This window comes from Lampetra fluviatilis, chromosome 60, assembly GCF_964198595.1.
Source record: "Lampetra fluviatilis chromosome 60, kcLamFluv1.1, whole genome shotgun sequence".
Taxonomy (NCBI): Eukaryota; Metazoa; Chordata; class Hyperoartia; order Petromyzontiformes; family Petromyzontidae; genus Lampetra; species Lampetra fluviatilis.
Window position 1 is genome coordinate 7,379,253 of NC_136334.1, and position 72,089 is coordinate 7,451,341.

The 72,089-nt window shown below is 56.5% G+C and overlaps 2 protein-coding genes across 2 annotated transcripts; one reads left to right on the forward strand and one right to left on the reverse strand.

The window, feature by feature from the left end:
• Positions 1-1,286: 1,286 nt before the first annotated feature.
• HMGXB3 (HMG-box containing 3) lies at positions 1,287-42,092 on the reverse strand. The gene is given in 31 exon segments (XM_078881125.1): positions 1,287-2,072; positions 3,949-4,158; positions 4,826-4,954; positions 6,910-7,046; positions 7,591-7,822; positions 8,176-8,360; positions 9,108-9,227; positions 9,928-10,058; positions 10,534-10,797; positions 12,016-12,185; positions 12,188-12,367; positions 13,126-13,167; positions 13,169-13,273; positions 14,019-14,099; positions 15,674-15,877; positions 15,879-16,030; positions 16,557-16,761; positions 17,477-17,539; positions 18,433-18,526; positions 20,218-20,342; positions 20,882-21,073; positions 22,507-22,560; positions 23,425-23,670; positions 24,498-24,572; positions 24,754-24,919; positions 25,602-25,704; positions 28,165-28,402; positions 29,573-29,741; positions 30,711-30,962; positions 32,911-33,016; positions 41,897-42,092. Coding segments are annotated over 29 exon segments (5,079 nt in total). The 5' UTR covers positions 30,932-30,962; positions 32,911-33,016; positions 41,897-42,092.
• An 11,672-nt stretch (positions 42,093-53,764) lies between these two features.
• Positions 53,765-72,020, forward strand: LOC144950977 (neuronal membrane glycoprotein M6-b-like). Its single transcript, XM_078881169.1, has 7 exons — positions 53,765-53,883; positions 62,322-62,508; positions 63,598-63,754; positions 66,358-66,568; positions 68,625-68,698; positions 69,901-69,966; positions 71,814-72,020. Exons 1-7 carry the CDS (start codon positions 53,847-53,849, stop codon positions 71,976-71,978), a joined length of 897 nt encoding a protein of 298 aa, XP_078737295.1. The 5' UTR covers positions 53,765-53,846; the 3' UTR covers positions 71,979-72,020.
• Positions 72,021-72,089: the final 69 nt, after the last annotated feature.

Here is a 72,089-nt window from a genome sequence, read left to right on the forward strand (position 1 = left end):
TTGCGTTTTTCACGAATAAAAACACGTGCCATTACCCGTGGCGAGTGGGTGGGTGGCTGGCTGGGTGAGTGGGTAGGTGGGTTGGTGAGTGGCTAGGTGAGAAGTGGGTGATTGGGTGGCTGGATGAGTGAGTGGGTGAGTGGGTGGCTGGGTGAGTGGGTGAGTGAGTGGGTGAGTGGGTGGCTGGGTGGGTGGCTGGGTGGGTGAGTGGGTGGCTGGGTGAGTGGGTGAGTGGCCGGCTGGCTAGGCTGGTTAGGCTGTCTCCATGTGTCGGGCCCGGTGGTGCCGCGTGCTCCCGCTGGTCGTGGACCCCGAGGGCGCTAGCGACGCAAGGCAGCGCCGCTGCACCCCCACCAAGAGCCTCGGAGAAATGAGGAGGGGGCGAGGGGGGGGTAGGGGGGCGGGGGTTAGGGGGCGGAGGGGGTAAGGGGGGGTGAGGCGACCGATAGGAACGAACGAAAGTTGGGGGCACGGCGGAGATAGGTGAGCGGGGGACCAGAGGGGCGCGACGGGGGGGGGGGGGGGGTTGGATTGGGGGGGGGTAGGAACCAAACGAGATGCGGCTGGAGCACGGGGGGGGCCACCCTGCCATTTATTGGCTGACTACTCCCGCTCCAGACACACACTCACACACACACTCACACACACACTCACACACACACTCACACACACACTCACACACACACACACTCACACACACACACACTCACACACACACTCACACACACACACACTCACACACACACACTCACTCACACACACACTCACACACACACACTCACACACACACACTCACACACACACACACTCACACACTCACACACACACTCACACACACACACTCACACACACACTCACACACACACACTCAAACACACACACTCACACACACACACTCACACACACACTCACACACACACTCACACACTCACACACACACTCACACACACACTCACACTCACACACACACTCACACACACACTCACACACACACACTCACACACACACTCACACACACACTCACACACACACTCACACTCGCACACGGCGGCCACGGTGCACGCGTGGCAGCCGTCGGCTCTCGGCGGCACGGACTACGGTCGGCTCCCCCACCCCCCGGCGGTGATTCCGGACGATTTGCTGCCGATGCGTGCGTCAGCCATGTCCCTTGTCACATGTCCAGTGTCCCGCGCCACGTGTCCCACTGGACGTGTCCCACGCCACGTGTCCCGCGCCCCCCTATGTGCCCTCGCTCGGCACCCCTCCGCTCACGTCCCTCCCCGTGCTCAGTCCTCCCGGCGTCCACCGACTCCACTCTCACCCCGCCCCCCCCCCCCCCCACCACCATCGCCGTCGCCGCCGCCGGTGCCGTCCCCTCCCGTGACGGCGGCGGCTTCCCCGACGGTGCCCTCCGGCGCCGCCGCTGCCTCCCCGTGCCCGTCCGTGGCCGCGTCCGTGGCCCCGTCGTCGTCGTCGTCGTCGCCGCCGCCCTGGTCCCTCGCGCCCGCTCCCTCCGGATCGTCTCCGGCCGCTCCGTCTCCTCCCGTGACGTCCGCCTCCGCCTCCTCCGCCTCCTCCGCCCCTTCATCGACGTCCCCCTCCAGCTGAGCCACGCCGAGGCGGTAGAGCGAGTCCCGGATGAGCACCTGTCCCGGCCGGCAGGCGGCGAGCAGCGCGCCGATCTGGTGGGCCACCACCTCGCGGCTCGTCAGGAAGTCGCAGAGGCGGCCGAAGAGGAAGTAGTGCGCCGCCGACGAGAAGCGCGCCGCCCGGCAGCGGCGACGGGCGGCGGGGGACACGTCCGGGCCGCCCAGCGCCATGGCGTACGGCTCCAGCTCCCGGCACGCCGACAGCGAGCGGTGCGGCTGCTGCCCGCCGCCGGTGCCGGCGTCGGCGTCGCCGGCGTCGGCGTCCCCGGGGTCGTCGCCGGCGGTTGTTGTTGTTGCGGTGGGCAGAGGGGCCTGCGCCACCCAGCGGCGAGTGGAGCGGGTGACCGGATGCACCAGGCTGCCCTCTGGCGAGGGGTCATCTTCGGCGAAGCACTGCTCCTGGAGCTCGGGGCACGAGACCAGCTGGGGGCGGCACACACAGACACACGTGGGCACACGCGGGCACACGCGGACACACACATGCGGACACACACATGCGGACACACACACACGCGGACACACACACGCGGACACACACACGCGGACACACACACGCGGACACACGCGGGCACAGAGAGGGTCGAGCGGTGAAGGCGCAGCCCCGGCAAGTGCCGGCTCGTGCCGCCCGCTGGCGGGAGGGACTGGGGCCCCCTTGCTGGAAGGGAGGCGATTGGGGCCACCGGTTAGGTAGTGGTGGTAGTGATGGTAGTGATGGGAACGATGGTGATGATGGTGATGATGGTCGTGACGATGACGGTACTGCGTGCGTAGCAGCGGGGGCGTAGCCAACGTCGTGATGATGACGACGATCGTCTGAGACAACAAACAACCACCATTTCGATTTAAAGCTTCTTTCGTGACTTCAGGGATTCATCTTCTTGGTTCTTTCGGTAAAGTCACGTAGAAGGGAAATAATGAAATAATAAAAATAAAACATTATAAAATACAGTTCTCATGACGTTTCGGCCACAACGCAAGCAGCCGTCCTCAGGTGAAGAAAATGTATTTTCCATAAATATGCTAAATTCATCTGTTGATATGCAAATTCCTTTGTCAAGGCGCCCTTCCTCCTCTAACCCAGCTTAAATATACGCTGCCAAGCTTGGTGGTGTTCATTCGGACGCTGTCTTTCCGACAGACCTGTTCTTCACCTGAGGACGGCTGCTTGCGTTGTGGCCGAAACGTCGTGAGAATTGTATTTTATTATGTTTTATTTTTATTATTTCATTATTTCCCTTCTACGTGACTTTACCGAAAGAACCAAGAAGATGAAACAACCACCACCTTCACGGACATCTCCATCACCAACGTCACTTGCTGCACGAACATCACCTGAACATTTTTTTTCATCGAAAACTCAACTTTTTATTTTACCCGTCAAGGCCTCGCTGAGCTACTTAGCTTTTTGTTTAGAAGCGACCCTGGCTATTCCAAATGATCGTCAACGAAGTGGCTTATCAACGTCATCATCACGTGGAAATGTATAGCACCAGCCAAATACTCTAAATGCAAGACGTTGATTTGAAATGTGGAGGCAAAAATCCACACGACCACGGGGAGAGAGAGAGACACGCAAACTCCAAATATACAGCAGCAGGCGTCAGGGTCGGGATCGAACCCACGACCTCCTGTAGACCAGGCGAGGTAGTCAACATCTCACCACGGAGAGAGAGAGACACGCAAACTCCAAATATACAGCAGCAGGCGTCAGGGTCGGGATCGAACCCACGACCTCCTGTAGATCAGGCGAGGTAGTTAACATCTCACCACGGAGAGAGACACGCAAACTCCAAATATACAGCAGCAGGTATCGTCAGGGTCTGGATGGAACCCACGACCTCCTGTAGACCAGGCGAGGTAGTCAACATCTCACCACGAAGAGAGAGACACGAAAACTCCAAATATACAGCAGGCGTCAGGGTCGGGATCGAACCCACGACCTCCTGTAGACCAGGCGAGGTAGTCAACATCTCTCCACGGAGAGAGAGAGACACGCAAACACCAAACATACATCAGGCATCAGGGTCGGGATCGAACCCACGACCTCCTGTAAACCAGGCGAGGTAGTCAACATCTCACCACAGAGAGAGAGACACGCAAACTCCAGGTATACAGCAGGCGTCGTCAGGGTCGGGATCGAACCCACGACCTCCTGTAGACCAGGCGAGGTAGTCAACATCTCACCATGGGGAGAGAGAGACACGCAAACACCAAACATACATCAGGCATCAGGGTCGGGATCGAACCCACGACCTCCTGCAGACCAGGCGAGGTAGTCAACACCTCTCCACCTACCAACCTGCGGGGGAGCGAAGGGGTCGCTGAAGCAGCCCTGCGTGAGCCCCCAGAGCTGGGCGGCCAGGGCCGGGTAGCGCGCCTCGACGTTGAGAGCGACGTCGCGCGCCAGGTCGCTCACGTAGACGGGCGGCCAGTGCAGGCACGACACGAGCAGGTCCACGTGGTCGCGGGCTCGCTCCGCACGCAGCAGGTACTTGGATGCGCTGATCACCTGGGGTGGGCGCGCACGGGAGACGGAACGTTCTGATGGAGTCTTTTCGCTATTTTCAAATTTTACACGCCGGAGCCAGGGGTCTTAACCGAGCCGTCTCGGGGTCTTCTTGTGAGGCCGTGCAAACAAAAATTAATAAAACACCCGTGCCATGTGTTGGTCCCGGCGTTGGCTCGGCTCAGAGATGTGCTGGTGGAAAAAAACACTTGTAACGTGCTAGACCTGGCTTGGCTCGGATGTGCCAGTAGAAAAAAAAACACCTGTACCGTGCTGGCCCTGGCTTGGCTCGGATGTGCCAGTGGGAAAAAAATCACCTGTAACGTGCTGGCCCTGGCTTGGCTCGGATGTGCCAGTGGAAAAAAGAAAAAACATCTGTACCGTGCTGGCCCTGGCTTGGCTCGGATGTGCCAGTAGAAAAAAAATCACCTGTACCATGCTGGCCCTGGCTTAGCTCGGATGTGCCAGTGGGAAAAAAAACACCTGTACCGTGCTGGCCCTGGCTTGGCTCGGATGTGCCAGTGGAAAACGGAAAGTGAAGCTGGCTAAGGATTTCACTCAGGTCGGGACGACAGCCGCCTGAGGAGTTCCAGTCAGACCGAGTCTGTGGGTCTCATTGCTCCTGCTGCAGCTGCTGCAGCTGCTGCAGGTACTGCTGCAGCCGGTGTACCTGGTGAGGACACATCTTGTAGATCTTGCCGCCCGTGTGCGACGGCCGCGCCAGCGTCTCGGAGCCGGGAGGGCGACCGCCGTCCAGAACCGAGGCGTAGAGACACACGAGCGACACGCACAGCTCCTCCTACTCACGGGGGGACACGCACGGGGGGACACGCACGGGGAGACACGCACGGGGGGACACGCACGGGGGGACACGCACGGGGAGACACGCACGGGGGGACACGCACGGGGAGACACGCACGGGGGGACACGCACGGGGGGACACGCACGGGGAGACACGCACGGGGGGACACGCACGGGGGGACACGCACGGGGGGACACGCACGGGGAGACACGCACGGGGAGACACGCACGGGGAGACACGCACGGGGAGACACGCACGGGGAGACACGCACGGGGGGACACGCACGGGGAGACACGCACGGGGGGACACGCACGGGGAGACACGCACGGGGAGACACGCACGGGGAGACACGCACGGGGGGACACGCACGGGGGGACACGCACGGGGAGACACGCACGGGGGGACACGCACGGGGGGACACGCACGGGGGGACACGCACGGGGGGACACGCACGGGGGGACACGCACGGGGGGACACGCACGGGGAGACACGCACGGGGGGACACGCACGGGGGGACACGCACGGGGGGACACGCACGGGGGGACACGCACGGGGGGACACGCACGGGGAGACACGCACGGGGAGACACGCACGGGGGGACACGCACGGGGAGACACGCACGGGGAGACACGCACGGGGGGACACGCACGGGGGGACACGCACGGGGGGACACGCACGGGGGGACACGCACGGGGAGACACGCACGGGGGGACACGCACGGGGAGACACGCACGGGGACACACGCACGGGGGGACACGCACGGGGGGACACGCACGGGGGGACACGCACGGGGAGACACGCACGGGGGGACACGCACGGGGGGACACGCACGGGGAGACACGCACGGGGGGACACGCACGGGGGGACACGCACGGGGAGACACGCACGGGGAGACACGCACGGGGAGACACGCACGGGGGGACACGCACGGGGGGACACGCACGGGGGGACACGCACGGGGGGACACGCACGGGGGGACACGCACGGGGAGACACGCACGGGGAGACACGCACGGGGAGACACGCACGGGGGGACACCCACGGGGAGACACGCACGGGGAGACACGCACGGGGAGACACGCATGGGGGGACACGCACGGGGGGACACGCACGGGGGGACACGCACGGGGGGACACGCACGGGGAGACACGCACGGGGGGACACGCACGGGGAGACACGCACGGGGACACACGCACGGGGGGACACGCACGGGGGGACACGCACGGGGGGACACGCACGGGGAGACACGCACGGGGGGACACGCACGGGGGGACACGCACGGGGAGACACGCACGGGGGGACACGCACGGGGGGACACGCACGGGGAGACACGCACGGGGAGACACGCACGGGGAGACACGCACGGGGGGACACGCACGGGGGGACACGCACGGGGAGACACGCACGGGGAGACACGCACGGGGAGACACGCACGGGGGGACACCCACGGGGAGACACGCACGGGGAGACACGCACGGGGAGACGCGGGGTGACGCGGGGTGACGCTGGGTGACACGGGGTGACGCGGGGTGACGCGGGGTGACGTGGGGTGACGTGGGATGACACGCGGGGTGACGCGGGGTGGCTTGCGGGGCCACGCACGGGTACATGTACGAGGTGTAGGGTGGTAGGAGTGCGGTGGTGGTGGTTGTGTGGTGGTGGTGGCGGTGGTTGTGTGGTGGCGGTGGTGGTGGTTGTGTAGTGATGGTGGTGGTGGTTGTGTGGTGGTGGTGGCGGTGGTTGTGTGGTGGCGGTGGTGGTGGTTGTGTAGTGATGGTGTTGGTGGTTGTGTGGTGATGGTGTTGGTGGTTGTGTGGTGGCGGTGGTTGTGTGGTGGTGGCGGTGGTGGTGGTGGTTGTGTGGTGGTGGTGGTGGTTGTGTGGTGGTGGTAATTGTGTGGTGGTGGTAATTGTGTGGTGATGGTGTTGGTGGCGATGGTGGCGGTGGCGCTACCCGCGAGAGTGCGGCGCTGCAGGGCAGGCCGCAGCGCTGGCAGGCGTCCTCCAGCTGCTCGCGGGGGCTGCTGCTGTGGAGGGCGGCGACGTCCAGCTCCCCGGCCAGCACCAGGCGCATCAGCGACTCCGCACAGCCTGGCCGCCCCCCCCCCCCCACACACACGACGAGACAAAGACTCCACGCACGGCCTGGCCCCCCACGCGCGAGACAAAGGTCCCCCACGTAGCCTCGACGGACCGTCGGGGCAAGCGCCGTTAGCGAGCGGCAGCGCCGCCTACGGAGGCTGGCGAGGCCACGCGAGGGGGCGGGTGGCCGGCACCACGCCCGGCCGCCTTTGTCTCCCCGGTGGCGATGTTTACTGCACACTGCGCCGGGTAACTCGTTTGAGGCCTACACAGCCAGCCAGCCCCACGTTAATACAGGGACGTGGACGGTGAGTGTATCAGCGAGCGAGCGAGCGGTGAATGAGTGGTGAGCGAGTGGTGAGCGAGTGGTGAGCGAGTGGTGAGCGACTCACCACTGGCGGGGCCTCGCTCCAACCTGACCCTCTCCATGTTGATGGTGAGTGCCCCGTGCACGAGTGGCGAACGAGTGAGCAAGTGGCGAGCGAGTGGTGAGCGAGCGGCGAGCGAGTGGTGAGCGAGTGGTGAGCGAGCGAGCGAGCGGTGAGCGACTCACCGCTGGCGGGGCCCCGCTCCACCTTGTCCCTCTCCGTGTTGATGGTGAGCGCCCCGCGCATGAGCGGAGGGATGAACGGCGCGACGGCCGCGGCCTCCAGCCGCGGGGCCACGGCGCCGGGGAAGGCGGCGGCCTCCAGGGCCTCCGTCTCCATGAGCAACCAGAAGTCGTCGGCGCTCACCTCCTCGCCGCCCACCTCGCTCGGCTCCCCCTCCTCGCTGGGCCACACCACCTGACGCACACGCGGCGGTGAGGGGGAGGGTGCCGGGCGGAGTGCAGGTGGCGACGACGGCGGTGGCGGTGATGGCGGTGATGATGTCACCAGCACCTTCTGTGCCACCGCATCCACCACCACCACCACTCACACCACCACCACCACCACCGTAACCACCACCACCACCGTAACCACCACCACCGTAACCACCACCACCACCGTAACCACCACCACCGCCATCATCAATACCACCACCTCCCTCCTGCTCCCCCTACTGCCGCTGGTGTCCCCCCCGTCCCCTCCCCCCCTAGCACCCCCCCCCACCCCCCACCCCCCCGCCCCCCCACCCCCCCCACCCCCCCCGCCCCCACCTCCAGCTTGTCGAGGTCCAGGAGGCCGTGGGCCCCGCGCTGCGCCAGCTCGAGGCGCGGGGCGACGCCGCACACGCCACAGATCATGTCGTTGTAGTCGCGCGCTGTGAGGCTCTCGAAGGCCCAGTAGCCGCAGGCCAGCAGCTCGCACAGCGCCACGGGGGGGGGGCGCTCGGACCCGCCGCCTAGGGGGGGGGGCACGAGGCGAGGAGGGGGGGGGGGCGGGGCGGGGGAGGGGGGCGCACGCGGGGAGACGCGCGGACACCCAGGACACCGGGCGCAGGGAGAGGCCGGGACGGGGAGAGGTCGGGACGGGGAGACAGTGGGACACGGAGACACTGAGATACAGAAACACGGAGACGCTGAGACACTGAGACACGGAGAGAGACATGGAGACACAGAGACACGGAGACACTGAGACGCTGAGACACTGAGACACGGAGACACTGAGACACGGAGACGCTGAGACACTGAGACACGGAAACGCTGAGACACTGAGACACGGAGACACGGAGAGAGACATGGAGACACAGAGACAGTGGGACACAGAGACACAGAGACACGGAGACGCTGAGACACTGAGACAGTGGGACACGGAGACACAGAGACACAGAGACACTGAGACACGGAGACACGGAGAGAGACATGGAGACACAGAGACACGGAGACACTGAGACACGGAGACACGGAGAGAGACACGGAGACACGGAGACACGGAGACGCTGAGACACGGAGACACTGAGACGCTGAGACACGGAGACACGGAGACACTGAGACACTGAGACACAGAGACAGTGGGACACAGAGACACAGAGACACGGAGACGCTGGGGCACTGAGAACCTGAGACATGGAGACACACGGTGATACACGGAGGAGACACGCAGAGACACACGGAGGAGACGCACGGTGACACACGGCGATGCGCTGTACCGGCGGCGTGCACGATCTCCCGGGCTGTGTCGCTGGGGTTGTCTCCGTCACGCACGCGCTGGCGCATGTGCAGCAAGAGGTCAAGGGTCACGAGCAGCCGGTTGCCCACGTTAAACAGCCCTGCAGGACATCACCAACATCACCAACATCACCATCGCCAACATCATCGACGTCACCATCACCGACATCATCAACATTACCATCATCATCGACATCATCGACTACATAGCGGACTTCCCCACCATCAGCATGTGGGTGAGCGTGTGAGTGAGCACGTGGGTGAGCGTGTGTTAGAGTGTTTTGAGTGAGTGAGTGAGTGAGTGAGCGAGCGAGCGTGTGGATGACCGGGTGAGTGAGTGGGTCGGTGAGGTGAGCGAGTGAGCAGGTGGGTGAGTGAGTGAGCAAATGAAAAGGCGGGTGAGTGAGCGGGTGGGTAAGTGGGTGAGTGAGCGGGTGGGTGAGTGAGCGGGTGGGTGAGCGAGCGGGTGGGTGAGTGAGCGAGCAAGCGAGCGGGTGGGTCAGTGAGCGGGTGGGTAAGTGGGTGAGCGAGCGGGTGGGTGAGCGAGCGGGTGGGTGAGCGAGCGAGCAAGTGAAAAGGTGGGTGAGTGAACGGGTGGGTAAGTGGGTGAGCGAGCGGGTGAGTGGGTGAGTGAGCGGGTGGGTAAGTGGGTGGGTGAGTGAGCGAGTGGGTGAGCGAGCGAGTGGGCGAGCGAGTGCGTGAGTGAGCGGGGTGCGTGAATGAGCGCGTGGGGTGAGCGACCGCCACGATGTTGGTGGCGTGGGGGCGTGGGTGGTGGGGGTGGTGGTGGTGGCTCCTCACCAGAGTTGATGTCACAGAAGCCGTGCAGAGCGAGGCAAGACGGCTCGAGGCACATCTTCACCGCGGCGGTCACACGCAGCAAGTGGCAGGACGACAGCAGCCAGCAATCCTCGTCCAGACCCAGCGTGGACCTGGGGACACGCGGGGGAGACACGTGGGGACACGCGGGGACACGCGGGGACACGCGGGGACACGCGGGGGAGACACGCGGGGGAGACACGCGGGGGAGACACGTGAAGACACGCGGGGACACGCGGGGGAGACACGTGGAGACACGCGGGGACACGCGGGGACACGCGGGGACACGCGGGGGAGACACGCGGAGACACGCGGGGACACGCGGAGACACGCGGGGGAGACACGCGGAGACACTACCCTCACCCCCCCCAGTCCCCCCCACCCGCTCCCCTCACCCCCTCCCCCTCACCCCCTCCCCCTCACCCCCTCCCCCCCACCCACTCCCCCCACCCACCCACCCACTCACCCCACCCGCTCCCCTCACCCCCCCCTCTCCCCTCACTCCCCCCCACCCACTCCCCCCACTCCCCTCACCCCCCCCCTCTCCCCTCACTCCCCCCACCCACACCCCCACTCCCCCCCCCTCACCTGTCCACGCTGGCGAGCCAGGTGCCACACAGCTGGCACAGGTGGGCGGAGGGGCCGTAGCCGCGGGCCCAGCCCGGCCCCTCCCCACGGGCACGGTGGAGAACCAGGCCCCCCCCCTCCTCCTCCAGCACCACCACCTCCTCCACCTCCTCCTCCCCCACCTCCTCCCCCACCTCCTCCCCCCCCACCTCCTCCTCACCCGCCTCCTTCCCCCCCTCCACTACCGCGCACGAGGCGGCCTCGGCCCGGGAGGTCGCTGCGTCTCTGGGACACGGGGAGACACGGGGGAGACTTGTGTTAAGAGACACGGAGTGATGGGGAGACACGGGAGAGACACGGGGAGACACAGGGAGACACGGGGGAGACACGGGGGAGACGCGGGGAGACGCGGGGAGACAAGGGGAGACACGGGGGAGACACGGGGAGACACGGGTGAGACACGGGGAGACACGGGGGAGACACGGGGAGACGTGGGGAGACACGGGGAGACTTGTGTTAAGAGACACGGAGTGATGGGGAGACACGGGAGAGACACGGGGAGACACAGGGAGACAACGGGGGAGACACGGGGGAGACGCGGGGGAGACGCGGGGAGACAAGGGGAGACACGGGGGAGACACGGGGAGACACGGGTGAGACACGGGGAGACACGGGGGAGACACGGGGAGACGTGGGGAGACACGGGGAGACTTGTGTTAAGAGACACGGAGTGATGGGGAGACGCGGGGAGACACGGGGAGACACGGGGAGACACGGGGAGACACGGGGGAGACGCGGGGGAGACACGGGGAGACGCGGGGAGACACGGGGAGACACGGGGGAAACACGGGGGAGACACGGGGAGACACGGGGGAGACACGGGGAGACGCGGGGAGACACGGGGAGACACGGGGGAAACACGGGGGAGACACGGGGAGACGCGGGGAGACACGTGTTAAGAGACACGGAGTGATGGGGAGACGCGGGGGAGACACGGGGGAGACACGGGGAGACACGGGTTAAGAGACACGGAGTGATGGGGAGACGCGGGGAGACACGGGGGAGACACGGGGAGACACGGGGGAGACACGGGGAGACACGTGTTAAGAGACACGGAGTGATGGGGAGACGCGGGGAGACACGGGGGAGACACGGGGAGACCACGGGGAGACACGGGGAGACACGGGGAGACACGGGGAGACACGGGGATACGCGGGGAGACACGGGGGAGACACGGGGGAGACACGGGGAGACACGGGGAGACACGGGGGAGACGCGAGGAGACGCGGGGAGACGCGGGGGAGACACGGGGAGACGCGGGGGAGACACGGGGGAGACGCGGGGAGACGCGGAGAGACGCGGGGAGACACGTGGAGACACGTGGAGACACGGGGGAAGAGACAGAGCCAAGGAGAGACACGTGGAGACACTGGGAGACACGTGGAGACGTGCAGAAGGGAGACACACACACACGGGGGCCGACCGCACGGGCACGCGGCTCACCTGAGCGCCACGCGTGCCAGAGCGGGCGCCAGCTCCGCCTCGGACTCGGGGATGTGCAGCGAGCGCCGCAGCAGCGCGACGGTGCTGCGGCGCTGCGCCTCGCGCTGCTGCGCCGTGAGGGGGCGGCCGGGGTCGGCCAGGGGTCGCGCGCCGGGCCCCGCGGCCGCCGCGGCCTCCCCCCCCCGCTTCCGGCGGCCCCCTCCTCCCCCGCCCCCTCGGCGGTCATCATCATCGTCACGGCGACCGCGTCCCCGCGGTCCTCCTCGTCGCCCGTGGGCTCCGCGTCGTCGGCCAGGGCCCCCTCGTCGGCGCGGGCCACGGCCTCCAGCACCTCGTCGTAGCAGGGCTGGGCCTGGCGGGCAGCGAGTCGGCATCGTGGACGTCGTCGTCGTCGTCGATACCTCGTCACAGTTGTCGTCGTCACGGTCGTCACGGAACCTCGTCACGGAACCTCGTCACGGAACCTCGTCACGGAACCTCGTCGTCACGGTCATCGTCGTCATCGTCGATCTTCAACACAACCATCGTCATTCATCACGGATCCTCATCACAGCCATTGCTCTCACTCATCATCGCAGGCTCATCATCATCATCACCATCATCATCATCATCATCACATCATCAACATCACAGTCTTCATCATCATCATCATCACCACAGTCTTCATCATCATCATCACCGTCTTCACCATCACAGTCATCACCATCATCTTCATCATCATCACCATCACAGTCTTCATCATCATCACATCTCACCATGATCATCACCACACATCATCATCATCAATCACCACACATCATCATCATCATCACACATCATCATCACACATCATCACATCAATCATCATCATCACCATCATCATCAACGACATCATCACCTCAGCCACTCACCAGCAGAGGCCCGTGCGTGCAAGCGTGCGTGGTTGCGTGCGTGATTGCATGCGGTTGCGTGGTGGTGGTGCGTGCGGTTGCCTGCGATTGCCTGTGATTGCCTGCGAGCGGCTGCCCTTGCATGGCTGTGTGCGTGCGTGGTTGCGTGTGGTTTCCTGCGGTTGCCTGCGATTGCGTGCGTGGCCCTGCGCTGCGCGTCCGCGTGTGATGTACGTGTTACCTGCGAGCGGAGGGCCCGTCGAGACTGCGAGCGCAGGGCGGCGCGCCCACTTGGGGCAGGCGAGCGGCTTGTGGCGGTTCATGTAGACGAAGCCGCAGCCGGGACTCTTGCAGCGACCCTTGCCCCGCGAGGTGGCCAGGCCCAGTTCCTGCTGGCGGGAGGGGCAAGCGGGGACGGGCCAGAGGTCACAACCGGGTACCCCCCGATACCCCCTACCCGATACCCGTACCCTACCCGATACCCCGGCTACCTGTACCCGGCCGGGTATGGGTAGCCGTTTGCGACCCTGGTGCGGCCGGGTACGGGTACGGGTACGGGTAGGCCGTGAGTCACTGGTGAGTCACCGTTTGTCACTCATTTCCCAACGTCTTGTCTCTTCTCACAATTCAAGTTCCTAGAATCAACCCACCCGCGCCTGCAACATGGCTTCATCCCAGAGGTCGCAATCGGGTACCCGATACCCGTACCCTACCCGTACCCGGCCGGGTACGGGTACCCGTTTGCGACCCTAGTGCGGCCGGGTACGGGTACGGGTAAGGAATCAAAACCCGTTTGCGATCTCTGGCACGGTGGTGGCGATGGCGGTGGTGGCGATTGTGGTGGTGGCGGTGGTGGCAGTGGTGGCGGCGATGGTGGCGATGGTGGCGATGGTGGTGGTGGCGATTGTGGTGGTGGCGGTGGTGGCAGTGGTGTCGATTGGCGGCGGTGGCGATGGTGGTGGTGGCGATGGTGGCGGTGGTGGCGGTGGTGGCGGTGGCGGCGGTGGTAGCGATGGCGGGGAGGAGTGTAGCTGGACAGACGAGGGCCACCCAGTGTGGACGACTCACGAAGGGGTGACGACTCACGAAGTGTGGATGACTCACGAAGGGGTGACTCACGAAGGGGTGACTCACGAAGGGGTGATGCAAGCGATGGTGAGCTTGGACGAGGGTGCCAAAGTCGCCCTCCTCCACCTGCGCGCCCTCCCCACCAGTCTGCACCACCAAAGACAAAGATCCCCCGTGTAGCCTTAACAGACTATCGGGGCAAGTGCTGTTGGCGAACAGCACCTATGAAGGCCGGCACGGCACACGAGGGGGTGGGTGGCCGGCCGCCTTTGCCTCCCCAGTGGCGATGTTTAACCCAGGTACTCATTTGACGCTGAGCCGACCTAGGGGAGGCCCAGGACCGGTTCAGATGATCGTCACCGGTGTTGGCCGTGAGCGGGAATCGAACTCGAGTCACCGGGTTCGCAGCGCAGCGTGGCGCTAACCGCGAACTCACCACTCACACACACGGACAACAACAACCGCCACTAAGTGGCGGGGACGTCACCACGACGCTTGTGCCAGGCCATGTGCACGTTGAGGCCAACGTGCCACGTGAAGTGTCGAACGCCCGCTGGCAGGTGACGGGGCAGACCCAGGTGCCACGGGTCGACTGACCGAGATGACCGAGATGACTGGCTGATGCACCACCTGTGTCCCTAACCGTTGGGAACAACTCCTCCTCTGAGTGAGCAGCAATTACTAGATCATCGGCATTCATAACATGGTTGAGCAATAGGGAGCCATCCCTTGACCGCACCCGGGCATCGATAAGCCTCCCATTGTATCTGTACCAGATGGAAATTTCTCCGGTACAACTATTGAAGCCTTCACGAAGTACGTGGTCGAAATAGATGTTAAATAATGTGGGAGCCAGAGGACATCCCTGTAGCACCCCAAGGTGTACAAGGAATGGCTCCGACTCCCGGCCACGTAGTTTTACCCGGGCCCGCTCACCATCATGAAGGTCCTTAATGATCGTGAGCAGCTGGTCAGGGACTCCGAAAGCACGAAGAACAACCCAGAACCTAGGCCTACTGATGGTATCATAGGCCTTGACCAGGTCAATAAAGCAGAGATATAGGTCTTGTTGGAATTCCCTACAACTCTGCTGTAGCAGACGGACAGAAAATATGGCATCCGTGCAGGACTGCTCTTTCCTGAAACCGCATTGAGGCTCCGCAAGCCTCTCCTCAGCGTGCCTAGCAAGGCGATGTTGAATAATCCTTGCCAGGACCTTTCCCGGTACATTGAGGAGTGAGATGCCCCTGTAGTTGTTACAGTCTGTGCGGTCCCCCTTCTTAAAGAGGGGGACCACCAGGGCATCCTTCCAGTCCTGCGGAACCCGTCCAGTGGTCCAGACTGTTGTTATGATGTCATGTAGGACAGTCTGTGCGCAAATTCCACCCTCCCTCAGCATTTCGCTTGGGAGATCATCTCTGCCCGGTGCCTTTCCTGGTCTCAGGCTCTGGATCGCCTTCAGTACTTCTTCAACAGAGGGCACCTCAGCCAGCCACTCACAGGGGGTGACTCCTTCTTCCAATCCACAGCGTTGCCGTCCGGCACCACGAGGAGTTAGGGGGTTGTTTTTGCCGGACCACACGCACACACACACACGCGCACACACGCGCACACACACGCGCACACACACGCGCACACACGCGGACACACGCGCACACACGCGCACACACACACACACGCGCAAACCACAAGTGCGTGCATCGCCCCCCCCCCCCTCTCACCCCCCCCGCCTGCCCCAGCTGCTTCAGGGTGCTGGCCTTGAGCCCCGCCTGCGGTGGGGTCGGCTGTGCCGCCAACGCAGCGGCGACCTGCTGCTGCTGCTGCTGCTGCTGGGGCAGGGAGAGCAGGGTGGCCGCGAGGGGGGCAGAGCCCCCCGCCCCCGCCGTGGGGGGCGTCTCTCCCGGGCGGCCCCCCCCACCCCCCCCCACCCCCGCCGCCCCCCACCAGAACCCCCCCCTCGGCGGAGCAGCGGGGGCCGGGGACGGCGATGAACTGGACGAAGGTGACTCCGGCGGACGGGGCGGACGGGGCGGTGGACGGGGCGGACGAGGTGGAGGAGGAGGAAGTGGCGGCGGGACCTGCGGGGGGGGGGGTGGGGGGGGTGGAGGGGGGGGGCGTCGCGAGCGTGACGCGGCCGCAGGAGGACGCTACCAGCGACGGCGCGGGCTCACGGCGCCGGCAGTTGCGCCGCCCGTTCGCCTGCCCGCCTGCAAACTTGCCCCGTCCTCGTGCGAACGATGGGGAGCGTGGCTAGGTCGTCCCCTACTCTCCCCACTACCCCCACCCACCACGCCCCGCCCGCCCACCCACCACGCCCACCCACCACGCCCACCCCACCCACCAACCCCCATCATACGTTGCATGGAACCGAGTTGCTCGTACGTTGCATGCAACCGAGTTGCTTACACGTTGCATGCAACCGAGTTGCTCATGCGTTGCATGCAACCGAGTTGGTCGCACGCAACTGAATATAAGCAATTCGGTTGCATGCAACTGCGTTGGTCGCATGCAACCGAGTAGCAGCAATTCAACCGAGTTGCATGCAACGGAATGACGTGCGTGTCGGCGTGCGGGGGCTGCCGGTAAGGAAGGACCCGGCCTCACCGGGCGTGGCGGTGGGCACGGGGGCGGCCGTGGCGGCCGGCACCGAGGTGGCCACGGCGGGCAGGATGGCTCGGAGGGGCCGCGGGGACACCCGCTGGACGGGCCCCGACGGGGCGCAGAGGGGTCCCGCCGGGGGGGCGGCCGGGGGCGGGGGCGCAGGCTGCAGGGCCACGGTCGGCCCGGGGACGGAGGCCCCCAGCGGGAGCTGTGGGGGGGCGGGAGTCACCGGCTAAGCCGTCGCTTCCTTCCCTCCGGAACCCGCGACGGTCGCACGTCGCCATCATCAGCGTTACCACTCTCACCGCCATCGTCGCCGTCATGAACACCGGCTGTGCATTCAATGCCATCACCACCATCTGCATCATCGCCATCATCGTCCGTATCATCACCACCATCTGTACATTCATTGCCATCACCACCATCTGCATCATCGCCATCATCATCCGTATCATCACCACCATCACCCTTTAGCTCTTCTCAATATCAGCACTCTCACACACTCACACAAAGAAAAAAACACCCTGTGTAGCCTTAACAGGCTGTAGGGGCAAGTGCTGTTAGCCAGCACCTATGACAGCCGGCAAGGCACACGAGGGGGTGGGTGGCCAGCACCACGCCCGGCTGCCCGACTCCCCGCTAGCGATGTTTACTGCACACCGCACCAGGTACTCATTTGAGGCTGAGTCGACCTCGGGGAGGCCCAGGACCGGTTCAATTGATCGTCACCGGTGTTGGCCGTGAGCGGGAATCGAACTCGGGTCGCTGGGTGCGCTAACAGTTGCGACACGCACACACGCACACACGCACACACGCACGCACACGCACGCACGCACACGCACGCACGCACACGCACGCACACGCACGCACACGCACGCACACGCACACACACGCACACACACACGCACACGCACACACCACACCTGTATTGCGAAGTTGTCAAACATTCCACGGACTGGTGGTGTTCCTGCGATGAGCTGTACTGGCTGCACACACACACACAGACAAACATCATACACACACACGCAGGCACATGGCACACAGACAGACAGGCAGACAGGCAGGCTGTTGTGGTGGTGGTGGTGATGGTGGTCATGGTGTCTGTGGTGATGATGATGATGATGTTGACGATGATGATCATGACGATGATGTTCACTGCTGACAATGATGTTGAATGTATCATTGATGGTGATGATGATGTTGAGAATGTGATGGGGATGGCTGTGTTGATGATGATGCCGACTGCGATGGTAGCAATTTTGACCATGATCACTGTTGTGGTTGTGGTGATGGTGGCGATGGTGAAGTTGGTGTGCGTGATGTGGACTACTGGAGGCGGTGGTGACAACGGTGGTGACGATGGTGACGATGGTGACGATGGTGGTGGTGACGATGGTGGTGGTGACGATGGTGGTGGTGACGATGGTGACGATGGTGGTAGTGACGATGGCAGTGGTGGTGACGATGGTGGTGGTGGTGGTGACGATGGTGGTGGTGGTGACGATGGCGGTGGTGACGATGGCGGTGGTGATGGTTGTGACGATGGTGGTGGTTGTGACGGTGGCAGTGGTGACGATGGCGGTGGTGACGATGGCGGTGGTGACGATGGCGGTGGTGACGATGGCAGTGATGACGGCGGTGACGACGATGGTGGTGACGATGGCGGTGGTGACGATGGCGGTGGTGGTGGTGACTATGGTGGTGACGATGGCAGTGATGACGGCGGTGACGACGATGGTGGTGACGATGGCGGTGGTGACGATGGCGGTGGTGGTGGTGACTATGGTGGTGACGATGGCGGTGACGATGGCGGTGACGACAGCAGTGATGACGGTGGTGGTGGCGATGGTGGTGACGCGTGTGCGATGTTGTCGCTTGCCCTGGGCGACGACGCTGAGAAGTGCCTGCGGTGATTTCTGGCCGAGGGCTCCTTGGCGATCGGCCTCAACGCCACGCGGCCGCCACCGGCCGGGCTGCGAGAGTTCAACCACAAGGGGAGAGGTCAACCACGAGGTGAGAGTTCAACCACGAGGTGAGAGTTCAACCACAGGGCGAGAGTTCAACCTCAGGGCGAGAGTTCAACCACAGGGAGAGAGTTCAACCTCAGGGAGAGAGTTCAACCTCAGGGAGAGAGTTCAACCTCAGGGAGAGAGTTTAACCTCAGGGAGAGTTCAACCTCAGGGAGAGAGTTCAACCTCAGGGAGAGAGTTCAACCTCAGGGAGAGAGTTCAACCTCAGGGAGAGTTCAACCACAGAGAGAGAGTTCAACCTCAGGGAGAGAGTTCAACCTCAGGGAGAGAGTTCAACCTCAGGGCGAGAGTTCAACCTCAGGGAGAGAGTTCAACCACAGGGCGAGAGTTCAACCTCAGGGCGAGAGTTCAACCACAGGGAGAGAGTTCAACCTCAGGGAGAGAGTTCAACCTCAGGGAGAGAGTTCAACCTCAGGGAGAGAGTTCAACCTCAGGGAGAGTTCAACCTCAGGGAGAGAGTTCAACCTCAGGGAGAGAGTTCAACCTCAGGGAGAGAGTTCAACCTCAGGGAGAGTTCAACCACAGAGAGAGAGTTCAACCTCAGGGAGAGAGTTCAACCTCAGGGAGAGAGTTCAACCTCAGGGAGAGTTCAACCTCAGGGAGAGAGTTCAACCTCAGGGAGAGAGTTCAACCTCAGGGAGAGTTCAACCTCAGGGAGAGAGTTCAACCTCAGAGAGAGTTCAACCACAGAGAGAGAGTTCAACCACAGGGAGAGAGTTCAACCACAGGGAGAGAGTTCAACCACAGAGAGAGAGTTCAACCTCAGGGAGAGAGTTCAACCTCAGAGAGAGAGTTCAACCACAGAGAGAGTTCAACCTCAGGGAGAGAGTTCAACCTCAGGGAGAGAGTTCAACCTCAGGGAGAGAGTTCAACCTCAGGGAGAGAGTTCAACCTCAGAGAGAGAGTTCAACCTCAGGGAGAGTTCAACCTCAGGGAGAGAGTTCAACCTCAGAGAGAGAGTTCAACCTCAGGGAGAGAGTTCAACCTTAGGGAGAGAGTTCAACCTCAGAGGGAGAGTTCAACCACAGGGAGAGAGTTCAACCTCAGGGAGAGAGTTCAACCACAGGGAGAGAGTTCAACCACAGAGGGAGAGTTCAACCACAGAGAGAGAGTTCAACCACAGGGAGAGAGTTCAACCACAGAGGGAGAGTTCAACCACAGGGAGAGAGTTCAACCTCAGGGAGAGAGTTCAACCACAGGGAGAGAGTTCAACCACAGAGAGAGAGTTCAACCTCAGGGAGAGAGTTCAACCACAGAGGGAGAGTTCAACCACAGAGAGAGAGTTCAACCACAGGGAGAGAGTTCAACCACAGAGGGAGAGTTCAACCACAGGGAGAGAGTTCAACCTCAGGGAGAGAGTTCAACCACAGGGAGAGAGTTCAACCACAGAGAGAGAGTTCAACCTCAGGGAGAGAGTTCAACCACAAAGGGAGAGAGTTCAACCACAGGGAGAGTTCAACCACCGGGGGGGAAGAGGAGGGAGGGGGGAGGAGGAGGGAGGGGGGAAGAGGGGGGAGGGGATCCGTGCCCGCGGCGCGCTAACCGCGGCGCCGCCGCTCCCGCGTCCACGTCAACACGCCCCTCGCGAGCGAAGCACAAGCCGACGCCGCCCGCGCCAGGCTAGGGGCGCGTACCTGACCCTCGGCCCCGACGGAAGAACGGGCGGCACCCGCGCGACCTCGGCTGAACCCTTCCCAGCGTGCACTGCGGCCAGGAGGATCGGGGGGTGAGAGGCGGGGGCGCCCGGGTCTTTGCCGTTCTGTCAAGTGCAACACAACCACCACCATCGTCATCGTCGTCGGCGTTGGTCTATCCACTGCTAGCTGAAGATCATTGCCATGGTGATGACGATGTCTCTGCCCTGCGCGTGTTCTCTCATCCTTTAACAGACTGTAGGAGCAAGTGCTGTTAGCGAGCACCTATGAAGGCCGGCACGGCACACGAGGGGGAGAGTGGCCAGCACCACGCCCGGCCGCCTTTGTCTCCCCAGTGACGATGTTTACTACACACCGCACCAGGCACTTATTTGAGGCCGAGTCGACCTAGGGGAGGGGCCCAGGACCGGTTCAAACAATCGTCACCGGTGTTGGCCGTGAGCGGGAATCGAACCCGGGTTGCCGGGTTTATAGCGCAGCGAGCGCACACGTGATCACACGTGATCACACGTGATCACACGTGAACACACGTCATCACACGTCATCACACGTGATCACACGTGATCACACGTCATCACACGTCATCACACGTCATCACACGTGATCACACGTGATCACACGTGATCATGGCACGGCAACGTACCATCATCCCGTCGGGCGGCGGCGACGCCGGAGGCCCCTGGTGCAACGCCGCTCCCTCGGCTCCCGTCACCGTGGCGACCATCAGCCCAGCGGCGGCGGCGGCGGCCTGGTTGTGTTCTGCCGAACCGGCGGGTGTCGGGGGTCCGGTGAGGGGCTCGCCGCCACTCCCCGAGGAAGCCTCGGCTCCGTGCAGCTGCCGAGAGACACGCACGCACGTCACCACCGTCATCGGCGTCGACAGCGGGCCGGGGTCTAACCGCCGCTGGATTGAGGCCTACTCCCCCGCGGCACCCAACCCACGAGCCGCCACCAGATCCGCACCCGTTTTGCCGCTCCGTCTCCTCCTCCTCCTCCACGCCGGCGCCGGCAGGAGCGAGGGTCAGAGGTCGCAAACGGGTTTTGATTCCTTACCCGTACCCGGCCGCACCAGGGTCGCAAACGGCTACCCGTACCCTACCCGATACCCGGCTACCCGTACCCGGCCGGGTATCGGGTAGGGTACGGGTATCGGGTACCCGATTGCGACCTCTGGGATGAAGCCATGTTGCAGGCCCGGGTGGGTTGATTCTAGGAACTTGAATTGTGAGAAGAGTCAAGACGTTGGGAAATGAGTGACAAACGGTGACTCACCAGTGACTCACGGCCTACCCGTACCCGGCCGCACCAGGGTCGCAAATGGCTACCCGTACCTGGCCGGGTACGGGTAGCCGGGTATCGGGTAGGGTACGGGTATCGGGTACCCGGTTGCGACCTCTGGCGAGGCCGGAATCGCACCGCATGCCGGCGGTGGCTACTAGGGGTCTCGGTAGCCGCGTGGGCCTCCATCGGAGGGGCGTGACGTGGAACGTGCCGGAACAGCGGCGGCAGCAGCGGATAATGAATCGAATCTCGACTTGAAGCTTTCGTGACTGCAGGGATTTGTTATCGTTTGGGTCTTTGGGTAAAGCCACGTGGGTAGAAAAAATCATCCAAATGATAACAATGTCACAAGCAGTCGTCTTCAGGTGAAGACGACTGCTTGTGATATTGTTATCATTTGAAGACGATTGCTTGTGATATTGTTATCATTTGAAGACGATTGCTTGTGACGTTGTTATCATTTGGAAGATTTTTTCTACCTGCGTGGCTTTACCGAAAGACCCAAAGAATAACGAATTGAAGTCGTGCGATAATTCGCTTAACAGCGACATCGGCCGACGGTTTTCCGGTTCACGTTTCACCTCCCATAGGACACCCCTCCCCCCCCCCGTGGTTTCGACTCACGCGAAACATCCCAACGGGAACACGTGTTCACGTTACGGCCAATCAGAGGGCTTCTAAGTGGCGCCGAGCCACGCCGTCAGCCAATCGGCGACGCCCGTTGTACCAGCGCTGAAGACCCCGGCTTGCCTTTGTTTACATGTCGCGTTTTCTCGCTCTCTCCCTCTCTCTCTCTCTTCGATTGACAAAACGTCAAACTCGGCTCTTCGCAGAGCTCCCGGGTTACTCTCGGCCCGCTGCAGGCTGGCCACCCCGCTCGTCTTAACCCCGTGCAAGATTTGTCGTCGCAGCTGGTGGAGCTGAGTGAGCACTACGAGCCTAGCGCACGCGGAGGTGGAGAGGGGGGGGTGGGGGGGGAGTTCCTACCTGCATGGAGACGTCAAACACGGCGGTCACGGGCAGGCTTCCTAAACACAAACGCTGGGTTGGGGAGACACGCGGGGAGACGGGGAGAGAGACACGGGGGGAGGCAGGGGAGAGAGACACGCGGGGAGGCGGGGGGAGAGACACGCGGGGAGACAGGGGAGAGAGACACGCGGGGAGGCAGGGGAGAGAGACACGCGGGGAGGCGGGGGGAGAGACACGCGGGGAGACAGGGGGAGAGACACGGGGGGAGGCAGGGGGAGAGACAGGGGAAAGACGGGGGGAGAGACACGGGGGGAGACGGGGAGAGACACACGGGGGGAGACAGGGGGAGAGACACGGGGGGAGACGGAGGGAGAGACACGGGGGGAGAGACACGTGGGGAGGCGGGGGGAGAGACACGGGGGGAGGCGGGGGGACAGACACGGGGAGAGACACGGAGGGAGACGGGGGGAGAGACACGGGGGGAGATGGGGGGAGGCAGGGGAGAGAGACACGGGGGGAGGCAGGGGGAGAGACACGGGGAAAGACGGGGGGAGAGACACGGGGGGAGACGGGGAGAGACACACGGGGGGAGACAGCGGGAGAGACACGGGGGGAGACGGAGGGAGAGACACGGGGGGAGACGGGGGGAGAGACACGTGGGGAGGCGGGGGGACAGACACGGGGAGAGACACGGAGGGAGACGGGGGGAGAGACACGGGGGGAGATGGGGGGAGGCAGGGGGAGAGACACGCGGGGAGACACGGGGGGAGATGGGGGGAGAGACACGGGGGAAGAGACACGGGGAGAGACAAGGGGGGAGACGGGGGGTGAGACAATGACGATGGTCGTGCCGACGACGATGATGGTGGTGGTGACGGTGGAGACGACGCTCGCGATGACGGCGACAATGACGCCGGTGCCTCTGCCCGCCGATACCTTCGCGACCGCAAGCTCCGCTCCGCCCTTGCCGCCTCCTCCTCCACCGCCGGCGGCGGCGGCCACCGCCGCCGCCGCGGCCGCGGGGGCCCTGCGGGCGCCGGCCCTCGGCACCCACTTGCCCCCGAGCCACGTGCCGCAGTGCGGGCACACGGGCGGCTTGTGCCGCGTGACGTAGCCGAAGCAGCAGCCCGCGCCGGGGCAGCTGCCACGGCCTCGCCGCGTGTACGTCGACTTCCCCGTGGCCTGCGGACGGGAGGCCGCATCGACATTTGCTTTCAGCACGACATTTGCTTTCAGCACGACACGGCGCGCCGAGCGAAATTTTTCCACGCGGTGGTGAGCAGCCGCCGGCACCGCCCAAGCTCTGCGGTCCTCTACGTGTGCCAAGGTTGTTACCGCTCAATTGACGAGCGCCTGATACGCGTGGGAGTAAAGCCGGAGCGCCCGGAGTAAAACCCGCGCGTGCGAGGGGGAAACGCTCGATCCCATACGGACGGAACAGATAAGAGATGAGTCCACACTTTGCTGTACCGCCCTCTCCTGGCAGAGCCAGGGGTACAGCTCCTCCTCCTGCTGCGAGTGATCCACCCACCCTCGCTGCTGCCTCCAACGCGCTGGATCACGACAAGTGTCAGCGTGCAGCAGCGTAGCCACTGCCACCCGAGTTTGGGCCCTGGGTCAGGGTGTCCGTCTCATGGGGTTCATAATGGCCGCGTTCTCTTTGCGATTCACAACTGACGGTGCTGCCTAAAGTGCTGATGATGCTGGCGATGATGATGATGATGCTCCTGATGATGCTGATAATGACGATGATGATGCTACCGATGACGCTGTTCATGACGATGTTGTTGATAATGTTGCTGCTGCTGCTGCTGATGCTGCCAATCGCGCTGATGATGATGTCGCTGCTGCTGCTGCCGACGATGATGATGATGATGATGCTGATAATGACGCTGATGATGATGCTACCGATGACGCTGTTCATGACGATGTTGTTGATAATGATGCTGCTGCTGCTGCTGCTACTGCTGCTGCTGCTGCAGCAGCGGAGAGAGCGTGACGCGGCCCACCTTGGCGGGCGTGTGTCCGTCCTGAGCGGCGCTGCTCACGGGCACCAGGATGAACTGGGCCCTGGACTCCTCCACCTGCACGGGGGGTCACGCAGGGGTCACAGTGGGGTCACAGTGGGGTCAAGTGGGGGTTATAGGGGGGGGCCAATGGGTATCAATGGGGCACAATCCTTACACAGTCCCCCAATCTCTAGCCCCACCCCCACTCCCGTGTGCCACCCCCCCCACCCCACCTCACCCCCCCCCCCCCCCTTACCGGCGGTGCGCTGTGCGTGCCGGCAAACCCCGGCACGTGGACGGGGGCGACGGCCCCCTCCGTGCCACCCCCCTCGTGGGGAGGGGGCGGTGGGGGCAGCGTCTCCATGACGACCACCTCCAGACCCCGCTCCGGCCGGCGTGGGGGGCCCCCCACCTCCGCGGTGCTGTGGGGGGCGGCGACTCGGTGAGATGGGGGTGGGGGGGTGGGGGGGGGTCAGGGGCTCAGGAACAATTGATGACAACTAGGGTGACAATATTGGCTCTTACCATTCGTTTGTCAATCTGTCTGTCCATCTATCTGATTGTGCATCTGTCTGTTCATCTGTCCATCTGGCTATCTGTCCATCTGTGTGTATGCCCATCTGTCCGTCTTGCCGTACATCTGTCTGTTCATCTGTCCATCTGGCTATCTGTCCATCTGTGTGTATGCCCATCTGTCCGTCTTGCCGTACATCTGTCTGTACATCTGGCATGGGGGGACAGTGTGCGGCGTGATGATGGCGTGTGTCGGGTGCGGTGCAGTGGACGGGTCGTGGAACCGTCAACGCTACGCTGCGCTAAGAACCCGGTGACCCCGAGTTCGATTCCCGCCCGCAGCCAACAGCAGTGACGATTATTTGAAGCGCTCCTGGGCCTCCCCTAGGTCGACTCGGCCTCAAACGAGTACCTGGTGCGGTTGGGGAGACAAAGGCGCGGCCGGGCGTGGTGCTGGCCACCCACCCCCTCGTGCGCCGTGCCGGCCTTCATAGGTGCTACTCGCTAACAGCACTTGCCCCTACAGTCTGTGAAGGCTACACGGGGGCGGGGGTCTTTGTAGTGTGCCGCGGGGGGGTTGGTGAGACGCACGAGGATGGGGTGGTGCCGTGGCCCCTCTCCGAGCCGCTCCGCGGCGGTGACACCAGGACGCTCTGCACGGCACTCTGGGTAGCAGCGTCGGCCTCCACCACGGCTGTGACGTCGCACGCACGCGCAGAGACACGCGGCCACACGCCATGAGGCCGGGGATGGCGGCGATGGGGCGCGACGAGGCGCTAACTCCCTCGCCTGGTACGCAGGAGGTCGTGGGTTCGACCCCGACACCTGCCGCGTAGCCTCCTCCGATTAGCGCGGTGGGCAACGCACGGTGCGAAAGAAGTTCAACATAGGGGCCCGTCCATAAATGACGTCACGCGATTTTGGACGATTTTTTACCCCCCCCCACCCCTCGTCACACGGCGTCACAAAAAGTCAGACCCCCCCCCCCCCTCAAATATGACGTCACAAAGCTCTGCCCCCCTCCCCCAAAAATAAAACATGCTTCGAATCGCTTTAAACTATTGTCATTGTAGTGCGCATTTAATGTGGCGCTGCACTCTGATGTTGTAGGAGAAAACATTTATTGAAAAGTATATTTAATGAAGTAGAATGTGTTGTCTAGATTTATTTAAAGTTAATCTTCTTGGTTCTTTCGGTAAAGTCACATAGAAGGGAAATAATAAAATAATAAAAATAAAACATAATAAAATAATTATCACGATGTTTCGGCCACAACACAAGCAGCCGTTCTCAGGTGAAGAACAGATCTGTCGGAAAGACAGCGTCTGAATGAACCCATTTGTTTAATATTTTTCATTCATTCAGACGCTGTCTTTCCGACAGACCTGTTCTTCACCTGAGGACGGCTGCTTGCGTTGTGGCCGAAACGTCGTGATAATTATTTTATTATGTTTTATTTTTATTATTTTATTACTTCCCTTCTACGTGACTTTACCGAAAGAACCAAGAAGATGAATCCCTGCAGTCACGAAAGCTTTAAATCGATATTTATTTAAAGTTGCGTATTTTGACGTGACGTCACATTTCTCAACCCCCCCCCCCCCTCGTCACACATCGTCACAAATGTCTGACCCCCCCCCCCTAGGTGCATGACGTCATTTATGGACGGCCCCATACGTACGTAGAGCATGTGCGTGTTCTCCCCATGGGATTGTTTTCCTCCCGGGTCCCCCGGTTTTTTTCCCCGTCCACATTTCGAATCAACATCAGAGTTTTCGGCTGCTCTAGAATATGATCATTGTTGTTTTTTCCATTTTATCTGGCAACAAAACTGACATATGATCATATTTTGCTACTGGCAAAGGAGGTTCCAACGCTCTAGAATTGTCCACGCAAGCCACGTCGCCTGGAAAAGAGTTATAGAGCGAAGTGGTCTCTAGATGGTAATGGCGAGTTTAACACGAAGTCGCAGGATTTTACGACCAATATCATTCATAATCAAGGTTTAGTTGGGTTCGATCGCGTAAGTACAAATGTGTCGTAACCCTCAACCACCGGACACAGCCAATTAGTTACTAGTGTGGTAGTGTAGTGTGTAATGTAGTGTGTAGTGTAGTTTATAGTGTGTAGTCTAGTGTGTAGTCTAGTGTGTAGTGTAATGTATTATCTAGTGTATAGTGTAGTGTAGTGTATAGTGTAGTGTGTAAAATAGTGTAGTGTATAGTGTAGTGTAGTGTGTATAGTGTAGTGTATAGTGTAGTGTGTAGTGTAGTGTGTATAGTGTAGTGTATAGTAGTGTATAGTGTAGTAGTGTATAGTAGTGTATAGTGCAGTGTATAGTGCAGTGTATAGTGCAGTGTATAGTGTCGTGTGTAGTGTATAGTGTAGTGTGTAACGTAGTGTGTAGTGTAGTGTGTAGTGTAGTGTACTACTTCAGCCCACCGGTGTGTTGGAGAGAACATCCACAACATCTACAATTTGAGTAGCACGACGCTTCACTGGTAACAACATCAAACAACATCATCCGACGATTCTGGCAAATTGGCTGTGTCGGGTGGTGGAGGGTTACGACACATTCATACTTACACAATCTAACCCAACAAACCTTGATTATGAATAATGGAAAGTGACGATGGTAATGACGATGATGATGACGATGATGATGACGATGTTGATGACTGCACTACGAACCCGGCGACTCGAGTTCGATTCCCGCCCACGGCCAACACCGGTGACGATTATCTGAACTGGTCCTGGGCCTCCCTGAGATTCACTCAGCCTCAAATGAGTACCTGGTGTAGCGGTATGTAAACGTCACCACTGGGGAGACAAAGGCGGCCGGGCGTCGTGCTGGCAACCCAACCACCTCGTGCGCCGTGCTGGCCTTAATAGGTGCTCGCTAACAGCACTTGCCCCAACAGCCTGTTAAGGCTATAGAGGAGACCTTTGACTTTGATTTTCTTATGGTGACAATGGTGGTGATGGTGGTGATGGTGGTGATGGTGGCGATGTTGATGACGGTAACAATTTGTGACGATGATGGCGATGCTGCTGACTACGCTGTTGCGACGATGACGCTGCTGCCGACAACGCAAAGTTGGCGACCGTGTCACGGGGTCACGCGGAGGTCACGCGGAGGTAACCGCCCTCTCACCTCCGACCGCCGCCTCCTCCCACGCGGGCACCTGACCCCCGGCCACGGCACCGCCCCTCCCGCTGTCCCCGGGGCCCCCGCGCCAACCCCCCTTGCCCCCCCCCGCCGCCGCCGGGATGACGAGGTAGACGGATCGCGGGAGGATGCGGCGGAATCCAGGGAGCGGCGAGGTCGTGGGGGGCTCGGGGGAGGGGGCCGCGGACACGGACAGGGCCCCCCCCGCGGTGGCGGGCGTGGACTGTGGGGGGGCAGCGGAGGAGCGAGGGGCGTGCGGGACACAGGGACACGCGGTCAGTGCTGGCGATGGCGGTGGCGGTGGTGATAACGTGTCCGTGTGTACGCGTGCGTACGTGTGCGGGTTTGTGCGCGTGCAAATCTCTGTTTACGAGTTTCTGCGTGGAGGCCTGTGCGCGAGTCTCTCTGTGCGAGTCTGTGTCCGTGTGAGTCTGTGCGTGTCTCTCTGCGCGAGTCTGTGTCCGTGTGAGTCTGTGCGAGTCTCTCTGTGCGAGTCTGTGTCCGTGTGAGTCTGTGCGTGTCTCTCTGCGCGAGTCTGTGTCCGTGTGAGTCTGTGCGAGTCTCTCTGCGCGAGTCTGTGTCCGTGTGAGTCTGTGCGAGTCTCTCTGTGCGAGTCTGTGTCCGTGTGAGTCTGTGCGTGTCTCTCTGCGCGAGTCTCTCTGTGCGAGTCTGTGTCTCTGTTAGTCCGTGCGTGTCTCTCTGTGCGCGTGTCTCTGTGCGAATCCGTGCGAGTACGTGTCTGTGCGAGTCTCTGTTCATGAGTCTCTACGTGAGTCCGTGTGAGTCTCTGTTCATGAGTCTCTCTGTAGAGAGTCTCTACGTGAGTCCGTGTGAGTCTCTGTTTCGAGTCTCTCTGTTCATGAGTCTCTACGTGAGTGCGTGTGAGTCTCTGTTTCGAGTCTCTCTGTAGCGAGTCTCTACACGAGTCTGCGTGCGAGTCTCTACGTGAGTCCGTGTGAGTCTCCATTCACAAGGCTCTCTGTTGCGAGTCTCTACGTGAGTCCGTGTGAGTCTCTGTTTCGAGTCTCTCTGTAGCGAGTCTCTACGCGAGTCTGCGTGCGAGTCTCTACGTGAGTCCGTGTGAGTCTCTGTTTCGAGTCTCTCTGTAGCGAGTCTCTACACGAGTCTGCGTGCGAGTCTCTACGTGAGTCCGTGTGAGTCTCCATTCACAAGGCTCTCTGTTGCGAGTCTCTACGTGAGTCCGTGTGAGTCTCTGTTTCGAGTCTCTCTGCAGCGAGTCTCTACGCGAGTCTGCGTACGAGTCTCTACGCGAGTCCGTGTGAGTCTCCATTCACGAGTCTCTCTGTTGCGAGTCTCTACGTGAGTCCGTGTGAGTCTCTGTTCACGAGTCTCTCTGTTCACGAGCCTCTACGTGAGTCCGTGTGAGTCTCACGGCACGCGCCCTCTCGGCGTGCGCGCGCTGCAGGTACACGTCACGCTCCCCCACCGCCAGCCGGCGCCAGCCCTCGCTCACGCGCCGGTTGATCTCCGAGCGCGGCAGCTCCGGGTGCAGGCGGCGGACTCGAGCGTGAGCCTCCGTGTAGTAATGCAGGTACGCCGGCCTGCCGACACACACACACGCGCACACAAAGATAAAGATCCCCCGTATAGCCTTAACAGGCTGTAGGGGCAAGTGCTGTTAGCGAGCACCTATGAAGGCCGGAACGGCACACGAGGGGGTGGGTGGCCAGCACCACGCCCGGCCGCCTTTGTCTCCCCAGTGGCGATATTTACACACCGCACCGGGTACTCATTTCAGGCTGAGTCGACCTAGGGGAGGCCCAGGACCGGTTCAGATAATCGTCACTGGTGTTGGCCGTGAGCGGGAATCGAACCTGAGTTACTGGGTTCATAGCGCAGCGCGCGCACGCACAGATCCATCATGTAGCCCAAACAGACTGTTAATCGCCGAGGCTCACAGAGCCAGACTCAGGTTCCTATAGGGCTCATTATCAATCACCGAGGCTCACAGAGCCAGACTCAGGTTCCTATAAGGCTCATTATCAATCACCGAGGCTCACAGAGCCAGACTCAGGTTCCTATAGGGCTCATTATCAATCACCGGGGCTCATTATCAATCACCGAGGCTCACAGAGCCAGACTGAGGTTCCTATAGGGCTCATTATCAATCACCGGGGCTCACAGAGCCAGACTCAGGTTCCTATAGGGCTCATTATCAATCACCGGGGCTCACAGAGCCAGACTCAGGTTCCTATAGGGCTCATTATCAATCACCGGGGCTCACAGAGCCAGACTCAGGTTCCTATAGGGCTCATTATCAATCACTGAGACTCACAGAACCAGACTCAGGCTCCCAAAGGGTTCAGTGTTAATCACCGAGGCTCACAGACTCAGGCTCCCACAGGGATCAGTGTCAATCACCGTGGCTCACCGAGGCTCACGGAGCCAGACTCAGGCTCCCACAGGGTTCAGTGTTAATCACCGAGGCTCACGGAGCCAGACTAAGACTCCTATAGGGCTCATTGTCAATCACCGTGGCTCACGGAGCCAGACTCAGGCTCCCATCTCACCGGGGTCTCTTTCCCTTCCTGTCGGGGTCACCGTGGCCCCGAGGTCGCCGTTTCCTGTGGACCTCCTCCCCCCCCTCCCCCTCCCCCCCAGCCCCCGAGGGGGAGGGGGAGGCCCCGGCGGGGAGGGCGCCCCCCACATCCACGCCGCCGGGGGTCTCCGCGTAACCGTGGTAACCGCTCTCCACCTCCTCCGTCACGAAGGTGATGTCGTCCGTCTCCATGGCGACAGCCTCACCGGCTCATGACTCGGTCCTGCGAGAGGGACGGGGCGAGGAAGGTGCAGCAGCTTTGGACTCGATTCGTGCAACGCGTTGGGAGATTATCATCGTCATCATTGTCATCGTCGTTATCGTCGTCATCATCGTCATGGTCATCATCGTCATCGTCGTCATCATCATCATCGTCGTCATCGTCGTCGTCGTTATCATCGTCATCATTATCGTCATCGTCGTCATTGTCATCATCATTATCATCGTCGTCATCGTCGTCATCATCGTCATCATCGTCGTCGTCGTCATCATCGTCATCATCGTCATCATCGTCGTCATCGTTATCATCGTCGTGGATGATAATGATGACGTCATCGTCGACGTCATCGTCATTATCTTCATCGTCGTCATCGTCATAGACGATGATGATGATGACGTCATCGTCGTCGTCGTCATCTTCGTCATCGTCGTCTTCATCATCATCGTCGTCTTCATCATCATCGTCGTCATCGTCGTCGTCATCGTCGTCATCGTCATCATCGTCGTCATCGTCGTCATCGTCGTCATCGTCGTGGATAATGATGACGTCATCGTCGACGTCATTGTCGTCATTATCTTCATCGTCGTCATCGTCATCATCGTCGTCATCGTTATCATTGTCATAGACGATGATAACGATGACGTCATCGTCGTCGTCGTCATCTTCGTCATCGTCGTCTTCATCATCATCGTCGTCTTCATCATCATCGTCGTCATCATCATCGTCGTCATCATCATTGTCGTCATCATCATCGTCATCATCATTGTTGTCGTCAGTCGTCATCATTGTTGTCGTCATCGTCGTCGTCATCATCATCGTCGTCATCATCATCGTTGTCATCGTCGTCACTACCCATAAGAATTCACACCAGATGACGCCATGTGAGACTAGGCTCTAAGGAAAGCTGTCTCGGGTGTGGACCAATCAACTTCAAGGACAGTGCATACATTATCAGAGTTGTGTTTTTTGTTTGCATTATGACTGCAGGTATTGTGGTCTATGCAAAAATGACTCCTTGTAAAAAAAGGTGTCAGTTTTGTTGCCAGATAAAATGGTAAAAAACCAATTATCAAAAAGTAGTTTAGTTAACGGAGTGTTGTTAGCCTTGTTTAAAACACGTAGGTTTGACACGTAGACTATCGCGCCCAATGTCAACCATAAAAGTTTTAAATTTTAAGTTTTCGTGACTGAGGGGATCCATACTGTTTGGTTTTTTCGGTAAAGGTCACGTGGGTAGAAAATATAAAATAAATAAATAAAACAACAAAATTTCATCACGACGTTTCGAAAGCAACACAAGCCTCCGTCATCAGGTAGGACAGCCACAGCAAAAAATATTTTCTTGATTTAATTTTGTTATTTTCATTTATTATTATTTTAATCTAGTTATTTTCATTTTGCTGGAGCGGTCACACCTGATGACGGATGCTTGTGTTGCTTCCGAAACGTCGTGAGATTTAATTTTGTTGTTTTCATTTTTTTATTATTTAATATTTTTCACCCACGTGACTTTACCGAAAAAAACAGAGAGTACCAACCATAATAGAGGTTATTTTCTGGGTTAGATCGCGTAAATATCTATACACTAGCAGAAGTACCCAGCGTTGCCCGGGTGAAAAATATATTTCTTAATAACCTTACATATATACACAGATGGGCTGCTACCCCTGCCCCCCCCCCGGCACGATCTCCTCGGCCGCTGTGCAGTAATATGTAGGGCCTATAGTGTGGTGGGGTGTCGAGGCCTAGTACCGTGCAGAGCCTCCGGCCTCGCCTAGATTGCCCACCCGGCTGAGACTGGGTACCGGGGCCGTTACCCCCCCCCCCCCCCCCGCGCTACAATAATACTGTCTAATCGCTATAATTTTATAATCTACCGACCCTATAATAGTAATTGCACACATTGTGGTGGGGGGGGAGTGAAGAGGACGTGAAACTTTGATGAATTTACCTCAGAGTCGCGTGTTAATGCGTGCGCATATTTTTAATGGGAATAAAAAATGGCGTCCACCCCGCAGCGAATGCCCGTTGCCAGGAACAACCGCCGTCCAATGAAACTGCGTATGGTCCGGCGACACACAGACACACACACAGACAGACACACACACAGACAGACAGACGGAGAGACAGACAGATTTGCGATTTTATATATATAGATATATTAATGTGTCGTTAACCTTGCTGGCCAAGTACTGCTAGATATACCCTGCCTGCTGCAGGCACGCAGCAGTAGACAGAGCCTGCTGCTGGTGTCACGCAGCAGTGGACAGAGCCTGCTGCTGTTAGTGTCACACAGCAGTGGACAGAGCCTGCTGCTGGTGACACGCAGCAGTGGACAGAGCCTGCTGCTGGTGACACGCAGCAGTAGACAGAGCCTGCTGCTGGTGTCACGCAGCAGTGGACAGAGCCTGCTGCTGGTGACACGCAGCAGTAGACAGAGCCTGCTGCTGGTGTCACGCAGCAGTGGACAGAGCCTGCTGCTGGTGACACGCAGCAGTGGACAGAGCCTGCTGCTAGTGAGACTCAGCAGTAGACAGAGCCTGCTGCTGGTGTCACACAGCAGTGGACAGAGCCTGCTGCTGGTGACACGCAGCAGTGGACAGAGCCTGCTGCTGGTGTCACACAGCAGTGGACAGAGCCTGCTGCTAGTGAGACTCAGCAGTGGACAGAGCCTGCTGCTGGTAGTGTCACACAGCAGTGGACAGAGCCTGCTGCTGGTGTCACACAGCAGTGGACAGAGCCTGCTGCTGGTGAAACGCAGCAGTGGACAGAGCCTGCTGCTGGTGTCACACAGCAGTGGACAGAGCCTGCTGCTGGTGAAACGCAGCAGTAGACAGAGCCTGCTGATGGTGACACGCAGCAGTAGACAGAGCCTGCTGCTGGTGACACGCAGCAGTAGACAGAGCCTGCTGCTGGTGACACGCAGCAGTGGACAGAGCCTGCTGCTGGTGTCACGCAGCAGTGGACAGAGCCTGCTGCTGGTGACACGCAGCAGTGGACAGAGCCTGCTGCTGGTGTCACGCAGCAGTAGACAGAGCCTGCTGCTGGTGACACGCAGCAGTGGACAGAGCCTGCTGCTGGTGACACGCAGCAGTGGACAGAGCCTGCTGCTGGTGTCACGCAGCAGTAGACAGAGCCTGCTGCTGGTGTCACACAGCAGTGGACAGAGCCTGCTGCTGGTGACACGCAGCAGTGGACAGAGCCTGCTGCTAGTGAGACTCAGCAGTAGACAGAGCCTGCTGCTGGTGTCACGCAGCAGTGGACAGAGCCTGCTGCTGGTGTCACACAGCAGTGGACAGAGCCTGCTGCTGGTGTCACACAGCAGTGGACAGAGCCTGCTGCTGGTGACACGCAGCAGTGGACAGAGCCTGCTGCTGGTAGTGTCACACAGCAGTGGACAGAGCCTGCTGCTGGTGACACCAGCAGTAGACAGAGCCTGCTGCTGGTGTCACGCAGCAGTAGACAGAGCCTGCTGCTGGTGACACGCAGCAGTAGACAGAGCCTGCTGCTGGTGACACGCAGCAGTAGACAGAGCCTGCTGCTGGTGACACGCAGCAGTGGACAGAGCCTGCTGCTGTTAGTGTCATGCAGCAGTAGACAGAGCCTGCTGCTGGTGACACGCAGCAGTAGACAGAGCCTGCTGCTGGTGACACGCAGCAGTGGACAGAGCCTGCTGCTGTTAGTGTCACACAGCAGTGGACAGAGCCTGCTGCTGGTGTCACACAGCAGTAGACAGAGCCTGCTGCTGTTAGTGTCACGCAGCAGTGGACAGAGCCTGCTGCTGGTGTCACACAGCAGTAGACAGAGCCTGCTGCTGGTGACACGCAGCAGTGGACAGAGCCTGCTGCTGTTAGTGTCACACAGCAGTGGACAGAGCCTGCTGCTGGTGACACGCAGCAGTAGACAGAGCCTGCTGCTGTTAGTGTCACGCAGCAGTGGACAGAGCCTGCTGCTGGTGTCACACAGCAGTAGACAGAGCCTGCTGCTGGTGACACGCAGCAGTGGACAGAGCCTGCTGCTGGTGTCACGCAGCAGTGGACAGAGCCTGCTGCTGTTAGTGTCACGCAGCAGTAGACAGAGCCTGCTGCTGGTGACACGCAGCAGTGGACAGAGCCTGCTGCTGGTGTCACGCAGCAGTGGACAGAGCCTGCTGCTGGTGACACGCAGCAGTAGACAGAGCCTTCTGCTGTTAGTGTCACGCAGCAGGAGACAGAGCCTGCTGCTGTTAGTGTCACACAGCAGGAGACAGAGCCTGCTGCTGTTAGTGTCACGCAGCAGGAGACAGAGCCTGCTGCTGTTAGTGTCACGCAGCAGGAGACAGAGCCTGCTGCTGTTAGTGTCACTCAGCAGGAGACAGAGCCTGCTGCTGTTAGTGTCACACAGCAGGAGACAGAGCCTGCTGCTGTTAGTGTCACTCAGCAGGAGACAGAGCCTGCTGCTGTTAGTGTCACTCAGCAGGAGACAGAGCCTGCTGCTGTTAGTGTCACTCAGCAGGAGACAGAGCCTGCTGCTGTTAGTGTCACTCAGCAGGAGACAGAGCCTGCTGCTGTTAGTGTCACACAGCAGGAGACAGAGCCTGCTGCTGTTAGTGTCACTCAGCAGTAGACAGAGCCTGCTGCTGTTAGTGTCACTCAGCAGTAAACAGAGCCTGCTGCTGTTAGTGTCACTCAGCAGTGGACAGAGCCTGCTGCTGTTAGTGTCACACAGCAGGAGACAGAGCCTGCTGCTGTTAGTGTCACACAGCAGGAGACAGAGCCTGCTGCTGTTAGTGTCACGCAGCAGTAGACAGAGCCTGCTGCTGTTAGTGTCACGCAGCAGGAGACAGAGCCTGCTGCTGTTAGTGTCACTCAGCAGTGGACAGAGCCTGCTGCTGTTAGTGTCACTCAGCAGGAGACAGAGCCTGCTGCTGTTAGTGTCACTCAGCAGGAGACAGAGCCTGCTGCTGTTAGTGTCACGCAGCAGGAGACAGAGCCTGCTGCTGTTAGTGTCACTCAGCAGTAGACAGAGTCTGCTGCTGTTAGTGTCACTCAGCAGTAGACAGAGCCTGCTGCTGTTAGTGTCACGCAGCAGTGGACAGAGCCTGCTGCTGTTAGTGTCACGCAGCAGTAGACAGAGCCTGCTGCTGTTAGTGTCACGCAGCAGTGGACAGAGCCTGCTGCTGTTAGTGTCACGCAGCAGTAGACAGAGCCTGCTGCTGTTAGTGTCACGCAGCAGTGGACAGAGCCTGCTGCTGTTAGTGTCACGCAGCAGTGGACAGAGCCTGCTGCTGTTAGTGTCACGCAGCAGTAGACAGAGCCTGCTGCTGTTAGTGTCACGCAGCAGTAGACAGAGCCTGCTGCTGTTAGTGTCACGCAGCAGTAGACAGAGCCTGCTGCTGTTAGTGTCACGCAGCAGTAGACAGAGCCTGCTGCTGTTAGTGTCACGCAGCAGTAGACAGAGCCTGCTGCTGTTAGTGTCACGCAGCAGTAGACAGAGCCTGCTGCTGTTAGTGTCACGCAGCAGTAGACAGAGCCTGCTGCTGTTAGTGTCACGCAGCAGTGGACAGAGCCTGCTGCTGTTAGTGTCACGCAGCAGTAGACAGAGCCTGCTGCTGTTAGTGTCACGCAGCAGTAGACAGAGCCTGCTGCTGTTAGTGTCACTCAGCAGGAGACAGAGCCTGCTGCTGTTAGTGTCACACAGCAGGAGACAGAGCCTGCTGCTGTTAGTGTCACGCAGCAGGAGACAGAGCCTGCTGCTGTTAGTGTCACGCAGCAGGAGACAGAGCCTGCTGCTGTTAGTGTCACTCAGCAGGAGACAGAGCCTGCTGCTGTTAGTGTCACGCAGCAGTAGACAGAGCCTGCTGCTGTTAGTGTCACGCAGCAGTAGACAGAGCCTGCTGCTGTTAGTGTCACTCAGCAGGAGACAGAGCCTGCTGCTGTTAGTGTCACGCAGCAGTAGACAGAGCCTGCTGCTGTTAGTGTCACGCAGCAGTAGACAGAGCCTGCTGCTGTTAGTGTCACGCAGCAGGAGACAGAGCCTGCTGCTGTTAGTGTCACTCAGCAGTGGACAGAGCCTGCTGCTGTTAGTGTCACGCAGCAGGAGACAGAGCCTGCTGCTGTTAGTGTCACTCAGCAGTGGACAGAGCCTGCTGCTGTTAGTGTCACACAGCAGGAGACAGAGCCTGCTGCTGTTAGTGTCACACAGCAGGAGACAGAGTCTGCTGCTGTTAGTGTCACACAGCAGTAGACAGAGCCTGCTGCTGTTAGTGTCACACAGCAGTAGACAGAGCCTGCTGCTGTTAGTGTCACACAGCAGTAGACAGAGCCTGCTGCTGTTAGTGTCACACAGCAGTGGACAGAGCCTGCTGCTGTTAGTGTCACACAGCAGTAGACAGAGCCTGCTGCTGTTAGTGTCACTCAGCAGGAGACAGAGCCTGCTGCTGTTAGTGTCACTCAGCAGGAGACAGAGCCTGCTGCTGTTAGTGTCACTCAGCAGGAGACAGAGCCTGCTGCTGTTAGTGTCACTCAGCAGGAGACAGAGCCTGCTGCTGTTAGTGTCACTCAGCAGGAGACAGAGCCTGCTGCTGTTAGTGTCACTCAGCAGGAGACAGAGCCTGCTGCTGTTAGTGTCACGCAGCAGGAGACAGAGCCTGCTGCTGTTAGTGTCACTCAGCAGGAGACAGAGCCTGCTGCTGTTAGTGTCACTCAGCAGGAGACAGAGCCTGCTGCTGTTAGTGTCACTCAGCAGGAGACAGAGCCTGCTGCTGTTAGTGTCACTCAGCAGTAGACAGAGCCTGCTGCTGTTAGTGTCACGCAGCAGGAGACAGAGCCTGCTGCTGTTAGTGTCACACAGCAGGAGACAGAGCCTGCTGCTGTTAGTGTCACTCAGCAGTAGACAGAGCCTGCTGCTGTTAGTGTCACACAGCAGGAGACAGAGCCTGCTGCTGTTAGTGTCACTCAGCAGTAGACAGAGCCTGCTGCTGTTAGTGTCACTCAGCAGTGGACAGAGCCTGCTGCTGTTAGTGTCACACAGCAGGAGACAGAGCCTGCTGCTGTTAGTGTCACACAGCAGTAGACAGAGCCTGCTGCTGTTAGTGTCACTCAGCAGTAGACAGAGCCTGCTGCTGTTAGTGTCACTCAGCAGGAGACAGAGCCTGCTGCTGTTAGTGTCACGCAGCAGTAGACAGAGCCTGCTGCTGTTAGTGTCACGCAGCAGGAGACAGAGCCTGCTGCTGTTAGTGTCACACAGCAGGAGACAGAGCCTGCTGCTGTTAGTGTCACACAGCAGGAGACAGAGCCTGCTGCTGTTAGTGTCACACAGCAGGAGACAGAGCCTGCTGCTGTTAGTGTCACACAGCAGTAGACAGAGCCTGCTGCTGTTAGTGTCACACAGCAGGAGACAGAGCCTGCTGCTGTTAGTGTCACGCAGCAGTAGACAGAGCCTGCTGCTGTTAGTGTCACTCAGCAGTAGACAGAGCCTGCTGCTGTTAGTGTCACTCAGCAGTAGACAGAGCCTGCTGCTGTTAGTGTCACTCAGCAGGAGACAGAGCCTGCTGCTGTTAGTGTCACTCAGCAGGAGACAGAGCCTGCTGCTGTTAGTGTCACACAGCAGTAGACAGAGCCTGCTGCTGTTAGTGTCACACAGCAGGAGACAGAGCCTGCTGCTGTTAGTGTCACTCAGCAGTAGACAGAGCCTGCTGCTGTTAGTGTCACTCAGCAGTAGACAGAGCCTGCTGCTGTTAGTGTCACTCAGCAGTAGACAGAGCCTGCTGCTGTTAGTGTCACACAGCAGGAGACAGAGCCTGCTGCTGTTAGTGTCACACAGCAGTGGACAGAGCCTGCTGCTGTTAGTGTCACGCAGCAGGAGACAGAGCCTGCTGCTGTTAGTGTCACACAGCAGGAGACAGAGCCTGCTGCTGTTAGTGTCACACAGCAGGAGACAGAGCCTGCTGCTGTTAGTGTCACTCAGCAGTGGACAGAGCCTGCTGCTGTTAGTGTCACTCAGCAGTGGACAGAGCCTGCTGCTGTTAGTGTCACTCAGCAGTAGACAGAGCCTGCTGCTGTTAGTGTCACACAGCAGTGGACAGAGCCTGCTGCTGTTAGTGTCACACAGCAGTGGACAGAGCCTGCTGCTGTTAGTGTCACTCAGCAGTGGACAGAGCCTGCTGCTGTTAGTGTCACTCAGCAGTAGACAGAGCCTGCTGCTGTTAGTGTCACACAGCAGTGGACAGAGCCTGCTGCTGTTAGTGTCACTCAGCAGTGGACAGAGCCTGCTGCTGTTAGTGTCACACAGCAGGAGACAGAGCCTGCTGCTGTTAGTGTCACTCAGCAGGAGACAGAGTCTGCTGCTGTTAGTGTCACGCAGCAGTAGACAGAGCCTGCTGCTGTTAGTGTCACTCAGCAGGAGACAGAGTCTGCTGCTGTTAGTGTCACTCAGCAGGAGACAGAGCCTGCTGCTGTTAGTGTCACTCAGCAGGAGACAGAGCCTGCTGCTGTTAGTGTCACTCAGCAGTGGACAGAGCCTGCTGCTGTTAGTGTCACACAGCAGTGGACAGAGCCTGCTGCTGTTAGTGTCACGCAGCAGTAGACAGAGCCTGCTGCTGTTAGTGTCACACAGCAGGAGACAGAGCCTGCTGCTGTTAGTGTCACACAGCAGTAGACAGAGCCTGCTGCTGTTAGTGTCACGCAGCAGTGGACAGAGCCTGCTGCTGTTAGTGTCACTCAGCAGTAGACAGAGCCTGCTGCTGTTAGTGTCACACAGCAGTAGACAGAGCCTGCTGCTGGTGACACGCAGCAGTGGACAGAGCCTGCTGCTGGTGACACGCAGCAGTAGACAGAGCCTGCTGCTGGTGACACGCAGCAGTGGATCGAGCCTGCTGCTGGTGACACGCAGCAGTGGACAGAGCCTGCTGCTGGTGTCACGCAGCAGTAGACAGAGCCTGCTGCTGGTGACACGCAGCAGTGGATCGAGCCTGCTGCTGGTGACACGCAGCAGTGGACAGAGCCTGCTGCTGGTGACACACAGCAGTGGACAGAGCCTGCTGCTGGTGACACGCAGCAGTGGACAGAGCCTGCTGCTGGTGTCACGCAGCAGTAGACAGAGCCTGCTGCTGGTGACACGCAGCAGTGGACAGAGCCTGCTGCTGGTGACACGCAGCAGTGGACAGAGCCTGCTGCTGGTGACACGCAGCAGTGGACAGAGCCTGCTGCTGGTGACACACAGCAGTGGACAGAGCCTGCTGCTGGTGACACGCAGCAGTGGACAGAGCCTGCTGCTGGTGTCACGCAGCAGTAGACAGAGCCTGCTGCTGGTGACACGCAGCAGTGGACAGAGCCTGCTGCTGGTGACACGCAGCAGTGGACAGAGCCTGCTGCTGTTAGTGTCACGCAGCAGTGGACAGAGCCTGCTGCTGGTGACACGCAGCAGTGGGCAGAGCCTGCTGCTGTTAGTGTCACGCAGCAGTAGACAGAGCCTGCTGCTGGTGACACGCAGCAGTAGACAGAGCCTGCTGCTGTTAGTGTCACGCAGCAGTAGACAGAGCCTGCTGCTGTTAGTGTCACGCAGCAGTGGACAGAGCCTGCTGCTGTTAGTGTCACTCAGCAGTGGACAGAGCCTGCTGCTGTTAGTGTCACGCAGCAGTAGACAGAGCCTGCTGCTGTTAGTGTCACTCAGCAGTGGACAGAGCCTGCTGCTGTTAGTGTCACACAGCAGTAGACAGAGCCTGCTGCTGTTAGTGTCACGCAGCAGTAGACAGAGCCTGCTGCTGTTAGTGTCACGCAGCAGGAGACAGAGCCTGCTGCTGTTAGTGTCACTCAGCAGTGGACAGAGCCTGCTGCTGTTAGTGTCACGCAGCAGTGGACAGAGCCTGCTGCTGTTAGTGTCACTCAGCAGTAGACAGAGCCTGCTGCTGTTAGTGTCACACAGCAGGAGACAGAGCCTGCTGCTGTTAGTGTCACGCAGCAGTGGACAGAGCCTGCTGCTGTTAGTGTCAGACAGCAGTGGACAGAGCCTGCTGCTGTTAGTGTCACTCAGCAGTAGACAGAGCCTGCTGCTGTTAGTGTCACACAGCAGTGGACAGAGCCTGCTGCTGTTAGTGTCACACAGCAGTGGACAGAGCCTGCTGCTGTTAGTGTCACACAGCAGTGGACAGAGCCTGCTGCTGTTAGTGTCACACAGCAGGAGACAGAGCCTGCTGCTGTTAGTGTCACTCAGCAGTAGACAGAGCCTGCTGCTGTTAGTGTCACACAGCAGTGGACAGAGCCTGCTGCTGTTAGTGTCACACAGCAGGAGACAGAGCCTGCTGCTGTTAGTGTCACGCAGCAGGAGACAGAGCCTGCTGCTGTTAGTGTCACACAGCAGGAGACAGAGCCTGCTGCTGTTAGTGTCACGCAGCAGGAGACAGAGCCTGCTGCTGTTAGTGTCACGCAGCAGGAGACAGAGCCTGCTGCTGGTGACACGCAGCAGTGGATCGAGCCTGCTGCTGGTGACACGCAGCAGTGGACAGAGCCTGCTGCTGGTGACACGCAGCAGTGGATCGAGCCTGCTGCTGGTGACACGCAGCAGTGGACAGAGCCTGCTGCTGGTGACACGCAGCAGTGGATCGAGCCTGCTGCTGGTGACACACAGCAGTGGACAGAGCCTGCTGCTGGTGACACGCAGCAGTGGATCGAGCCTGCTGCTGTTAGTGTCACGCAGCAGTGGACAGAGCCTGCTGCTGGTGACACGCAGCAGTGGATCGAGCCTGCTGCTGTTAGTGTCAGGCAGCAGTGGACAGAGCCTGCTGCTGGTGACACACAGCAGTGGATCGAGCCTGCCTGCTGCTGGTGACACACATGGCCGGTGACGTCACCGCGGCCGGTGGTGGTGGGGGGGAGGGGGCGGCTCAGCCAATGGGCGCTCGCGTTACTCAACAGAGGCCGCGAAAGCCGCGACTCGTTCTATTCGCGTCTCGCCGTTACCGCGACGGGGCCGAGGACGTCCGCCGGAGTTGGCGCGGAAGGTGCGGGGTGGGGAGGCTGCTCGTCCACTCGAGCGGGAGGGCGAGAGGCGGCGGCGATGGTGGCGAGCGAGGCCGTCAAACGCCGCCAACAGCTTCGATGGCGTTCTTCTCGAAGGCAGCAAAGCGGCCGCTTACGAAATCCCAATGCGGATAAGCGGTGGTGGGGGTGGGTGGGGGGGGTGGGCAATGCCGCGCTCTCATTGGGCGACGCGCGGGGGAGCACGTGACCTCGGGCCAATGGCCGGCGACGTTTGTGGGGTGGGGGGATGTCCAAACACAAATAAAGCGCTTTGTAGGTCATCGGATTTCTGCAGTGTAAATAAATATTTAACAGATTTTTTTTTATAAACCGGTGGAGGGCAACGTAAAAATGAGGCCTACCGCTGGCTTACGTCAATTTTTTGTGTTTTTTTTTACACAAAAGTTTTTAAAAAACAACGCGCGTGACGTCACCGCCAAGTCGTCCCCGCCCCCCCCCCCTCGGCGGCCATCTTGGTAAAGGAGGCGAGTTTATTTCTGGCACGTGGTCGTGAGCGGCTCGGGGCGAGTTGGTTTCAAATCCAACTCGCGGCCGACACCGACGACAACCCGGTGACCCGGTCACGGCTGCCGGTCGCCGGTCACGGACGCGCATCGAGTGAACGCGCGGCACGGCGCGTGGGTAGAGGGGCCGTTCGCTGGGGAGACAAAGGCGGCCCGGGCGTAGGTAAAAAATTAACCCGTAAAAACAAAGTTTTTCACTATAAATCCTTTATATACGTGGCGGCTAGAGTCCTCTCGTCCTCTGGCTTGAGATGGCTGCCACCTATGGGTCAGATGATTGCCTGCCATCATTAAGCAATTGGTAATTAAATATTTAAAACAATTTCCCTAAACAGTGTAAAATTTTGGAAAAATATAATTGTTGAGGTATATACGGGGTATTATCTCCTGTAATCTCTCATTTACTTGATACAGCAATCGTGCTGTGACGGTTCCACCTGAAGACGGAAGCTTGTGTTGCCTCCGAAACGTCGTGATTTTTATTTTATTTTACTTTTATCAATTTAAATTTTTCACCTACGTGACTTTACCGAAAAAAACCCACGAATATGAATACTTGCAGTCACGAAAGCTTCAAATCTAGAAATATCCAGACATATCCCGGATCGCGTAGCCGTCAACCCACACGGTCTACCACGTGCTCTTGTGCAGGGAAGTTTGAGTTTTCAGGTCCATTCGGCGTACGGGCCGTTTCTATACGGGCACAAAAATAAAACGTCTCTTTGTTTGTGTTTCTCCTTTGTGATGGGACTTTGTGGGATGAACGTCGAGATTTATAAACGGCACGGGGTGAGCAATACGGTCTGACTTGGTCTGTAATAAGGGGCCGTCCATAAATGACGTCACGCACCTAGGGGGGGGGGTCAGACGTTTGTGACGATGTGAGGGTGAGAAATGTGACGTCACATCAAAATGCGCAACTTTAAATAAATATAGACAAAACGTTCCACTTAATTAAATAGACTTTTTAATAAATGTTCTCTCCTACAACATCAGAGTGCAGCGCCGCATTAAATACGCACTACAATGACAATCGTTGAAAGCGATTTGAAGCGTGTTTTATTTTTTTAGGGGGGGGGCAGAGCTTGTGACGTCATATTTTAGGGGGGGGGGTCTGACTTTTTTGTGACGCCGTGTGACGAGGGGAGGCGGGGGTCAAAAATCGTCCAAAATCGCGTGACGTCATTTATGGACGGTCCCCTAAGGCCGGGCACTGATAAGCGGTTGACAGGCGAACAATCATCACAACCGATGCCCCCATCGTGCAGGGACAGTGCCGAGTCACCATGTACCCCACAGGGACAGCTGGCACTGGGGGTGCCCTTCAACACTATGAGGCATCTCCTTTACCAGTGGCACAATATAGTAATAGGTTTTACCCTTTCAACTGGTACAAAAACTGACATCTTTATACAATAGTAGTAGGTTTTTACCCTTTCAACTGGTACAAAAACTGACACCTTTATACAAGGCATCATGTTTGCAATAACCACAACACAAGCAGTCAAAATGCAAACAAAAAGAAACAACTCTGATAATGATAATGATATGCACTGTCCTTGAAGTTGATTGGTCCACACCCGAGACAGCTTTTCTTAGAGCCTAGTCTCCATTGGTGTTGGACCAGATGACGCCAAAAGGCGTACAACTCAAAAAACAGCGCACTATCAGAGTACTGAGAGCTCGGGTAAGCATTTACACTATGAGACATCTCCTTTACCAGTGGCAAAATATAGTGATAGGTTTGTACCCTTTCAACTGGTACAAAAAGGTGCCCTTTAAGTTCGTTGAGATTCCTATGCAAGCCGAATGATCTCCCCCAGACATCGGAGCTTTCACGCTCGCGATGTGGAGAGCGCTCGAATCGCCGCCTATCTTGATATCTACACGGAAGTTCCTCTCTCTCTCGTGTCGGATCGTGGACCAGAGGTCGCAACCAGGTACCCGATACCCGTACCCTACCCGATACCCGGCTACCCGTACCGGCCGGGTACGGGTAGGCCGTGAGTCACTGGTGGGTATCTGTCACTCATTTCGGGTAGGGAACGGGTAGGGAACGGGTACCCGTACCCGGCCGGGTACAATCCACACATTTTTCGATTTAAAGCTTCTTTCGTGACTGCAGGGATTCATCTTCTTGGTTCTTTCAGTAAAGTCACGTAGAAGGGAAATAATAAAATAAAATTAAACAATCAAATAAAATTCTCACGACGTTTCGGCCACAACGCAAGCAGCCGTCCTCAGGTAATTGTTGTTGCTGTGATTGTTGTTGTGATTCTTGTTGCTGTGATTGTTGTTGTGATTGTTGTAGTTATTGTGATTGTTGTTGCTGTGATTGTTGTTGCTGTGATTGTTGTTGTTGCTGTGATTGTTGTGATTGTTGTTGCTGTGATTGTTGTTGTGATTGTTGTTGTTGTGATTGTTGTTGCTGTGATTGTTGTGATTGTTGTTGTGATTGTTGTTGCTGTGATTATTGCTGTGATTGTTGTTGTGATTGTTACGATTGCTGTCGTGATCCTTGTTGCAGTACAGTGTTAATTAGAGACACCAGACATTGGCTGCTTCCACCCTCAGACTCTAAGCTCAGCTCTGCCCCCTCGCCTCCTAATCCCCCCCCCCCTGATCCCCCTCGAACCCACCTCCCCCTCCTCGCACTCACGGCCCCTGCGAGAGATCGTCACGGGCTCCTGGGTGAGGTCAGTGGTCTCCTGAGAGAGGTCACGGTCCGTTGAGTGAGGTCACGGGCTCACGGCCTCCGAGTGGGGTCACGACACCCGGAGGTCAGCGTCTCCTGAGAGAGGTCACGACCCCCTGAGTGAGGGAAGTGGTCTCCTGAGAGAGGTCACGACCCCCTGAGGTCAGCATACCCCGATTGAGGTCACGTCCCCCTGAGTGAGATAAATGGTGCCCTGATTGAGTACTCTTCGGTTTTTTCGGTAAAGTCACGTAGGTAAAAATATATAAATAATAAACATAATAGAAATAAAATAATAAAAATCCCGACGTTCATCTTCTTGGTTCTTTCGGTAAAGTCACGTAGAAGGGAAGTAATAAAATAATAAAAATAAAACATAATAAAATAATTCTCACGACATTTCGGCCACAACGCAAGCAGCCGTCCTCTGTCCTTTGTGGCCGAAACGTCGTGAGAATTGTATTTTATTATGTTTTATTTTTATTATTTTATTACTTCCCTTCTACGTGACTTTACCGAAAGAACCAAGCAGATGAATCCCTGCAGGTACGAAAGCTTTAAATCGAAATAGAATAGTACCTGTCAGATAAGATGGTACAAATATGTGCAGTTAAATCTTTTTTACATGGTCAATGACATCTTTCCAATGATTACTCAGTTTATACCCATCATCACGGTTGAAGCTATGTCTATGTTTGTATATCTGGATGGCTTCGTGCACAAACCTCAGATGGTAGCCAGAGGGTTTGCAGAGCACCTTGGTTTCGGAAAAGACATCTCATGAGAACCCACAGCGTTGTAGCAATGGTCGGCACCCTCGACCTGAGTGATGTCGAGGTGGGGGGGGTGTGACAGTGGACAGGGCGGCTCCTAGCGGGCTTAAGGAGAGCCCCTCCCCCCTCTTAGGGGGCTAAGGGGACCCCCCCCCCCACCTCTAATCTGATCCCCTTGAGCTGCTGCTGCTGCGACTGAACGCGTCTCCTCCTCGACCCCGCTCCTCACCTCCCATGGGTAGGAGACTTCTGAGACACACACTCACTCACCAACACACTCACCAACACACTAACCAACACACCAATACACCAACACACTCACCAACAAACTAACACACCAACACGCTCACCAACACACTCACCAACACACTAACCAACACACCAATACACCAACACACTCACCAACACACTCACCAACACGCTCACCAACACACTCACCAACACGCTCACCAACACACTCACCAACACGCTCACCAACACACTCACCAACACGCTCACCAACACACCAACACGCTCACCAACACACTCACCAACACGCTCACCAACACACTCACCAACACGCTCACCAACACACCAACACGCTCACCAACACACTCACCAACACGCTCACCAACACACCAACACGCTCACCAACACACTCACCAACACACTCACCAACACGCTCACCAACACACCAACACACTCACCAACACGCTCACCAACACACTCACCAACACGCTCACCAACACACCAACACACCAACACGCTCACCAACACACTCACCAACACACTAACCAACACACCAATACACCAACACACTCACCAACACACTCACCAACACGCTCACCCACACACCAACACACTCACCAACACACACCAGCACGCTCACCAACACACTCACCAACACACTCACCAACACACCAACACACTCACCAACACGCTCACCAACACGCTCACCAACACGCTCACCAACACACCAACACACTCACCAACACACTCACCAACACACCAACACGCTCACCAACACACTCACCAACACACCAACACACTCACCAACACACTCACCAACACACCAACACACTCACCAACACACTCACCAACACACTCACTAAAACGCTCACCAACACACTCACCAACACACTCACCAAAACGCTCACCAACACACTCACCAACACACTCACCAACACACCAGCACGCTCACCAACACACTCACCAACACCAACACACTCACCAACACACTCACCAACACACTCACCAACACACCAACACACTCACCAACACACTCACCAACATGCTCACCAACACGCTCACCAACACGCTCACCAACACACTCACCACTACATATACACTACTATACACTACACTATACACTACTATACACTACACTATACACTACTACACACTACACTATACACTACACTATACACTACTATACACTACACTATACACTACACTTTACACTACACTATACACTACACTATACACTACTATACACTACACTATACACTACACCATACACTACACTATACACTACACTATACACACTACACTATACACTACACTATACACTACTATACACTACACTATACACTACACTATACACTGCACATTACACAACACTATATACACTACACTATACACTACACACTAGTGCTGTACTAGTCACAAATTGTCCACGTTCTGTTGACGTGACACGAACCCTTACTAATTGGCTGTGTCGGGTGGTGGCGGGTTTAACGACACAACATTTATATATTTACGCGATCTAACCCCCCAAAATCCTCTGTCATGGATGATATCGGTCGCGAAAGCGACGATCAAATGACGATGGTGATGATGAGCAAGGCACGGAGATGATGACGATGATGATGATGTAGCTGATCGTAGGGTAACGCGTTTGGCTCGCGCGTGGTCACGTGCGCATGTCTTTGTATGGACGCAAGCGACGTATGAAGACGATAAAGACAAAGGTCCCCCGTATAGCCTCCGCATACTTTTCGGGCAAGTGCTGTTAGCGACTAGCGCCTATGAAGTTCCGCCACGGAACACGAGGGGGATAGGGTGGCCATCACCACGCCCGACCGCCTTTGTCTCCCCAATGGCGATGTTTACTACACACCGCACCGGGTACACATTTGAGGCTGAGTCGACCTAAGGGAGGCCTAGGGCCGGTTCAGATAATCGCCACTTGGTGTTGGTGGGTGGTCGTGAGCGCGAATCGAACTCGGGATTATGGTCGATTCACACCGCAGCGCGCTAACCGCTGCACCACCGCTCCCCACGCATGGAACCCCCATCTACAGCACAGTACGTGTTTGCCGATATATATTTGGATATTTGGAACACGCAAACATTATTGCGTGCATATATACGACACGCGCACGGATGCACGGATGCATGTATATGCGTGCATATGGATACTTGTGCATACGCATGCTACACGCATGTTACACGCATGTTACACGCGTGCGCGTGTGTGTTTGCAAGATTTCGGAGCTCAGAGCAGATGACGTCGTCGCCTTCAGCTTCACCCCCCCCCCCACTACTCACCCCCCCCCCCTGATTCCCCCCCCCTTTCACTACCCCTCCCCCCTGACCCCCCTTCACTAACCCTCCCCCCTGACCCCCCTCCCTACCCCTCCTCCCCTCACTACCCCCCCCCTGCACCCTACCCCCTGCACCCCCCCCCCTGCACCCCCCCCCCCTGCACCCCCCTCCACCTGAATCGAGAATCTGTAAATTTCACCAAACCCTGGGTCTGCTTTCCATTCCCTTCTCAAAATGATAATACATTTATTTTTAATATATAAAATAAAATTGATAAAAATCTACAAATGTACCCGTTAATATACGCGCATTCAGTTCGTTAATCACTGCTCGGTTCATTCGTTCCCTCATTCGTTCATTCATTCATTCCCCCCCCCCACCCCCTCTCGATCCCTCCGTGCACCGCCAACTCCTCGCTCGTGCGTTTCGTTCCTTGCGTGGTGCGTCCGAGCCTCGGTGCCATTCTCCCCGGCGCGATCTGCAAAATTTAATTCGTTCGCTCGCCCCATTCATTCAGTCATTCACAGCTGCCGGGAATTGTTGTCTGAGCGAAGGGTTAAACGGGGAATTATACAAAAAAAATGCTTCATTAATAATTAATTCATTCACTCACTCATTCAATCACGCGGCCACCCCATTGCACGGTGGCGAGCATTGTGGTTGCGAATGATGCGGCCAGGTTAGCTAACCCGTTCCCCACCTACGATTGTAAGCAGGTAAATAAGGCTTTGTTGACACACTAAGAGCTTAGTGTCTTTGGAAGAAAAGACCCCCCCCCACCCCCCGTTGACCCCCACCCCTCCCCCGGCCCCTCCCCCCACACAGCCCCCCACCCACCCACCCACCACCCCCTTCAGTCGACCATTGTCTGCGTTCCGCCAAGCGTAGTTTGTGAATTCTCGTCTGCAGACCGGCTCGGTCACGTGGCCTGGTGGCAGATTTCTACAGATTCCCACGCTCCCCCCCCCCACAACGACCCCCCCCCCTCCAACCCCACCCCCCTCCACCCCCCCCTTCACCCCCCATCCCATAGCAATTCACAAATCACGCAATTGCACCAAAGATTGGATGGATGATCGACCACAGACTTGCACAGAGACGTGTAGACTCACACAGAGACCCATAGACTCACACAGAGACCCATAGACTCGCACAGAGACCCATAGACTCACACAGAGACCCACAGACTCACACAGAGACCCATAGACTCACACAGAGATCCATGGACTCACACGGAGACCCATAGACTCACGCAGAGACCCATAGACTCGCACAGAGACCCATATACTCACACAGAGACCTGTAGACTCACACAGAGACCCACAGACTCACACAGAGACCCATAGACTCACACAGAGACCCATAGACTCACACAGAGACTCATAGACTCACACATAGACCCATAGACTCACACAGATACCCATATACTCACACAGAGACCCATATACTCACACAGAGACCTGTAGACTTACACAGAGACCCACAGACTCACACAGAGACCCATAGACTCACACAGAGACCCATAGACTCACACAGAGACCTGTAGATTCACACAGAGACCCATAGACTCACACAGAGACCCATAGACTCACACAGAGACCCATATACTCACACATAGACCTGTAGATTCACACAGAGACCCATAGACTCACACAGAGACCCATAGACTCACACAGAGACCCATAGACTCACACAGAGACCTGTAGATTCACACAGAGACCCATAGACTCACACAGAGACCCATAGACTCACACAGAGACCCATAGACTCACACAGAGACCCAGAGTCAGCATAGTAGCTCGGGGTGGTCACTCGGGACCGCTGGGGTTATCACTGATGTCGTCGGCCGTGGCCCGGAATCGAACTCAGGCCACTGGGTTCGTAGCGCGGTCCACTAACCACTGCGCCACCGCTCCATTGAGTTCCACACTCGTGTCTGTGTAAAAAAAACTTTGTATTCTTATTTTGCCAGGTCAGGCCAGCCACTCAACTGCTACGTAACTTGTTTTCTGAAGCCACCTGGCCATCACAAATGACAGCTCACCAAAGTGGGATCATCATCATCATCATCGCCACGTGGGGATTTATAGCAGCAGCCTAATACTGTGAACGCGTGACGTCGATTTTTATTGTGGGGGGGAAAAGCCGGAGGACCCGGAGAGAAATCCACGCGACCAGAGACACGCAGACTCCAAATATACAGCAGCAGGCGTCGTCAAGATCGGGATCGAACCCACGACCTCCTGTAGACCAGGCGAGGTTGTTAACATATCCTAGCCACCGTGGCGCACAGACATCGAGTCTCAAGACTTGTTAAAAGGAGTGGTGGCAGGGCGGAGCGGTGGCGCAGTGGTTAGCGCGCTGCAGCAGAACCCCCACGGCGATTCCCGCTCACGGCCACCAACAACACCCAGCGTGGACCGGTTCCTGGGCCGCCCCTAGGTCGACTCGGCCTCGAACGAGTACCTGGTGCGACGTGCCAACATCGCCACTGGGGAGACAAAGGCGGCCGTGCGTGGTGCTGACCCACCCACCCCCCTCGCTCGTACCCAACCCGTACCCGGCCGGGTACGGGTAGGGTACGGGTACCGGGTACCCGATTGCGACCTCTGGGATGAAGCCATGTTGCAGGCGCGGGTGGGTTGATTCTAGGAACTTGAATTGTGAGAAGAGACAAGACGTTGGGAAATGAGTGACAAACGGTGACTCACCAGTGACTCACGGCCTACCCGTACCCGTACCCGGCCGCACCAGGCTCGGGTACGGGTAGCCGGGTATCGGGTACCCGGTTGCGACCTCTGCTTCGCGGACGCTCGCTAACAGCCCCTTGCCGCGCGAAGTCTGTCGAGGCTACACGGGGGAGCTTTGCCTTTGTGTGTGTGTTTTGTGTGTGCGCGTTGCGGGGGTCAGCGGTGAGCGCCACGCTGCGGTCACGGACCGGGAACCAAGAAGACCCGAGTTCGATTCCCGCTCGGGGCCAACAACACAACCGGTCCCGGGCCTCCCCTAGGTCGGCTCAGCCTCAAATGAGGACCTGGGGAGTGGTGGTGGTGCAGCGGTCAGCGCTGCGCTGCGCTACGAACCCGGCGACCCGAGTTCGATTCCCGCTCACGGCCAACACCGGTGACGATTATCCGAAGCGGTACTGGGCCTCGACTAGGTCGACTCAGCCTCAAATGAGTAACCTTGTGTGGTGTGAGAGTAAACATCGCCACTGGGGGAAGACAAAGGCGGCCGGGCGTGGTGCTGGCCACCCACCCCCTCGTGTGCCGTGCCGGCCTTCACAGGTGCTGCTCGCTAACAGCACTTGCCCCAACAGTCTGTTACAGGCTACACGGGGGTTCTTTATCTTTGTTGTGTGTCTCTCTCTCGCTATGTCGGTGTTTCATTATACATCTGAGAGGATGGAGGTGGGGGGCGTGGGGGAGGTTGTGTGGGGGGGCGGGGGGCTGGGGGGGGGTCCCCCCTCATCACTCGCCCCCCCCTCCATCCACCCCCCCCCCTCGCCCCGCCCCTCTCACCCCCCACCCCCCTCCCCCCTCCCCCCTCCCCCCTCTCTGCTGCTCCGCGAGACCAGCGCGCGGAGCTCACTCTGCACGCGACGCGGATTGAGGAGGATGTGAATCTGGGATCGGATTGAGGTAGAACAAGGATCGGATTGAGATAGAACCAGGATCGGATTGAGGTAGAACCAGGATCGGATTGAGGTAGAACCAGGATCGAACTGAGATAAAACCAGGATCGAACTGAGATAGAACCAGGATCGGATTGAGGTAGAACCAGGATCGGATTGAGATAGAACCAGGATCGGATTGAGATAGAACCAGGATCGAACTGAGATAGAACCAGGATCGAACTGAGATAGAACCAGGATCGAACTGAGATAAAACCAGGATCGAACTGAGATAGACCCAGGATCGGATTGAGGTAGAACCAGGATCGGATTGAGATAGAACCAGGATCGGATTGAGATAGAACCAGGATCGGATTGAGATAGAACCAGGATCGAACTGAGATAGAACCAGGATCGAACTGAGATAAAACCAGGATCGAACTGAGATAGAACCAGGATCGGATTGAGGTAGAACCAGGATCGGATTGAGATAGAACCAGGATCGGATTGAGATAGAACCAGGATCGAACTGAGATAGAACCAGGATCGGATTGAGGTAGAACCAGGATCGGATTGAGATAGAACCAGGATCGGATTGAGATAGAACCAGGATCGAACTGAGATAGAACCAGGATCGGATTGAGATATAACCAGGATCGGATTGAGGTAGAACCAGGATCGAACTGAGATAAAACCAGGATCGGATTGAGATTAAACCAGGGTCGTATTGAGGTAGAACCAGGATCGAACTGAGATAAAACCAGGATCGGATTGAGATAAAACCAGGGTCGGATTGAGGTAGAACCAGGATCGAACTGAGATAGAACCAGGATCGGATTGAGATAAAACCAGGGTCGGATTGAGGTAGAACCAGGATCGAACTGAGATAAAACCAGGATCGGATTGAGGTAGAACCAGGGTCGGATTGAGGTAGAACCAGGATCGAACTGAGATAGAACCAGGATCGGATTGAGATAGAACCAGGATCGGATTGAGATAGAACCAGGATCGAACTGAGATAGAACCAGGATCGGATTGAGATAAAACCAGGATCGGATTGAGGTAGAACCTGGATCGAACTGAGATAGAACCAGGATCGAACTGAGATAGAACCAGGATCGGATTGAGATAAAACCAGGATCGGATTGAGGTAGAACCTGGATCGAACTGAGATAGAACCAGGATCGGATTGAGATAGAACCAGGATCGGATTGAGATAGAACCAGGATCGGATTGAGGTAGAACCAGGATCGAACTGAGATAGAACCAGGATCGGATTGAGATAGAACCTGGATCGAACTGAGATAGAACCAGGATCGGATTGAGATAGAACCAGGATCGGATTGAGGTAGAACCAGGATCGAACTGAGATAGAACCAGGATCGGATTGAGGTAGAACCAGGATCGAACTGAGATAGAACCAGGATCGGATTGAGATAGAACCAGGATCGGATTGAGATAAAACCAGGATCGAACTGAGATAGAACCAGGATCGAACTGAGATAAAACCAGGATCGGATTGAGGTAGAACCAGGATCGTATTGAGCTAGAAACCGAATCGGATTTAGATACAACTCGGATCGGAGTTGAGATAAAACCAGGATCGGATTGAGATAGAACCAGGATCGAACTAAGATAGAACCAGGATCGGATTTAGATAAAATCAGGTTCGGAGTTAAAATAAAACCAGGATCGGATTGAGACAGAACGAAGATCGGACTGATTTCTAAAACCAGGACCGGATCGTAGGTCGGGAGGCATGGATGAGAATGAAGAGAAGTGTGGACAGAAGAGAGGTAGGCACTCTGCAGCAACATTCGCATCAGCAACAGCATTATCAGCAACATCATCAGCAGCAGCAACATTCGCATCAGCAGCATCATCAGCAACATTCACATCATCAGCATTATTCAATCGGCAGTAGTAAAACCATCATCAGCAACGGGCCCATCAATCATCATCACCATCATCAGCATCATCATCATCAGCAACATCATCAGCATCAGCATCAGCTCCAGCAGTAGTATACCCATCAGCAACAGGCCCATCAATCATCATCACCATCATCAGCATCATCAACATCATCATCAGCTCCAGCAGTTCACGGGGGTGGGGTGGGGGTGAGAGAGGGGATAGGGGGTAGAGGCATGGGGAAGCGATCATCATCAGCAGCAGCAGTTGCATCAATCGCCACCGCCATGATCAGCAGCAGAAGCAGCGGCATGAGTAATACCATCATCAGCAGCAGCAACATCAGCAGCATCAGCAGGTGCACCATTCATCAGCAACAACAGCATCAGCAACAACAGCAATATCCACATTGTCAGCAGCAGCATCAGCATCAGCAGGAGGAAGCGGCATCATGCACACCATGGTTATCAGCAGCAACATTCGCATCAGCAACATCATCATCAGCAACAGCATTATCAGCAACATCATCAGCAGTAGCAGCAACATTCGCATCAGCAGCATCATCAGCAACATTCACATCAGAATCAGGTGCATTATTCAATCAGCAGAAGTAAAACCATCATCAGCAACAGGCCCATCAATCATCCTCACCATCATCAGCAACATCATCAGCATCATCAGCATCATCATCAGCTCCAGCAGTAGGAAACACCATCATCAGCAACAGGCCCATCAATCGTATTCACCATCATCATCAGCATCATCATCATCAGCATCAACATCATCATCAGCAGCATCACCGTGAGCGAGAGGACGAAGTGGGATGTGTGTGCGTGTCCGAGTGACCGTCCCACATCAGCGGCGGGTCACGGGTTACGTAACACGTGACACAATATCCAGGCAGGTGACGTGTCGAGGCGATGGTGAATTGTGGTGGTGATGGTGGTGGTTGTGATGGTGGTGATGGTGATGCGTAAAACATCGCCACTGGGGAGACAAAGGCGGTCGGGCGCGTTGCTGACAAACCCACCCCCTCGTGTGTCGTGCCGGCCTTCATCGGTGCTACTCGCTAACAGCACTTGCCCCGACAGTCTGTCACAGGCTATACGGGGGATCTTTGTCTTTGATGGTCATCACGGTGATGGTGATCACGGTGCTGATGGTGATGATGGTTGATGATAGTGATGGTGGTAAACAAGATAGTAGTGATGATAGGGATGATGATGGTGATGATGGTGGTGGTGGTGATGATTGACACAAAGTTCCCCCCACGTAGCTTACACAGAGAGTTGGGGGCGAGTGCTCTTGCAAGCGAGTAACCACTCGAGCACAAGACAAAGATCCCCCGTGTAGCCTGTAACAGACTGTTGGGGCAAGCGCTGTTAGCGAGCACCTATGAAGGCCGGCACGGCACACGAGGGGGTGGGTGGCCAGCACCACGCCCGGCCGCCTTTGTCTCCCCAGTGGCGATGTTTACTACACATCGCATCAGGTACTCATTCGAGGCTGAGTCTACCTAGGGGAGGCCCAGTACCGGTTCAGATAATCGTCACTGGTGTTGGCCGTGGGCGTATATCGAACCCGGGTGGCCAGGTTCGTAGCGCAGCGTAGCGCTAACCGTTGCACCACCGCTCACCACAACAACCGCCATTCGCCACTAAGTGGCGGTGATGTCACCACGACGCTTGTGCCAGGCTATGTGCACCTTGAGGCCACGTGAAGTGTCGAACGCCCGCTGGCAGGAGGGCACGGGGCAGACCCAGGTGCCACGGGTCAACTAACTGAGATGACCGAGATGACTGGCTGATGCACCACCTGTGCCCCCTACTGTACCACCTTGCTGTGCTTTAGCCACCCGGCGCTTCGCTCTTTGTTGTGAGCGTCGCTCCTCCGCCCTCTTTTGTGGTTGGAGGGCGACTGCCTCCAACTGCCCAGTAGCGTCCTTCACGAGCCTCCTCCACAGAGGCCGATCTTGACACCGCTGGTACCAGTCATCGGCAAGTCCACTCAGCTCCACGTCCTCCTGTACCACATCACTCCATCTCTTCTCTAGCCCGTGCCGCGCCCGTTTAGTCTCCTCGATCCGGTCGAACAAAAGCTGTTTAGGCATGCGGTGGCTGGGCATGCGGGCTACATGACCCAGCCAACGCAGCCTTGCCTGCCGGAGGAGCTCACCGATGGGACTTTGCCCAGATCTTTCAAGGATTTGTGAGCTCCTCACACAATCCAGCCTGGTTAATCCCAGGATGGATCGTAGGCAGGTCAGCTTAAATATTTCTAACCGGCGAAGATGCTCCATTAGGGGGGTCCACGTTTCGCAAGCGTACACAGACACACACACAAACACATACACACACACAGACACACCCCCAGACACACACAGACACAAACACATACACAGACACACAGAGACACACACAGACACACACACAAACACACACAGACACATACACACACACACACAGACACATACACACACACAGACACACACACCGACACAAACACAGACAGACACACACACACAGACACACACACAGACACACACACAAACACACACACACAGACACACAGACACACACACAGACACACACACACAGACACACGTACGTGCACTCTCTAATAATATATTTCGTGATCACCACGTGGGCTCAGCCTCTTGAAGTTGTTTCAAAGGTGGCTCGCTCAGCACGTGAGCTGGGGGGAGGGGTGGGGGGAGTTAGAGGGGGGGGGGTTAGGGGGGGGGTTAGGGGCTCTCCACTGCCCACACTTCACAGCCCCTGACCCTTAACCCTGCTGACCCTAACCGTAACCCTCACTCGAACCGACCCTCACCATGTGAACCTCCGCCGATAGGCAGCACGTACAACGCAGACGCCATCCCAAGCCCTCGCTCTTCACCCGAACTCTCACCTCTGACCTGGATCGAACCCCGAGTCCATAAACCACGATTATCGCACAAAACTCAAACTCGTTTCCGTACTAGATGTGAAGTTTTCGTGACTGCAAGGATTCATACTCGTTGGTTCTTTCGGTAAAGTCACGTAGGTAGAAAATAAAAATAATTATAAAAATAAAATGAAAATAACTAAATTAAATCACGACCGTTCGGAAGCAACACAAGCCTCCGTCATCAGGTAGGACAGCCACAGCAAAAAATATCTTCTTGATTTAATTTAGTTATTTTCATTTTTTTATTTAAATCTAGGTATTTTCATTTTGATTTTATTATTATTTATTATTATTTTAATCTAGTTACTTTCATTTTTATTTTATTTATTATTTTTATCTAGTTATTTTATTTCTTATTTTATTTTTATTTTTACCTACGTGACTTCACCGAAAGAATCAAAGAGTATCCTATCCGTACCCCTAATTCTAACCCGATCTTTAACAGCATCCCCAACTCTAACCTCAAACGCTGACCCCAAAAATATAACTCTAAACCTGACCCTAACCATACCCCTCATTCTAACCAAACCCCTAACATGTACCCCTAACTCGAACCCGTAACTCTTCTCCTAAATCGAATTCTATCCCTGATCTAATTGGAATCCTTAACTAGAAAGAACCATAATCCCAATCTCTAACAAACCCTAACCCCTAATTCTAACCCCTAACTCTAACCCATAACTCTGAAGCCCTAACACTACCCCCTAAATCTAATCCATAACTCTAACCTCTAACTCTAAACCCCTAAATCTAACCATTAACTCTAACCCCTAAATCTAACCCTTAACTCTGAAGCCCAAATCCCATAGCCTCACCCTTCACCCCCCGGGGGTGCCACCGTCACCGCCACACCACCCATCTCCCTAGCAACGGTTGCCAGGGTGATGCACTACCGTTGCCATGGCAACCTGGTCCCCCCTCCCCGCCCTCGCCTCAAAACGGGGGCGGGTAGAAACCTGCGGCAGCCCTCGCGTTGCCAGGCAACGATCAGGGCTCGAGATGGAGTGTGTGTGTCAGATTGTGTGTGTGTGTCAGAGTGTGTTTGTGTTCAAAGAGGGTGGAGCGGTGGTGTAGTGGTCAGCGCTACGCTGCGCTACGAACCCGGCGACACGAGTTCGATTCCCGATCGTGGCCAACGCCAGTGACGATTATTTGAACCGGTCCTGGGTCTCCCCTAGGTCGACTCAGCCTCAAATGAGTACCTGGTGTGGTGTGTAGTAAACATCGACACTGGGGAGACAAAGGCGGCCGGGCGTGGTGTTGCCCACCCACCCCCTCGTGTGCCGTTTCGGCCTTCACAGGCGCTCGCTAACAGCACTTGCCCCAACAGTCTGTTAAGGCTATTCGGGGGACCTTTGTTTTTTTTTATTTCTTTTCTGTGTGTGTTCAGTGTGTGTGTGTGTTGTTGTCTATAAGTGAGAGTGAGTGGGGAGCGGCCCGATTCCCGCTCGCGGCCAACACCAGTGACAATTATTTGAATCGTTACTGGGCCTCCCGTAGGTCGACTCAGCCTCAAATGAGTACCTGGTGCGACGTGTACACATCGCCACTGGGGAGACAAAGGCGGCCGGGCGCGGAGCTGGCCACCCATCCTCTGATTTGACGTGCGGGCCTTCAAAGGTGCTGGGCAGCAGCACTTGCCCGAAACGTCTGTTAAGGCTATACGGGGGATCTTTGTCTTTCATCCACTGTGGTGGCGGGCATCCACATAGGATCCCATTCAAGCCCACAATAGCCTGGTCTCCTGGTGCAGAGGGGGCATGGGTGAGGTCCAGGACTGTAACTACCTCGCCTGGTCTACAGGAGGTCGTGGGTTCAATCCCAACCCTGACGCCTGCTGCTGTATATTTGGAGTTTGCGTGTCTCTCTCTCTCCGTGGTGAGATGTTGACTACCTCGCCTGGTCTACAGGAGGTCGTGGGTTCGATCCCGACGCCTGCTGCTGTATATTTGGAGTTTGCGTGTCTCTCTCTCCCCGTGGTGAGATGTTGACTACCTCGCCTGGTCTACAGGAGGTCGTGGGTTCGATCCCGACCCTGACGCCTGCTGCTGTATATTTGGAGTTTGCGTGTCTCTCTCTCCCCTCCACATTTAGAAACATGAGTTGAGTATTTGACTGCTGCAATACATTCGCACACGATGAGCCACTTCGTTGAGCTATCATTCGTGGCCAAGTCGCTTCTGCAAAAGAGTTACGTAGCTAAGTGGGCCTTACTTGGTAAAAAAAAATAGAAATATATAACAAAAGAGTTTAGTTTTTAGGGTACACGGTCCAGGCCTCCCCAGAGACCCTGGCTAATGGAGGCGTGTGCTGCTGGTTAGCTGATCGAAGGTGACAGGCCCACTCCCACCGTCTACAGAATCCCAACATCCGAGAATGAGGAGGCTTTACCGGAGCCTTCGCTCGAGGGGGTTAGGAGATCCGTGTGGCGCTGAAAGGGCGAGTGGTGGTCGCGGGTTGCTGGAAGGGGGATGGAAACTGCATCGGCATTGCCCGATCACAAATCACTCTTTGAGTCCATCAACAAATGACCTCGCAGCGCCACACATATCACCGTCGTTCATAAACAGGTCCGCACATGCACCGAGCATTTATTTGAGCCTCTTGGAGGAGGTGAAGCCCCTCGGTCCAGTCGCTATCACGGGGCAAGGTGCGAGTTGACCCTTGTTGGGGCTGCCGTGCCTCAAATATTGGAGGAAGTAGTCACCCAGTCCGGTGAGTGGCTGGCTGCTGAGCTAATCTGTTGAGGAAGTGTGAAGGGCGATTTGGTGCTCGAGACCAGGTAAAGCCTCGGGTCGAGGTGCCCTCCCAGGTGAAGTGTTGTGTGCAGGCTGCCCCACGTGACATCATCACAACAGTCTGCACCGCAGGACGGTTTCCGCAAGGGTTGGAAGGATGCCCTGGCGGTCCCCGTTCATGAGAAGGGCGACCGCACTGATTGTAACAACGACAGGGGCATCTCCGTCCTCGGTGTGAGGCCGGGGGAGGTCCTGCCAAGGATCATTCCACATCGCGTCCTTACCAGGCACGTTCAGAAGAGTCTTGCGGAGCCCTAATGAAGGTATCAGACCGGGACGATCCTACACGAACGCCATACTCTCTAGAAAATCTCTGCTTTATTGAGCGGTCCAAGGCCCTATGATACCATCAATTAGGTCAGGGCTGTGGGTTGTTCTGCGTGCTTTCGGGGTCCCTGACCCTCTGCTCTGATGGTGGCTGAGAGTCAGAGCCATTCCCCCTTCGCCCTGGGGTGCGACAGGGATGTCCTCTGGCCCCCACACTTCTCAACAACTTCTTTGACCAACTTGGATCGAGAGGAGTTCCATGGCTGTAGCGGAGGGATGTCCGTCCGGTCGACATTGCGGGTGGGGCCGAGGGATGGCTCCCTCCCGGTCGGCCGTGTCGTGCGCGCTGATGTCCTGGTGGTCGCTCCTCACTCTGACAAGGGGTTTGCGACTCTGCTGCTGAACCTGGAGCGAGAAACTAAGTGACTAAGAGATGGGGGGGGGGGGGGCCTGAGCATTGACGCTCTCCCACATAAAAACAAAGCACCCGCCTGCGTGTTTTGTGCCATCACACGCTGGTTGTGGTTAGGGTTGTGGTTATATTGTGGCCGTTGTCTTGGTTGTGGTTATTGTGGTTGTTGTGGTCACTGCTGTGATCGTGCATCTAATGATGATTACGATGGTGCTGCTGAAAATGTTAATGCAGCTGCTGCTGATGCTGCTGCTGTTGCTGATGATGCTTCTGCTGATGATGATACTTCTGCTGATGATGCTTTTGCTGATGATGATGCTTCAGCTGCTGATTCTGCTGCTGAAAATGATCATGCTGCTTCTGCTGCTGCTGATGATGCTGCTGATAATGACAATGCAGCTGATGCTGCTGCTGCTTCTGCTGATAATGAAGCTGATGCTGCTATTGCTGCTGCTGAAAATGCTTCTGCTGCTGATAATGCTCATGCAGCTCTTGTTCCTATTGCTGCTGCTGATGATAATGATGCTGCTGATCATGATGCTGCTGATGCTGCTGCTACTGCTGCTGATGATGATGATGATGCTGCTGCTGATGATGATGCTGATGATGCCGTTGGTGTTGTTGATGAACCCACAGCTGCCTCCCCCCCCCCCACTGTTGATGGGGGAGTGGAGGGGGGGGGCTCTAATCACGTGGTGCCCCCCCTCCCCTCCACCCCCACCGAGAGGGGGGGAGAGAGAGGGGGGGGCAGCCTCGAGCGCCACGGGGAGAGCAGTGGAGATACAAAGACTGAGTAGAAGGGGGAGGGAGGGGGGGGGAGGGATGAAGGAGGGAGGGGAGGGGAGGTAACGGAGGGGAGGGACGAGGGAGAGAGGGGAGGGAGGGAGGGGAGGGAGGGAGGGGAGGGACGAGGGAGAGAGGGGAGGGAGGGGAGGGAGGGAGGGAGGGGAGGGACGAGGGAGGGGAGGGAGGGAGGGGAGGGGAAGGCGGAGAGGGAGACATCAGAAACAGCAGCAACAGCAGTGGTATCAGCAGCATGCTTAGCAGTAGCATCAGCAACAGCAGCAGCAACGGCGGTAGCATAATCAGCATCATCAGCTGCATTCCCATTACAATCACCATCAGCATCATCAGCAGCATCATCAGCAGCATGGTGGGCAAGAGACGGCACTGCAGCCATGGATTATTGGATCCGTCTCCTGAAATTCACGGAGACCCATAGACTCACACAGAGACTCATAGACTCACACAGAGACCCATAGACTCTCACAGAGACCCATAGACTCACACAGAGACTCATAGACTCACACAGAGACCCATAGACTCACACAGAGACCCATAGACTCACACATAAACTCATAGACTCACACAGAGACCCATAGACTCACTCAGAGACCCATAGACTCACACAGAGACCCACAGACTCACACAGAGACCCATAGACTCACACAGAGACCCGTAGACTCACACAGAGACCCATAGACTCACACAGAGACCCATAGACTCACTCAAAGATCCACAGATTCACTTAGAGACCCGTAGACGCACACAGAGACCCATAGACTCACACAGAGACCCATAGACTCACACAGAGACCCATAGACTCACTCAAAGATCCACAGATTCACTTAGAGACCCGTAGACTCACACAGAGACCCACAGACACACACAGAGACCCACAGACTCACACACAGACCCATAGACTCACACAGAGACCCACAGACTTGCATAAAAACCCACAGACTCACACACAGACCCATAGACTCACACAGAGACCCATAGACTCACACAGAGACCCACAGACTCGCACAGAGACCCACAGACTCACTCAAAGACCCATAGACTTGCATAAAGACCACGCCCCCCTCCGTGCCCCCCACCCCGTGCCCCCCCGCAGGCTGTGCGGAGTGCTGCGTGCGCTGCCTGGGCGGGGTGCCCTACGCCTCGCTGCTGGCCACGGTGCTGTGCTACGCGGGGGTGGCGCTCTTCTGCGGCGGGGGCCACGAGGCGCTGTCGGGGACGCTGGCGCTGCTGCAGGCTCACTTCGGATTCCCGCACGACCCCGAGCTCCTCTTCTTCACCGTGTGCGCCCCCCGTGACCTCGCACCGCGACCTTTCGCCCTGACCGCACCGTGACCTCACCGCGACCTTTTGCCCTGACCGCACCGCGACCTTTTGCTTCACCCTGACCTCACCGCGACCTTTCGCTTCACCCTAACCTTACCGCGACCTTTCACCCTGACCGCACTGCGACCTTTCGCCCTGACCTCACCACGACCTTTCGCTTAACCCTGACCTCACCACGACCTTTCGCTTAACCCTGACCTCACCACGACCTTTCACCCTGACAACACTGCGACCTTTCACGCTGACCTCACCACGACCTTTCACCCTGACCGCACTGCGAACTTTCACCCAGACGCTGACCCTGACACCATGACCCTCACCATAACCACACCATGACCCTCACCATGACCCAACGCTCACCCTGACACTCACCACCAGCCTCTCCGCGCGACTCTCCGCGCTCACGAATCCCTCGTAATGCCTCCACGTGTCTACTCTTAGGTTTTTTCGGTAAAGTCACGTAGATAAAAAATAATAATAATAAAAATAATAGAAATAATAATAGAAATAAAATTATAAATAAATGTGCTTTATTATTTTACTTCTATTATTATTTTTATTTTATTTTCATTTTTTACCTACGTGACTTTACCGGAAAAAAAAACCTAAGAGTATGAATCCTTGCAGTCACGAAAGCTTCAAACCTAGAATCTCCACGTGTCTTTCTCCCGCCCCACGTGTTGTCTCCCGCCCCACGTGACTGTCTCCCCGCCCCACGTGACTGTCTCCCCACGTGTCTGTCTCCCGCCCCACGTGTCTCCCCACGTGACTGTCTCCCCACGTGTCTGTCTCCCGCCCCACGTGTCTCCCCACGTGACTGTCTCCCCACGTGTCTGTCTCCCGCCCCACGTGTCTCCCGCCCCACGTGACTGTCTCCCCACGTGTTGTCTCCCGCCCCACGTGTCTCCCCACGTGACTGTCTCCCCACGTGTCTGTCTCCCGCCCCACGTGTCTCCCGCCCCACGTGACTGTCTCCCCATGTGTTGTCTCCCGCCCCACGTGTCTCCCCACGTGACTGTCTCCCCACGTGTTGTCTCCCGCCACAGCGTGGAGGTGGTGAGGTTCGTGATCTACGGCGTGGCGGCCGCCTTCTTCCTCTACGGGGTGCTGCTCTTTACCGAGGGATTCTTCACCACCGCCTCCATCCGGGACTCCTGCGGCGACTTCAAGACGTCGGCGTGCGGACGCTGCGTCAGCGCCTGGGTCGGTGGCGCACGCACGACTCCCCCACCCCCCCCCCCCACCGCCAGTCAGACACTCACCCAGCCACTCACTCACACAGCCACTCACTCACACAGCCACTCACTCACCCAGGCACCCACTCACCCAGCCACTCACTCACACAGCCACACACTCACCCAGCCACTCACTCACCCAGCCACTCACTCACCCAGCCACTCACTCACCCAGCCACTCACTCACCTAGCCACTCACTCACCCAGCCACTCACTCACACAGCCACTCACTCACCCAGGCACTCACTCACACAGCCACTCACTCACACAGCCACTCACTCACTCACACACCCACTCACCCAGCCACTCACTCACACAGCCACTCACTCACAGAGCCACTCACTCACACAGCTACTCACTCACACAGCCACTCACTCACACAGCCACTCACTCACACAGCCACTCACTCACCCAGCCACTCACTCACAGAGCCACTCACTCACACAGCCACTCACTCACCCAGCCACACACTCACCCAGCCACTCACTCACACAGCCACTCACTCACTCACTCACTCACACACCCACTCACCCAGCCACTCACTCACACAGCCACTCACTCACCCAGCCACACACTCACCCAGCCACTCACTCACCCAGCCACTCACTCACACAGCCACTCACTCACACAGCCACTCACTCACACAGCCACTCACTCACACAGCCACTCACTCACCCAGCCACTCACTCACACAGCCACTCACTCACACAGCCACTCACTCACCCAGCCACTCACTCATACAGCCACACACTCACCCAGCCACTCACTCACACAGCCACTCACTCACACAACCACTCACTCATACAGCCACTCACTCACACAGCCACTCACTCACACAGCCACTCACTCACACAGCCACTCACTCACCCAGCCACTCACTCACCCAGCCACTCACTCACACAGCCACTCACTCACACAGCCACTCACTCACCCAGCCACTCACTCACACAGCCACTCACTCACCCAGCCACTCACTCACCCAGCCACTCACTCACACAGCCACTCACTCACCCAGCCACCCACTCACCCAGGCACTCACTCACACAGCCACTCACTCACACAGCCACTCACTCACCCAGGCACTCACTCACCCAGCCACTCACTCACCCAGCCACTCACTCACACAGCCACTCACTCACACAGCCACTCACTCACCCAGGCACTCACTCACCCAGCCACTCACCCAGTCACACGCTCACCCAGCCACTCACTCACTCATCCAGCCACTCACTCACCCAGCCACTCACCCAGTCACACGCTCACCCAGCCACTCACTCACTCACCCAGCCACTCACTCACACAGCCACTCACTCACCCAGCCACTCACTCACCCAGCCACTCACTCACACAGCCACTCACTCACCCAGCCACCCACTCACCCAGGCACTCACTCACACAGCCACTCACTCACACAGCCACTCACTCACCCAGGCACTCACTCACCCAGCCACTCACTCACCCAGCCACTCACTCACACAGCCACTCACTCACACAGCCACTCACTCACCCAGGCACTCACTCACCCAGCCACTCACCCAGTCACACGCTCACCCAGCCACTCACTCACTCACTCACCCAGCCACTCACTCACCCAGTCACACACTCGCCCAGTCAACTTGCTGTGCTTTATCCACCCGGCGCTCCGCTCGTTGTTGTGAGCGTCGCTCCTCCGCCCTCTTTTGTGGTTGGAGGACGACTGCCTCCAACTGCCCAGTAGCGTCCTTCACGAGCCTCCTCCACAGAGGCCGATCTTGACACCGCTGGTACCAGTCATCGGCAAGTCCACTCAGCTCCACGTCCTCCTGTACCACGTCACTCCATCTCTTCTCTAGCCCATTTATGTCATACTGATGACAATTCTATATTCTATCATAAAAAATAAAAAATATTTTTTTTTAACATCATTTTTTACATGTTATGTTTCGGCTTGGGTCTAATTGTCCACGCTCAACTGACGTTGGCTGTAATTGGCCACGGCAACCTACGTTGTGGCAAGCTTCGGGGCCACTTCCTGGAGTCGTGAAGTTCTTCCATTGCTAGTACGCTACATTTCTAGATTTGAAGCTTTCGTGACTGCAAGGATTCATACTCTTAGTTCTTTCGGTAAAGTCACCATGTAGGTACAAAATGAAATTAAAATTAATAAATAAATAAATCACGACGTTTCGGAGGCAGCACAAGCTTCCGTCTTCAGGTGAAACTGTCACAGTAAAATATCTGTATTTTTTATTAATTTTTATTTCATTTTTTACCTACGTGACTTTACCGAAAGAACTAAGAGTAACGGTACATTTCATTAAAGCGTGTTTTTAAAAAAGTTTTTAAAATATTATTTATTTCATATTCTTGTTGTTGTTACTGTTGTTACTTTTCGATTTAAAGCTTTCGTGACTGCAGGGATTCATCTTCATGGTTCTTTCGGTAAAGTCACGTAGAAGGGAAGTAATAAAATAATAAAAATAATATTATGTTTTATTTTTAATATTTTATTTTATTATGTTTTTTTTTATTATTTTATTACTTCCCTTCAACGTGACTTTACTGTTGTTGCTGTTGTTGTTGTTGTTGCAGTTCCTGGGCATGACGTACTTGCTCGCCGTGGTGTGGCTGGCGCTGCTGGTGCTCTCAGCGCTGCCCGTGTTCGTCGCCTTCAGCGTGCAGGCCTCCTGTGACGTCATCGCGCCCCCCCTCTTCCTGCCAGCCCCCTCCTCATCCTCCTCCTCCTCCTCATCCACCACCTCCTCCAACGCAACACGCGTGTGCATCGACATGCGCCAGTACGGTGCGTACTTGTGCTTCAATTGTAATGTTTTTCTCCTTGGTTCTTTCGGTGAAGTCACCACGTAGAAGGGAAATAATAAAATAATAAAAATAAAACATAATAAAATAATAATTTTAGAACTTTCGTGACTGCAGGAATTATTATTTGGTTCTTTCGGTTAAGTCACGTCTAAAGATAAAATAATAAATTAAATTAAATAATAGAATACGACGTTTCGATTGCAACACAAGCAATCATCATCAGATATAATTAAATAGCGACATAAAATCTTTCTCCTGATTTTCAGGCTTGCTTGCCGTGTAATCGTTCTTGCAGCACCAATTGATATGCTAATTTTTTATCTACCCCCCTCCCTCTCTCTGCCTCCGCCCCCCCCCCCTCTGTCTATTTAAGGCCACCACACAGAGACGATCACCCCTCTCTGTTACCTGTGTTGCTCTCGCTATGTATCTTGGTGATATCTGTCTGCTAATATGTCTGTCTATAGTTTTCTGGTTAGATTTTATGTCGCTATTTCATTATACCTGATGATGATTGCTTGTGTTGCAATCGAAACGTCGTATTCTATTATTTAATTTAATTTATTATTTTATCTTTAGACGTGACTTAACCGAAAGAACCAAATAATAATAAAATAATATTATATATTGTTTTATTATGTTTTATTTTTTTTATTATTGTATTATGTTTTATTTTTTTTCTTTCGGTAAGGTCACGTAGAAGGGAAATAATAAAATAATAAAAAATTTACGTTATAAGATAAAATTCTCACGACGTTTCGGCCACAACGCAAGCAGCCGTCCTCAGGTGAAGAACAGGGCTGTCAGAAAGACAGCGTCTGAATGAACACCACCAAGCTTGGCAGCGTATATTTAAGCTGGGTTAGGGGTGGAAGGGCGCCTTGACAAAGGAATTTGCATATCAACAGAGGAATTTAGCATATTTATGGTAAATGCAGATATGGGATTAGTCACTACTTGTGGAATGCGTAGGAGGTAGGGAATTGTATTTTATTGTTTTATTTTTATTATTTTATTATTTCCCTTCTACGTGACTTTACCGAAAGAACCAAGGAGATGAATCGCTGCAGTCACGAAAGCTTTAAATCGAAATTTATAAAAAATTTTGTTTAATTTATTTTATTTGACCAGGTTTAGGGCCCCCCACTGAGTTGAGATGTAGATCTTCATTCAGAAGCGACCTGGGCAATGGCGGAGCCAGGGTGTTCAGGTGGGGGGAGGGGGCAACCCCTGATGATGTTGGTGGTCTTCTTGGTTCTTTCGGTAAAGTCACGTAGAATGGAAATAATAAAATAATAGAAATAAAACATGATAATATTATATTATTTTATGTTTTATTTTTATTTTTTTATTATTTACATTCTACGTGATGACTTTACCGAAAGAACCAAGAAGATGAATCCCTGCAGTCACGAAAGAAGCTTTAAATCGAAATTTGATGTTGATGGTGTTGATGTTGATGATCATGCTGATCATGCTGATGATGACGTTGACGACGACGACGATGATAACAATGATGCTGATGATGTTAATGATGCTGATGTTGTTGATGATGTTAATGAGGCTGATGATGATGTTGACGATGATGCTGATGATGTTAATAATGCTGATGTTGTTGATGATGTTAATGAGGCTGATGATTGACGATGATGCTGATTATGTTAATGATGCTGATGATGATGCTGCTGATACTATTGTTGATGATGTTAATGAGGCTGATGATGATGTTGACGATGATGCTGATGATGTTAAGGATGCTGATGTTGTTGATGATGTTAATGATGCTGATGATGTTGACAATGATGGTGCTGATTATGTTAATGATGCTGATGATGATGCTGCTGCTGCTGATGTTGTTGATGATGTTAATGAGGCTGATGATGATGTTGATGATGATGCTAATGATGCTGATGATGTTGATGATAATAACGATGATGCTGTTCATGATGCTGTTGCTGATGCTGCTGCTGATGATGTTAATGATGCTGATGATGCTGCTGCTGATGATGATGTTGCTGATGATGATGATTGCACAGGGATCATCCCGTGGAACGTGAGCACAGGGCAGCTGTGCGACGCTGATCTGGCCAACCTCTGCAACTCCCAGACGGTGAACAGCCACAAAGACAAAGCTCCCCCGTGTAGCCCACACACGGCTGTTGGGGCAAGTGCTGTGAGCCAGTGCCCGATTATCGTAGTTGCACAAGTAGCTTACTATGTACTAGCTGCACCATATGTAGTAGCTACTACACGTGTCGTAGCTACTACATATGTAACAGCTACTACATCTGTAGTAGCTACTACACGTGTAGTAACTACTACATACTAGCTACTACATAGTAGCTATTACATATGTAGTGTGTAGAAGCTACTACACGTGTAGTAGCTACTACATCGTAGTTACTACACGTGTAGTAGCTACTACATCTGTGCTACTACATGTGTACTACTACACGTGTAGTAGCTACTACACGTGTAGTAGCTACTACACGTGTAGTAGCTACTACACGTGTAGTAGCTACTACACGTGTAGAAGCTACTACACGTGTAGTAGCTACTACATCGTAGTTACTACACGTGTAGTAGCTACTACATCTGTGCTACTACACATGTAGTAGCACATATGTAGTAGCTACTACATATGTGCTACTACACGTGTAGTAGCTACGGGACCCGCACTTTCAAGGGCCCCGCGCTAAATGCTTTCAAGCCGTCAATTCCGGTTTAGTGATTCTGCACTTGCTCTATTACTATAGTACTATACCGCCTTCGACTTTTACGAACGACCGGGTGTTTAAGGTTAGCCATTTGTCGTTATTATCCGGCTGTATAGCAAATGAAAAATACAATTACTTTACTTCGCAAGTAAAACATTTGTGTGTTTTAATATTTACGTGTTTTTTATATTATTTAAGGCCCCTTTACAACATCATATGCTACAGGCACCGCACTCGCTTCGTCCGGCACTGCTGTTAGCGAGCACCTATTGAAGGCTGGCATGCCACTCACACACTCACACATGCCATGTGAGTGTGTGAGCGGTGGTGCAGCAGTTAGCGCCACGCTGCGCTACGAACCAAGCGACACGAGTTCAATTCCCCTAGGTGGACTCAGCCTCAAATGAATACCTGGTGTAGCGGTGTGTAGTAAACATCGCCACAGGGGAGACAAAGGCGGCCGGGCGTGTTGCTTGCCACCCACCCACCCCCTCGTGCGCCGTGCCGTCCTTCATAGGTGCTACTCGCTAACAGCACTTGCCCCTCAAAGTCTGTTAAGGCTACACGGGGGACCTTTGTCTGTGTGTGTTCTCAGTTCAAGCTCACCTACAGCCTCTACATCGTGGCGTGTGCCGGTGCTGCAGCAACTGTCATCGCCATGGTAACGGCCCCCACCGCCTCTCCAGCCCCCCACGGCCCCCCAAATCCTAACCCCCTTGACCTCCTTGACCCCCTTGACCCCCTTGACCCCCCACTGAGGCCCGAACCTCGAGCACGCTCCACTCCACATTCTCACCCCGCACCCACTGCACATTTGGTGAGGGTGATGGTCGAGATCATGAGAGTTAGCGTCAGCATCATCAGCAGCAGCATCATCATCAGCAGCAGCATCGTCATGATCAGCGCCATTAGAAGCAACAGCATCATCATCAATAGCATCGTCAGTAGCATCATTATCAGGATCATCATCAGCATCATCATCATCAGTAGCATCATCATCAGCATCATCGTCAGTAGCAGTATCAATATCATTATCAGTAGCATCATTATCATCATCATCAGTAGCATCATCGCGAGCATCATCAGCAGCAGTATCCACATCAACAGTAGCATCATCGCCAGCATCATCATCAGTAACATCATCATCAGCAGCAGCATCATTATCAGCATCAGTAGCATCATCAGCAGCAGTATCCACATCATCAGTAACATCATCATCAGCAGCATCAGCAGTATCAACATTATCAGCAGCAGCATCATTATCAGCATCAGTAGCATCATCGCCAGCAGCATCAGCAGCAGTATCAATATCATCATCAGCAGCATCATTATCAGCCGCATCATCATCAGCATCATCATCATCAGTAGCATCATCGCCAGCAGCATCATCATCATCAGCAGCAGCAGTATCAACATCGTCATGATGAATCACAAGGAGAACACGGCCATTAATGAACCCCCACGATCATGCCCATTGGAGACGCTATGCGCATGATTGTGCCTTCCTTACGTAACTCTTGCTGGTAGGAACCTCCTTGTTGCACCAGCCCACAGGGGATTATTGTGTCCGTCGTGCAGAGAGGGGCTGGGTGGGGAGGGAGGGGCAGGGTGGGGAGGGGCTGGGTGGGGAGGGTGGGGAGGGGCTGGGTGGGGAGGGTGGGGCTGGGTGGGGGGTGGGAGGGGTGGGGCTGGGTGGGGAGGGGCTGGTCACCCCGTGGTGCCCTTATAAAACTCAACGTTTCACCTACTCACGCCGGCTTGTGCCCACCCTCACAGTCGGGCATATTTGCGGAATACACCACGCCCTGGCCGTTGACCCTGGCCATTGACCGAGCGACCCAACGTTCCTACCAGCTCCCTCCGCAGGACAATGTGTTTACAGCACACGAGACGGGCACCCTGACCCAGGGATCAGACTCGGGTGGTGGCTACACTGCTGCACGCTGCTGACTGCCGTGGGGACAACAGCAGCAGCTAGGGTTGGTGGATCACGCGCGGATGGGCTGTGAAAGTATCTCCCTACCCATGACTCTGCGAGGCGGTGTGGGATCGAGCGTTGCCCTCTCGCGCAGGCGTGGGTTAGACCCCGGGCGCTGCGGTTTCCTCCCACGCCGTATAAGGCGCTCGTCAATTGACCGGTAACATCTGAGCATACATAGAGGACCGCAGAGCTCGGGCAACCATTGGCTCATCACCACCGCGTGGCTGCTGCTGCTGCTGCTGCTGCAGCTGTTGCTGCTGCTGCTGCCTTCACGATCGTCTCTGGCGCCTTAGAGTCGTCGATGCCGCTGATGATGCTGGCACCACCGATGCCACTGCTGTTGCAACTGCCGATGATGATACCCCCCCTCCTCCCCCCTCCTCCTCACCCACCTCCTCCCTTCTCTTCCCTAACCCGCCCATCCCCCCTCCTCCCCCCCTCCTCCCCCCTCCTCCTCACCCTCCTCCTCACCCTCCTCCTCCCCCTCCTCCCCCCCTCCTCCCCCCCCTCCCCCCGCCCTCCTGCAGGTGCACTACCTGCTGGCGCTCTCCGCCAACTGGGCGGCTGTCGGCGCCCTGCGCCGCCTGGGCCACGAGGCGGCGCTGGGCTCCCGCGAGCAGCAGCAGCAGCAGCAGGAGCCGCGGGACGTGGAGTCGGCACGCTCCAAGGAGCGGCTCAACGCCTACGCCTAGACCCCCCCCCCCCCTAGACCCCCCCCTAGACCCCCCCCTAGAACCCCCCCTAGACCCCCCCCCTAGACCCCCCTCCTCGCCACCCCCCTCTCGCCACTCCCCTCCTCGCCA

What these genes read in the sequence shown, in the direction of transcription:
- LOC144950977 (XM_078881169.1), top strand. Translation starts at nt 53,847, where the DNA reads ATGGATGAGAATGAAGAGAAGTGTGGACAGAAGAGAG. An exon ending in GAAGTGTGGACAGAAGAGAG is followed by an intron (nt 53,884 to 62,321) that starts GTAGGCACTCTG and finishes GCCCCCCCGCAG; the next exon opens with GCTGTGCGGAGTGCTGCGTG. An exon ending in CATCGACATGCGCCAGTACG is followed by an intron (nt 66,569 to 68,624) that starts GTGCGTACTTGT and finishes ATGATTGCACAG; the next exon opens with GGATCATCCCGTGGAACGTG.